Source organism: Pungitius pungitius, chromosome 6 (assembly GCF_949316345.1).
Source record: "Pungitius pungitius chromosome 6, fPunPun2.1, whole genome shotgun sequence".
In the NCBI taxonomy this organism is placed as follows: domain Eukaryota; kingdom Metazoa; phylum Chordata; class Actinopteri; order Perciformes; family Gasterosteidae; genus Pungitius; species Pungitius pungitius.
In genome coordinates, this window is record NC_084905.1 from 10,081,719 (window position 1) to 10,147,806 (window position 66,088).

The 66,088-nt window shown below is 40.0% G+C and overlaps 1 protein-coding gene and 1 long non-coding RNA gene across 3 annotated transcripts; both read right to left on the reverse strand.

The window, feature by feature from the left end:
* Positions 1-5,079: 5,079 nt before the first annotated feature.
* cstpp1 (centriolar satellite-associated tubulin polyglutamylase complex regulator 1) lies at positions 5,080-21,271 on the reverse strand. 2 transcript variants are annotated; one of them, XM_037451061.2, is made up of 9 exons: positions 21,079-21,271; positions 20,745-20,847; positions 20,160-20,290; positions 19,766-19,850; positions 15,021-15,106; positions 13,621-13,831; positions 11,529-11,638; positions 5,672-5,735; positions 5,080-5,466 (listed from the first exon to the last, which is right to left on the reverse strand). In XM_037451061.2, the coding sequence occupies exons 1-9, from the start codon at positions 21,128-21,130 to the stop codon at positions 5,298-5,300; spliced, it is 1,011 nt and encodes a 336-aa protein (XP_037306958.1). In that variant the 5' UTR covers positions 21,131-21,271; the 3' UTR covers positions 5,080-5,297. The 2 variants fall into 2 exon arrangements, with proteins under 2 accessions (XP_037306958.1, XP_037306959.1); XM_037451062.2 differs by lacking the exon at positions 5,080-5,466 and having other exon boundaries at positions 5,668-5,735.
* Positions 21,272-22,955: 1,684 nt separating this feature from the next.
* On the reverse strand, positions 22,956-25,910 carry LOC134131228 (uncharacterized). Its single transcript, XR_009956630.1, has 2 exons — positions 23,856-25,910; positions 22,956-23,496 (listed from the first exon to the last, which is right to left on the reverse strand). It is a non-coding gene; the product is annotated as an uncharacterized LOC134131228 (long non-coding RNA).
* Between the last annotated feature and the right edge of the window lie 40,178 nt (positions 25,911-66,088).

The following is a 66,088-nucleotide window of genomic DNA, read 5'->3' on the forward strand; positions in this document are numbered from 1 at the left end:
GGAAAAAGCAAAGAAGATGAAGTGTATAGGAAAAGTAAAAATAGAAAAAGTAGTCAGAGTGGGGGAGAAAAGAAGTGGAGGAAGTAAGGGAGTGATATATGGAATCCCACTTACTGTGAATATGAAAGAGTTTGTAGAGAATCTGAAATTGAAGAATAGATCAGTAAAAAGTGCAGTAAGAATGACAAGGGGGGTGGAAAAAACGGAAACCGAGTCTGTGTTGATTGACTTTGAAACAAAGGAGGTACCAAAAGAGGTATACTATGGATTTTTGAGGTACACCATGCGGGAGTATGTGCCTAAACCATTGAGATGCTATAACTGTCAAGAATTTGGGCACATGGCTAATGTCTGTAAAGGAAAGAGAAGGTGTGCTAGATGCACTGGGGATCATGAATATGGAAAGTGTGGAGACGTAAGACCAAAGTGTTGTAATTGTGGAGGGGATCATAGTGTGGCCTTTTGGGGGTGTGAAGTGATGAAGAAAGAAGTTAAAGTACAACAGATAAAAACACAGGGAAACATCTCATATGCTGAAGCTGCTAAAAGAGTGGAAAAGGAAAAGAATAATCAGAGCGAAGGAGCTGAAAAAAGGGTAGTACGAGAAGATCATCAAGAAAAGAAGGAGAAATGGGAAGAGAAGAAGAAAATAGTGACATTCATAGCAGGGGTGATAAATGCTACGGCTGAAGTTAAGTCGAAAACGGAAAGAATTCAGATTATTGTTAAAGCAGCAATACACCATTTAGATATGGCAGGATTAAAGTGGGAAGAAGTGAGGGATGAACTTAGTGTACAGTCGAGTCAAGAGACAGCATGGGTGGGCTAATCATTTTAGTAATGTTAATCCTACATTGGAATGCAAGAAGCTTGATCGCGAATGGGCAGGAGTTTAAGCAATTTGTCGGGAGTAGAAAAGAAAAACCAGATGTAATATGTGTCCAGGAATCCTGGTTAAAGCCAAATTTGGAGTTTATAATATATGGATACATATCAGTTAGACAAGATAGGGAAAATGGTGGTGGAGGGGGATGTATTACATTTATAAGGCAAGGGATGCCGTATAGAGTGTTAGGTATAGGTAAGGAACAAGAGTATGTAGTAGTAGAAACGTGGGGGGAAAGGGAAAAAATGGTAATTATAAATTATTACAATCCATGTAGGAAGTTAGACTTAATCAAATTAGAGGAAATAGAGGGACAAGATAATAATAATATTGTATGGTGTGGGGATTTCAATGCGCATAATACATTGTGGGGCAGTGAGAAAATGGATAGTAATGGACAAGTAATCGAAGAACTATTGGATGAGAAAAACTTAGTGTGTTTAAATGATGGAAGTAAAACGAGGATAGAGGTTAAGACTGGGAAGGAATCTGCACTGGATCTAACAATGGTATCTAGTAGGATGGCAGCGATATGTAAATGGAGTGTGTATAAAGAAGGAACAATAGGTAGTGATCACTATCCAGTACTGTGTGAACTTAATATGGCAGTAGCTCAAAGTGTAGGAAATAGAGGAGGAAGATGGGTTTTTGAGAAGGCTAATTGGGAAAAATTCCAGCAGGAAAGTGACAGGTACCTGAACCAGATTGAATATAATGATGATATAGAGACACTGGAAAGTAAAATTAAAGAAGGTATAATAAGGGCAGCAATGGAAACAATTCCAAAAAGTAAAGGTAATGTGAAGAGGAAAATAGTACCATGGTGGAATGAGGAATGTAAAGAAGCAGTTAGAAATAGAAATAAAGTATTTAAAGTAATGAAAAGAATGCATAATTTTATGCATATGATTCAATATAAGTATGCTCAGGCAATAGTAAGGAAAACAATTAGACATGCAAAAAGAATGCATTGGAGGAAGTATTGTAGTACAATTGGGAGTACAACTCAGATTGGAGAGGTGTGGACAATGATAAAGAAGATGGGTGGTGAAAGAAGAGAATGGAATTATCCAGTTTTGAGTAGTGGAAATGAAATTGCAGTGACGAATAAAGAAAAAGCTGAAATGTTAGCAAATACATTTGCCGGGGTGCACAGCTCTAATAATATGTCTGAGGAAGAGAAGAGAGGCAGAGAAAAAACTAAATCTCAAAATGTAGAGGCACTTGCAGAGATGGGAAAAGTAGAGGATGAGCTAAATGTATTATTTAATATGGGAGAACTAAATCGGGCAATGGCCAAAGCTGGGAAGACGGCGCCAGGAAAAGATGACATTTGCTATAGCATGTTGAAATGTTTGAAAAGGGGAAAGAAAAATTGTTGATGCTGTATAACAAAGTGTGGGAGAAAGGTAAATTACCAAAGAGCTGGAAGGAGGCAATTATAGTTCCTATAAGGAAACCTGGGAAGGACGCTAGTAAACCAGCAAGCTATAGGCCTATTGCCCTGACCTCGCATAGTTGTAAATTAATGGAAAGAATGATAAATGAGAGGCTAATGTATATTATGGGAAAAAGGGGTATGATGGCTGAATGTCAAAGTGGGTTTAGAAAAGGTAGAAATACTATGGATGCAATACTGTGTTTAGAAGATAACATAAGAAAAGCACAAGTAAACAAAGAGACAACAGTAGCAGTATTTTTTGACGTAGAAAAAGCATATGATATGTTATGGAGAGAGGGATTAATGATTAAATTATATAATATGGGAATTAGGGGAAATCTTCTGAACTGGATTAAGGATTTCCTGGAAGGAAGAAAAATCCAGGTTAAAGTAGGGGAAGACTTGTCAAGGGAGCAGGGTGTAGAGAACGGAACACCTCAGGGGAGTGTTGTAAGTCCCACATTGTTTTCAATAATGATTAATGATATATATGTAGACATACCAATGGATATGGGAAGATCGCTATTCGCGGATGACGGGGCAATATGGAAAAAAGGAAGAAATATCGAACATATAGTTAAAAAGATACAAGAAGGGGTCCAACAGGTTGAAAAGTGGGGAACAAGGTGGGGTGTTAAATTTTCTGTAGAGAAAACTAAAGTGATGTTTTTTACAAGGAAGAAAATCAAGGAAAATATAAATGTTAAACTATATGGAAGTAATTTAGAGAGAGGTAAAACATTCCGTTTTTTAGGAGTACAATTTGACACAAGGTTAACATGGAAAGAGCATATTAAAAATATAGAAGATAAGTGTAAGAAAGTAGTAAATATAATGAGATGTTTAACAGGAACAGAATGGGGAGCAGATTATAACTCATTGAAATACATATATGTGAGGTTAATAAGACCAAGAATGGATTATGGAAGTATGGTGTATGGAACAGCGACCAAAACTTTACTTAGGAGGCTTGATCTAATACAGGCAAAAGCATTGAGATTATGTTTAGGAGCAGTTAAGACATCGCCAGTGTGTGCTCTACAGGTGGAAGCGGGAGAAATGCCATTGAGCATGAGACGGAGGCACGCGCGGCGGCTTCCCCCATCCCGGACGAGACGCCGCTCTCTCGGTCCAGCTTCGAAGAACTGGACGTGGTGAGCGTGGAGGCTGACGTTGAGGCGCCTCATTCCCCCGCTGCCGCCCAAGAACTGCTGGAGGTCCTCACTCAAGCCGCTGATAAACTCAATATCAGCTGGCCGGCGGATAGGCAGCAGCCTACTACGAGCAGTAAGCTCAGGGTTCGAAATGACTTAGGACTCTTGGGGGGTCCCCTAAAATGTAACTAAAAAAAATACTGAAGACTACCTTGCAACACTATATACTGCAGGCAAAATTATATTGATATATTTTGACGGTGGGATAATGGTCTTGGGATGTTTTTCATGGTTTGGGCTAGTCCCAGTATTGTAGTGGTGTCTGGAGAAGTGGATTGCCTATAATCAAACAGGTAACCCTCTAATTCTGGAGCAACAAAGTTATAGCACCTTATATAAATCCCTGACATGACAAAGTGGATAACAGGTCATTCTTTCCTTGAGCAAGGAAGTTAACCAAGTTACCTAAATCCACCAGGTGTACTCATTACGGCAGCACTATGCACCTTCAAAGGGTTTGATGAAATACAACTGGCGTTTCTCTATTTAGGTTTTGTACTTTGTACATCGCCCCAACTTATTTATTAAGACTCCTCATGTGACTTAAAATGTGTTTAATGAATCCAGGATGTAATATTTGTTCAGTATGCAGGGGCAGTGATTTAATTTGTCATGTTTTACATATTTTTTTTTTTACATGAGAATATGGTTTGGTACATGCTGAGTTAATGCATATACATTATAAGGTGCAATGCCCATATGTGAATAAGAGTTGTATATGTTTATGATAGTCAATATGGTGTTGAAATATCCCTTATGTAGTTGGTCAATTGGAACTATATTAGGCAGTAATAACAGCTAAGGTAATTACAGGTGGATATTTCTGGGAATTAACCTTGATTGAGACTGCATCTATAAGATATACAGGACAAGAAAAATGCGCTGGATGTAAATTGTATATGTGTTTAATCAATTATACAGACGCAATCTGGAGAACGAGACAAGTGTTGTTGTGATTCTTGCGCTTCAGACTCTACCTTTATTTTACAGGAATACATCTTTTTGTTATTGTGGTCATCGTGGCCGAGACCTGTAACAATTACTCTGCGATCTCCATCAACTGTGTCTGCTACATTTCATTTACTTTTTGCAGGTCTTTTGCAGCTCGGCAACAGCCTAATGTTGGTGGATTCAGTTTATGAAACCACAGACTCAGGTTTGAATGCCAGCACCAAGAGTGATTTTTTTTTTGTCTCTTTTTTTGACCCGGCTGACCGCTGCCCCCCAACATGCAAGGGGAGGCGAAGGCCCGTTCATCGCTGCTCGCAGCTTTAATTTATTTTATGTTTGAGCCGCTCTTTGTTACTTAATTATGTTGTGGATTGTGTGTAGGCTAATTTTATTGTCGCACTTGAAAAGTTTCCGGTTGATCCTCGTTTTTATTTATTTTATCTATTTCGGAGCCTATCCTTTTTAATGTTGTGGATCATTTGTAATTCATTGCAGTTTAATTCAATGTACTGTCATTCTAATTTCCCTAACCTTTTACGCGGCTGAAAATTTTGGAAAAAATTTTTTGGGAACCACTGCTGTAGAGGAATGTTTCATTGTTTTTAATGCATACATTCTGGACACTATACAGTACACAGAAGCCATAGCAAGGATTAAGATACACGTCCAAATTTCTTGCCCAGGTCAGGGGCCCGAGTCCAAGGTGTTGTGGACACACTTAATTCTTAATTCACGTTAAAGTTGTGACATGAACCACACAATTTAAGATTAAAGGGGAGGCGACAGACTAGTGAAAGATTAGAGGTCAGTTTTCAGAGGAGTCTGTCTCTTCCGTGGAACAATCGCTTTCCACCTCAATCTTCCTCCTGTGGTGGATGTTCCTCCTGGGGGAGGCCCTGCTCTGCACCTCTTTCAGTCCCCCCACCGCACTACCGCCGCTGTTGCTGCCGGGACTTACTGAGATCTGGGCAATTCTGGAAAGCACCGGAAGAGGAATTGAGACGTTAAGAGGAGTAAGTGAGATAGCCAGGAAGTAAAAGCCAAAGAAAAGGAGGACATCAAAATTAGAAAACATCAAGCAAAAATTTGAAAAAGGCATGTTATTCCTTTTTTTTGCCAATACAGCTATGTGTGTTAGCGTATTTTATTATAGTTAGCCTTGCAGTATACAGCTCTCACAGTTTGTCCAGGTCCTGGTCCATCTCTGGATCAATGAGAACATCTGCCCTGCTGGGTAGTGCCCCTGGGGATAGACGGATGAAAGAGAATGTTAAGCTTTGTAATTATATATTGTTTAAAATGTAATCTTCTGTTTTTAGGTTTATTTTGTAACATCTGCACTTGGGATTATGGATGAAAATGGTGTTTTGGCTAACTGGCATATTTACAGCAATGTTTTTATTAATGTGCACTGTCCCTTGTTAATAAATATATCACTAGATGAGGGTACTCCTACCAAGATGAACACAAAGTTGTTCAACACTGCAGCTCTTTGGAGCCCCTCGGCCTCTTCTACATTATTGTTGTTGTGACCGGATGAGGGTTTTCCCCTCCCTCTTTCCTGCACACAGGGGTGGACCAGCACACCTGGGGCTAATTGTGATTGATTGGGAGAGGCAGGGATATTACTTAAGCCTCTGGTGTGTGTGGACTCGTCCTGTGGTCTTCTCCTGCTGGGTGTCTGTGGAGACTGTCCGGGAGGCGCGCTTTATGTTTTGGCCGCTGCCCTAGGTCAACATTCTGCTGTGGTGTGGTAAGGGAAATTTTTCCATCTTTTGTGCCTTTTTAGTCTCCTGTGTCGCCGTGTATGCGGCACTAATGTGCATCCTTCCATATAGTGACCCTGTCTGGGTCATGGATGTCCCCACGTGGGTGGATGAATGCCTGGACTGCTGGTGTTCGGTGTCTCGGTACGATGCACGCCTCCCTTTTTTTCAACACATTTGGGCGTCATTATAAAAATCTAAATGGTCTTAATTGTTATAGTGTGGGCCGCCGTCTGTGAGTGTGTGCGAGGTGGGTGCTGCCGCCGGGGTCTGTGGGCAGCGTGACCTGTAATTTGGTAAGTCGCTGTGTCTGCCTGTTTGCTGTACATTAATTACGGTCTTGTTCTAATGCTGTGTTTCACAGCATAGCTGGACCGGGCTGCAGCCTTGGACATGCTGTTGTGGTGCTATCCTGGTGCCGCGACCAATTAATGGGCCAATCCTCCCCGGCGCGCTCTCTCCCCCCCCCTCACTGAGACTGTTCTTGATACCGGTTAAAAACCTTTCGGAAGAACAGTACAAATGTGGCTCTCTATTGGGTGAACTGTTGGACATATTATATGTTGGGTTTTTTTCTTTTTTTTGTTTGCATTTTCTTTATTATGCATGCTGGTTTATGGATTTGAATTGTTTGATTTGAATTTGTTTTCTTTATTATGCATGCTGGTTTATGGATTTGAATTGTTTGATTTGAATTTGTTTACATCTTTATCATGCATGCTGGTTTATTGATTTGAATTGTTTATTGTTTTCTTTATAGTCCTCAAACGCCCTATCGCAGAACATATTGCCATTTTAGAAAAAGAGTATTAAACAAATAAAACTATATTTTTATAATTATCTTATGGTCTCTGACCCCTGAGTTGGTGAACGGCTCTGCGTGCCTTAATGAGAGTGGTCTTGGGCTTATCCCAAGTGGCGTTGCTGGAGATTATTCTTCCTGGAGTGTCATAGGGCGCTCGTATTGCCACATGTGGCGTTGCTGGCAGGATCAATCAAAACATTAAAGGGGCAGAGACCATAGATGTATGTATATATAAATTTGTTTTGTTGTTCAAGCGGTTTAATTATTGTGTTGTGTTTGTGATCAAGAACAGTTTCAGTGGGGTGAGACCAGTGGCTTACGCCAGCAGAGGACTTCGGCAGACTGAGCGTAATACGGCGACTTACAGCTCCATGAAGTTGGAGTTCTTGGCTCTTAAGTGGGCTATGACAGAAAAGTTTCGAGACTACCTGTTGGGTCACAAGTGCACGGTGTACACCGATAATAATCCGTTAAGCCATCTCCAGTCTGCTAAACTGGGGGCTACGGAACATCGGTGGGCGGCTCAGCTTGCAGTTTTTGATTTTGAGATAAAGTACAGATCCGGTCGTAGTAACCGGAATGCTGATGCCCTTTCAAGACAGTATTCTTCGGGTTTAGATTCTGCTGTCCCGTTGTTGCCGGGAGGCCAAGTCTTGCCTGACCTTCAGCCTGGCCAACCGTTGGAGCAGCCTGTAGTAGCCACTTTAGCCCTGGTCTCTGCGCTCCCAGCCCATTCAGCTTCTGATCTCCAGTTATTACAACAGAATGATCCCTTGTTGAAGGAGATTATGGTGTTCTGGCGACAAAAATCTCCACCTACCGCAGTTGAACGGCGGCATCTTTCTAAACCAGCTTTGAAGATGTTAACACAGTGGGGGCGCCTGGTGGAGCGGGATGGGGTCTTGTTCCGCCAGGTCCTTCGCTCAGATGGGGGGGAGGGATTCCTCCAACTGTTGCTGCCTGCAGTTCTCCAGCGGGAAACCCTGAATCTGCTTCATCAGCAACATGGCCATCAAGGTATTGAAAGGACCACAGAGTTGGTCCGGCAGCGTTGTTACTGGCCCGGGATGTCTACTGACATCCGCAATTGGGTGCGTGAGTGTGAGCGGTGTCAGGTCGCTAAGGACTCTGGACCGGTGCCACATAGTTTTATGGGCCATCTGCTTGCCTCCCGACCAAATGAAATACTGGCCATTGATTTTACACTGTTGGAGCCTTCTCGAAATGGGTTTGAAAATGTGTTGGTCATGACAGATGTTTTTAGTAAGTTCACGGTGGCTGTGCCTACACGTGACCAGACTGCCTCTACTGTGGCCCAGGTTCTTGTGGCAGAGTGGTTCTATAAGTTTGGTGTGCCAAGTCGCTTGCACTCTGATCAAGGGAGGAGTTTTGAAAGCACTTTGATCCAACAACTTTGTTTGATGTATGGGATAACTAAATCTCGTACTACTCCTTACCATCCGGCAGGAAATGGGCAGTGTGAGCGCTTCAATCGAACACTGCACAACCTTCTCCGAACATTGCCCTTGACACAGAAGCGGAATTGGGCATCTTGTCTACCTTATGTCCTCTTCTGTTATAATACAACACCTCATCAGAGTACTGGGGAGTCCCCTTATTACTTGATGTTTGGCCAACAACCAAGGCTGCCCATTGACTTCCTTTTGGGGCGTGTGGAAGAACCAAGGCCGGGTGAGGTGCAAGGATGGGTGGCAGAGCACCAGGAAAAGTTGAGGGTTGCCTTTGATTGTGCTCGTGAGCGGCTGCTGACAGCAGCAAGTCGTCGGAAGGAGCGGCATGATCAGCACGTGAGAGAGGTGCCGCTGCTGGTGGGCCAGCTGGTGTATGTGAGGGATCATGGTGCCAGGGGCCGTCATAAGCTGCGAGATCTGTGGAACTCGGAGGTTCATCAGGTGGTAAGTGCTTCATCGGAAGGGGCAGTTTATGCAGTGGCACCGGTGAACGCACTGCACAAAGTAAGGAATGTGCATCGCGACATGTTGAAGGCTGTGGTACAGCCAGTTGAGGTTGATCTTTTACCCACTCAAGCACCATCACCTTTGGGTGTGGCTCAGCTGGACGAGTCGTCAAATAGTGACTTGTGGCTATTGGTGTCCAGCACTACACCAGGTGCCCCAGCTCCTGGGCCCCTCGTACCTTCCACAGCAACTAGGCCGGACCAGGCCCTATTGCTTCCGTCCTTTCAGTCACAGTCACAAGTCCCATTGTCCTTGGCCTCGGAGCAGCCTAGTACGAGTGGGCAAGTTATGCGTCGCACCACCCGTCCCACTGCCGGGCATCATTCGAATGTTCACCGGCTTCCTCAGCCTGTTAGGGGTACGGCTGGTGGCCTGGTCGGGAGGCCTTCAAACCCAACAATGAATCTGCAATCGGTCATTTTTCGGCCATGGTCTTGACCTAGGGGGCCTTCTTTACCGTCGGGACGACGATACAAAAAAACGAGGGGTAGGTGTGACCGGATGAGGGTTTTCCCCTCCCTCTTTCCTGCACACAGGGGTGGACCAGCACACCTGGGGCTAATTGTGATTGATTGGGAGAGGCAGGGATATTACTTAAGCCTCTGGTGTGTGTGGACTCGTCCTGTGGTCTTCTCCTGCTGGGTGTCTGTGGAGACTGTCCGGGAGGCGCGCTTTATGTTTTGGCCGCTGCCCTAGGTCAACATTCTGCTGTGGTGTGGTAAGGGAAATTTTTCCATCTTTTGTGCCTTTTTAGTCTCCTGTGTCGCCGTGTATGCGGCACTAATGTGCATCCTTCCATATAGTGACCCTGTCTGGGTCATGGATGTCCCCACGTGGGTGGATGAATGCCTGGACTGCTGGTGTTCGGTGTCTCGGTACGATGCACGCCTCCCTTTTTTTCAACACATTTGGGCGTCATTATAAAAATCTAAATGGTCTTAATTGTTATAGTGTGGGCCGCCGTCTGTGAGTGTGTGCGAGGTGGGTGCTGCCGCCGGGGTCTGTGGGCAGCGTGACCTGTAATTTGGTAAGTCGCTGTGTCTGCCTGTTTGCTGTACATTAATTACGGTCTTGTTCTAATGCTGTGTTTCACAGCATAGCTGGACCGGGCTGCAGCCTTGGACATGCTGTTGTGGTGCTATCCTGGTGCCGCGACCAATTAATGGGCCAATCCTCCCCGGCGCGCTCTCTCCCCCCCCCTCACTGAGACTGTTCTTGATACCGGTTAAAAACCTTTCGGAAGAACAGTACAAATGTGGCTCTCTATTGGGTGAACTGTTGGACATATTATATGTTGGGTTTTTTTCTTTTTTTTGTTTGCATTTTCTTTATTATGCATGCTGGTTTATGGATTTGAATTGTTTGATTTGAATTTGTTTTCTTTATTATGCATGCTGGTTTATGGATTTGAATTGTTTGATTTGAATTTGTTTACATCTTTATCATGCATGCTGGTTTATTGATTTGAATTGTTTATTGTTTTCTTTATAGTCCTCAAACGCCCTATCGCAGAACATATTGCCATTTTAGAAAAAGAGTATTAAACAAATAAAACTATATTTTTATAATTATCTTATGGTCTCTGACCCCTGAGTTGGTGAACGGCTCTGCGTGCCTTAATGAGAGTGGTCTTGGGCTTATCCCAAGTGGCGTTGCTGGAGATTATTCTTCCTGGAGTGTCATAGGGCGCTCGTATTGCCACATTGTGGTTTTACAGCTCATTGATTCTCATCAACTCCTGTAGCCAGCTGTTAGAAGCCAAGAAAGCAAGCAAATCGAGTCAGCTGCTAGCTGGTGAACACACTTAATGATCAGATAGCTGAAGATCTGTCAGGAGAGACCAAACAAGAACTAAAAGAGAGATAGTGAACATACATTCATTAAAAACCCAATAACAGTTTTGTTACAGTGTAATGTAGAAAGCTGAACCAAAGTGTTCCATTTAAAGGATTAAAAGTAACATTTTAAAGTGTAATATTTCACAAGTAATCTTGTGTCCGCCATTTTAAGGGAATAAAGTTCCCCAAAGACCTGTACTAATCTTATCAGTAGAAGTAGTAGCAGCAACAACAGTGGCATAAGTAGAAGTCGTGGTAGTAGCAATAGCAGTAGCATTATCAGTAGAAGTAGCAGTAGCAATACAAGGAACATTATCAGTAGAAGTAGCAGTAGGAATACAAGGAACATTATCAGTAGAAGAAGCAGTAGCGAAAGCAGTATCAGAAGTAGAATTAGTAACAATAGCAGTAGTATTATCAGTAGTAGTAGTTGCAGTAGAAGTAGCAGCAGGAGTAGCAGTAGAAATAGTAGAAGTAGTAGTAAAAGTAACAGTAGCATTAGTAGGCCCTCTTACATTTATTTACAGTAGAAGTTGCAGTAGTAGTAGTAGTAGTAGTAGTAGTAGTAGCAGTAAAAGTAGCGGTAGCAGTAGTGATTAGTAGCAGTAGAAGTACCAGAAGTAATCCTACCACTTTGTTGAAACCTACCGATAGTTTGGTTGATGCTTGGGTGTTTGGCCAGGCTCATTTGGAAGCTGTAGTAATATACTTTGTTAGTCTGTTCAAGTACTTCCCTCATGCAGGACCTGGGAGGATGACTTCACAAAGGAACAAAGAAGTCAGCCACAACACCACAAGGTCAGAGCACTCTCAGTATTAATGAGAGTATTAGTGATCCACAAATATAATTTGTGATAAATACATAATTGACTAGCCATAAAAAATATAACTCATAGAAATATATATCTGATGAACGCACAAATATTTCTTGTTTCAAATTAACATAGAAAATATATATATGTATTTAAAAGGATTCTATATTTTCAGCAAAAACTTTAACAGTTATGTACGGACTGTTGAACCTGTATTCCTAAAATGCTTGTATGCTGCCAACTCCACTGCTTTAGTGTTGGAGTTTATGAAGACTCTCCTGCTACTGCTCCATTCACAAATGCATTTCTTTCCAACAGCTAAGACAACTGGCTGAGATGGTTGTTGGTGCCAGATGGGGTGGTCTGATTAAGTTCCAAACTGCTGATCTACTGGGATTTTAACGCACAACCATCTCTACGGTTTACAGAGAATGGTCCAAAAAAGAGAAAATATCCAGTGAGCGGCAGTTGTGTGGACAAAAAATCCTTGATGGGGTCAGATCAGTTTGAATAATTGCTCACAAAGGCGCATGGAACAATTCACAAATGTATTTGATTGCATACACATCCACACAAATACGAATGCATACACAAATATAAATCGTAATTTAATTGTGTGCATTGAAATGTATTTGTACATCCTGTGTGCATTTGTAAATCAAATATATATTTGTGAATTGCTTTGTGTGCATTTGTAAATCTTCTTTTTGCATCTGTGAGTCTTTCTGTGTGCATTTGCAATTATTGTGACTGATCTGACCCTATAGATGAGAGAGGTCCGAGGAGAATGGGCAGACTGGTTTGAAATGATAGAAAGGCACCCGTAACTCAAATAACTTGTTACAACCCAGGAATACAGAATACCAACTCTGTCAACTATGTCAGCTAAGAACAAGAAACAGACTACAAAGATTGGAAACGCGTTGCCTGGTCTGATGAGTCTCGACATTCAGATGGTAGGGTCAGAATTTGGCGTTAACAACATGGAAGCATGGATCCATCCTGCCCTGTATCAACGGTTCATTGCACACATTGGGCCCCTTAGTACCAACTGAGCATTGTTTAAATGAGTTACTGACCATGTCAATCCCTTCATTCACAGTGTACCATCTACTGAAGGATACTTCCATCAGGATAATGGACCATGGCACAAAGATCATATTATTTCAAACTGGTTTCTTAACATGACAATAAATTCATTGTAATCCAATGGCCACAGTCACATAATCTCAATCCAATAGACCACCTTTGGGATGTGGTGGAACGGCAGATTCAAAGATATGCAGCAACTGTGTGATAATATCATGTCGATATGGACTCTGAGGAATGTTTCCAACACCTTGTTAAACATATGGCACAAAGAATTAAGGCAGTTCTGAAGGCAAAAGGGGGTCCAACCTTTTACTACATAGGTGCACCTTATAAATTGGCCAGTCAGTGTATAATTTGAATGCCTATTCCACTACAGTTGTAATTCATATTATGGCAAGAACCACTCAACCAAGGAAAGTGAAAGGACAAACATTAATCTAAGACAGGAAGGTCAGTCAATCCGGAAACTTAAAAGAACTTGAATGTATCCTCAAGTGCAGTTGTGAAACCCATCAAACATTCTGGTCATAGTGGCTCTCCTGAAGACCCGCAGGACAGGAAGACACTGAATTTTTCAGAATCCAAGGCATACTTGACCAGTATTGTGGAGCAACATGCCATCCCATCCCATATTATTTTGGGGAGTTTTTCATGTGCCGATGTGAGGGTTTCGGGACAGAGGATGTTGCATGTGTACAGACTGTAAAGCCCTCTGAGGCAAATTTGTAATTTGCGATTTTGGGCTATACAAAATAAAATTAATTGAATCTGGTTGGCACTTAGTGGCACCAGCTTTGTATTTCAACATGAAAAAAAATCCCCCAAAAATGTTTTACCTGTGTTTGGACCTGTCACAGAGGGCATCAATGCACTGGGCCAAAGTGGACGAGTCCACTCCATCCTGCTGCTGCTGCTTTTCCTTGCTGTTGTCCTCTGCAGCCACAGAGGGGAGCTGGTCGATGGAGGTGGATGTGGGGACGATGACAATGTTGGGACTCTTCCCTGCCAACAGATCCTGGTAGATCAGCAGTACGCCGTTCAGGAACTCTACAGAGACAGCAGATTAAATTCTTTTTTACGCAGTTTTTGTTGTCCCCACACGTTTCCAGCACACAGGCTACTTTTCAACCGACCAAGTCATCATGGCAATCTACCGCCCCCCAACCCCTAAGGAACAGAGCTGCATGCCGTGAGCACAAAACAATACTTCATGTGGCTTACTTCTAAGACAAGATGACTCTAATGAAATGTAGCTTATTTATTTTGAAACTTGGAAATCCCTCTAGTGTGCAACGGTTTTACCCCTTTAATGGATGGAATAACAATCAAAGAAGAAATTATGACGTACAATAGCTCTGCAGGGGTTTTGAATTTGAATGGAACAGATAGCTTGCTGTTTACTGTTATTTGAGCAAAAGAATATCTCTGTGGTAGTAACATAGTTTTGCTTAGTGTTGAACAGAAAAGGGAATTCATGAAAATCCTATTCTGGGGTCAGTAGGCACTAGCTAATCTTCTCTAATCTTAGCATTGATTAACATCTTTGCAATAGCTAGGACCACAGTGATCTTAAATGAGGGGTACGGCCATGGTTTTGGTGTGAGGTACCAAGTGTAGAGATGTCGTCCGTAGAGACGTCTGCCTTTTCTCCAATATAATGGGATTAAATGTTTAAACCACTAAAACAACATTGGGAACCAGTTGCTCAAGATAATCCAGACATTGTGGTGAGCAGCTTGATGTAAAAACGATGGTGCTCTGTTGGAGAGAGTTGGCAAGTTGGTTGGATATTAAAGAGCAGGGAGACATCTCAACAGGTGATAACTCCAACAATTGGCATCTCACACAAAAACTATGTATATATTACATTATATTACTTTACATTTAGCTGATGCTCTTATCCAAAGCAACTTATATTGCATTATAATCCATTTTTCCTGGGGAGCAATTAGGGGTTAGGTGTCTTGCTCAGGGACACTTCGACATGGCACATGGGGCAGCCGGGATTCAACCCACCAACCTTGCAGCTCCCTGCGCATCACACTACTCCATGCGCCACGATCACTCCGTATATAGGATATATATGGATGAATAGCACTTCAGGTAAGATGCAAAATGTGTAGTTTAGATTTTTGGGGTGTAAGGTCCATTAAACACTCCTATGTTAGCCAAACTGAGTGAACTGAATACACTTGAAAATACTGCACAGAGCCATATAAAAGTGCTTTTATTGTACCTTGGTAGTAGAACTGCAGTTGGAGAGCATAAAGGAAATCGGAAAAAGACATCAGACAGTCTATGACATCTTCCATCTGAACAACTCTACAGGAGAAGAAAAAACAAAGAAGATAAATGCAGCAGTGTTAATTTGTTAATGTGTGTTAATTTGTCATAAACACATTAAATAACCTAGTAACATGTCAAAGTAAATTAGTATGTGCATGAAAGCCTAATAACTGGAGTGGTATACAACACAATATATATTTTTGACCTTCAACTGATACTGTAGTATTTTAATTAGGGTCCTCGCTACGACTAGTCGTAGAGGAACCTATTGTATTTCAAGGAATTATTATTATTATTATTATTCTCACAAACCGTGGTCCTTTTTGGGTCCTTCATCATATTCAAAAAGTTGTTAAATTTGGCATGGATATCCGGATTGTTAAAAAATGTGATAATTTTTGGGTCTCACGTTTGGGTATAAAGAAATATCTCTATAGCGGCCTCTAGAAATTTAAAAAAGACCACACTAGGCCAGTTTCCGCCCCCGATGTCCGATCAACTTGATAGTTGGCACACAGGTCCTCTTCGGCATGCTCTACAAAAAAGTCAATCATGGTATGCAAATGCGCCTAACTAGATTTTCCGCCATATTTAATTTAGTAAAAAACACATTTTTGGCAATTTCTCCTAAACGCTGATTTTGATTGTCACGAAACCGTCGGTTGATCATTATTGGTTCAATGTGCCCTTGTTAGAATGGTCAGAATGGTGCTGATAACTCATTGTTTTGATGAGATACGGGCTAATAAACTTCGCAATGGGGTGAGGCTTAATCTGGCAGATTTTTAACTTTCAAATGACTTGGCCTGCCCTCACCAAAATTATAACATGTGTGAACATTGTGTGAACTCTGTCCTCATCCTTCTGGACCGTTATGCTGGATTTGACAGAGTAAACCACCAGATCCTCATTTCCTCTCTTCATGAACTTGGTGTCTCAGGCTCTGCTCTATTCCTTCTCTCATCCTACATTGACGGCCGCACCTACCGGGTAACTTGGAGAGGATCTGGGTCGAAACCTTGTCCTCTTACTACTGGAGTTCCTCAGAGTTCTGTCCTGGGTCCCCTCATCTCTCTCTACCCCAACTCTCTCGGCTCTGTCATTCGCTTGCATGGCTTCTCCTACCACAGCTATGCCGATGACACCCAACTAATTCTCTCCTTCCCTCGCTCGAACACTCGGGTAGGGGAATGGATCTTTGCCTGTCTGACTGACTCAGTGGATGTCCACTCACCATCTGAAAATTAACCCTGACAAGACTGAACTACTTATCTTTCCGGGGAAAGATTATCCTACCCAGGACCTGACTGTTAACTTTTGCAACATGATATTGCCAACTTTAACTACTAGGAACCTTGGCATGAGACTTGCCAACTCTCCCTGACTCCCAACATTACAGCGACAATACAATCCTGGAGAATACAACCCCCTCACTACGAAGGCAGCGCAGGTCATCTCCTCCCTTGACTATTGTAACTCTCTACTGGCAGGTCTCCCTGCTACCGCCATTCAACCTCTGTAGCTTGTTAGGAATTTAAGAAGTGCACCCCTTAGCGGTGAGAAGTATGTTACATGTATCAATGTTTAGTGTAGAATTGTAGTTTGTGTGATGTTAGATAGTAGATATTACATTTGTATGTTAAATGAAGTGAATGCATTATAGTCAATAACAATTTATAGTCATGTAAATCATATAAATAGTGTACACATTAACATCCTGTCATGATGTAATGTTAAAACCTAGGGACGGAAGCTAATTACCGTCCGTTATGGATTTCTCCCATCTTTTCCCAAAAGAGGGTTTTTGATGGGAGTTTTTTCTCCTGTCAGGTAGTAGTTAAGCAATTGGATGCAAATTTGCCGAGTGAGGCAAAGTGTTGCACCAGATAAACTGTGATAAACCAATAAGTACTGTGATCTTATGTTGTGTGGTAATTGAAGTGTACTAGTTATAAGATGAAGACAAACTATGTATACTATGTTATATTCACTCATTAAGGCATAAAGCCAAAATGTTTCTACATAGAATGCATTGGAATGTGAGGGAGAGATAAGACAGAGAGGGGTTTCAGATTCACACGTGGCAGTTCACACCTGTATGTGAGAAGACCAGGAGGAGGTACATTGAAGAAGGAGCCAATGACATTCAAATACATCCAAAAGACAGCCCCCGGGAAATTTAAAAAGCTGAGTTGGAGAAGGATCTGGCAGAATCCTCCTGTGAACCAATATTGATGGTCGTATGAGACTTGGACCAGGGGACTTCTCTATTTCGCGAAATATATTACCATTCACATTGTATTTCACTTTGTAAATTGTATTCCATATCACTTTGTTTGGATATTAAATACTTTTTGATTTTTAAAGTTCGAGCCAGGTGACTCTTTTGATTTATCGTAGTGTGATCTCCCTCGAGGGGCTTCAGAACCCAACAAGCTCATCCAGAATGCAGCAGCTCGACTGGTCTTTAATCACTTTGGATGAAAGCGTCAGCCAGATGACATGTAATGTAAAAATAGTTTTAGCCACCAAACGCATTTCAGTAACGTAGAAAAAAATAGTCCCCATTGATGCTTGTAAACCGCATTTAGTTTCCTTGCAAGATCTCGCACCATCTCATTCATTCATATCGCTCATGACGTCCACCTTAATTCAGTTTGCATAAGTTTGCATTGTCCGAAACTGATAATTTTCAATTGGTTGCGGTCTTTTTTTGGCGATCGCCATCGTGCGTAAAGACATTTGAAGGACACATTTGGCTCCTACATGCCGGCCCCTAATTGTTAATGGACAATTCAAACAAAATACATAAAAAGAGCCAAAATGCTGAGCCCAATACAGACCAACTAATCAAATAGTTTTGTTACTAGTCTTACAATGATGTTGGATTTTGTCTGTAATCTTGCACAAGTCCCTTTTTGACAGATGAATACTTCCAAAACCATGCCAAATGGCCAAGAACCACAGGGAGCTGAAGGATCCATGATTACTACAATATCTCCAGAAAGCAAACTCTTTTTCTTCGGGTTACATTTTTGCCTCTCTTCCAGAAAAGATTGAAGTGGTACTGCAGTTGCCTATTTTGTCTTCTTCCATACTTTTAGTAGCCCATTTTCCTAAATTAGATCCAGCTTATGAACAGAACTCTGTCGGCTCACGGTTGCTTTCCAGGATGACAGAGCAGAGATCTCTTCACTAAATCGCTGTCCCTGACAGTGGCCAATGATGGCAATTTCTGCCAATCAAAACGCTGGATTTCATCTACCCATATTATAAAGACTAAATAATAAGGCACCTAACACTGACCCTTGTGGAACACCCGTTGTTCATTTCATTTTTCTGGGCAGCGCATCACAAACTTTAACAAATTGCACCCTGTTTGATAAATATGAAGATATCCATAATGGTGCTTTAAATAAAAAGAGTTTAGATAATAAAACATGATGATTGACTGTGTGAAAAGCTTCACGCAGAAGTAAAAATACACTACTCCTCTCTTTTTCGGCCATGATGTATTAAGTGCAAGGTGGCAGTTTCTGTGAAATAATTTGTTCTAAAGCCAAACTGCATACAATTCTGACCAGTTTTTTAACGACTTTCTCTGCAACCTTTGAGGTACTGGCAATATACTTCAGTCAGTCTGAAAAAAAAAATGTAACAATGGCACATTTTCCGTCATCGGGACCAATTAATTAAACAAAAGTCCTTGTGAGATTTAACAAACACAGTGTGAAATTTAAAAGCATCTCTACATTTGGAGCGTTTTAAGGAGCTTATGATTTTGAAACTTCGGCCTCATTGGTCTATAACAGCTCGAAAATCTAGCTTGTGGCATTTTTTGAAACAATTGAAAATGTCTTATAAAAAATGTTTATAAAATATTTGTATATTCTCTTCTTACAAGTCACTTGTCCTATAGAGGTCCTTTCTTTGGTCTCCCCCTCCGCCACCTTCATTTTTTTGAGGCTTACACATACTTTTTTTTACTGTTTTCTTGAAATGTAATAAACTACAAACTGTAAAAACATTCATTCACTGTCATTGGTTGTATATGACTTTAACTGATAACACAATGCAATACAGCCAGGACAGCCTTACAGAATCGCAACGCTTAGTGTTGCGTTGCTTCACATAGCGTTGCATCGCGTCGAGGTCTATATGATCACAAAATTCAAAGTATACCCACCTCCAATTTTACCACCACTGGTTATTTGCAATGAGCTACTCGTTTTGTCTTTGTCTTAATCAGTTACATACATTTTCTTACAGAAGGAGCTTTACAAACTTTTTTCGTACATTTGATGTAGTCTTGATTTGGGTGTTTACAATGGTTATTGTGAACCTAGTTCCCCAAGTACATTTTATCAAACCGTACTCGATTTGAATCAAATCAAACTCCATTTCCCAACAACAACTATAATTGTGTCTGAGTGGCTAGTAACTTTGGAGAACCACTAGCCACAGTGGCTGGTGAGCAAAAATGTTAACGTGATGGATGGCAACACTGGACTTTAATACTAAGTTAGTCACCATCTTATTTACTGAACTACATGTACCTCATACTAATTTTTTCTAGTAAATTGAAAAGGAAGAATGCAATGTTGTTGTAACCAAACCAACAAAGGTGTGACCTCTTTGGATTGGTAAGCAACAGCGCAAAGAAAATATAACATGTATGAGTGTCTGTGAAGTGACCTGGCTGCAAGCTGCACCATCTCCAAAGGGAAGTCTGGACACAATAACTGCAGAAGCGACCTGTACTCCAGTGTTGACAGTAAGTCTGGAATACAACACATGATAGTTAAAGAAAACACCACAGTGACTCTCTAATTTCGATGTTAAAGACAGTCAAATCAACTGGATTTAACATGTCAATGTATTTGGAAACAAATAAAAGTATACTACGGTAAATTAGATATGACTTTGTATTATTCATCAACTTAAAAGTCTATAATAACAAGGACGTAATAACATAAATGCAGCCTAATTGCCCCTATCTAGAGAATGGGGCAATTATTTAATGACTAAAATCCAACTAGAACCCAAACACAAAAGGTTTGCATCCCAATTATTCCTGGCTCTCACTCACCACCACTTTTGCCGATCTGTCTGTAGCATCTCCAGAAGACTCTGATAAAGGAGGCCCTGTTATGGGGCGTGGCCCTAATGTAGTTATATTCTCTGAAGAGTACGTGGTTACTGTTCTTCACACTGCTGAAACTACACACATGCAAACATACACAAAAATTAATGAATACAAAACAAGGAGTCAAATAGCAAAGACATGCTCTTTTAAATATAATGACAGTTTTGCGAAACAAAAATATAGACTTCATAACATTACAATACTGTGCTGTAAAGCAAAAAAACAAAACAAACAAATAGAGTAGGACTTTCTGCATCACATTTAGAATATTCTAGAACATGTAGATTGTAGAATGTAGATTCTAATACACATGTAGATTGTTAAATACAATCAGTGGTTTAGTAAACAACTCCAACACAATACACCAGCAACTAATAGTAATTGTACATAATGTACACCATTTGTAGTGAATTCCTTTGAAAATGTTTAAGTTACTCTTCAAAGCCCCCATACGGGACAAATCTAAGTCCCAGTTGAGAGGAAGTGGGTAACCATTAGACTACCAGGGTGGGACAGTGTGGGACATACTATTCAGCGAAGTAGCGGATTAGCCCGAACGTGGTGTACTCCTGTTGGTGGTCCAGCAGCTGGGTCACTGCGTCCCTCAGGTAGAACAGCACGTCCCCGTCCGCTGAGGCCAACACACACACATACGCACACGCGGGCACACACACACACACACACGCACGCACACACACACACACACACACACACACACACATCAACAGGAGGTAACGTTAATTACGGATTCATAATAATAAAATGCTGATGAGACAAAGCGATGACATTGGCATAGCTCCCGACCAGAAGAAGGAAGAAGAATAAGCTAGCGTTAGCTGTGGAAAACTAGAACAGATCCTACCGAGGTACTCGTGGTCAGGGACGGGGGAATTGAACCGGTTCACTCGGGTCATCCTCTCAACTGGAAGGACGCGTCCGATAGGTCGTTACACATGAAAGAGCGATTGCTGTAGCTTTACGATGGTGCCAACTACTACCGCCCGCTCTCAACATAGATGTGGTCCAAATATGGTGGGCCGGATGTTGTGAGTTACATTAATTAAATTCCCCCGAACAATATAGCCCACAAAGGTTTCCCGTGTTTTGTTTTTCAACATAATCCCCATCATCATTGTTATTGTTAACGTGACGTTATATTAGTGGTATTTTTCATAATATGATTATTAGCTCTTTCATATGTATAGTAGTCTTTATTTCCCAACATACATCGCAATAAACTAAGTTTCTAATTATTTGTCCCCTCAGAGGCGGCATTTTTGTTTCTGTGGTTAATACTCAATAACATGACTCTTACAGAGACTATGGTGTTATACACTGAGGTCAAGCTACCCCCCAATTCGACAAAAACCCGGTAAATTAAGACCACTGCTTTGCGGTCAGCGTATGTGCGGCTTTATATGGTATAGCATGTTGGAACTGCAATAAGAGCAGTTCCGAGAAGGATATCTCACATCCATTCTGTAAACTGTATATGCATCTATTAACACATTAAAAGCTAAGTGGATTGGTAGCAGACCATTTGAGAGAATACCAGATAAAAAAACCATTTGAAATCTCATTCATGAGCCAATTGACCTCACATTTAAATTAAATTTGAAATGAAATATCTCATTCATGAGCTAATTTCTTTCTAATTTTAGGTTAGATGTTAAAGGAAATGGTCCATTGTTAGAAAATCAATTCAATACTAATTAACAGTACAATAGCTACCTTAAAATGTCACCCAGGAATAATGAGGACATTCTGATGTAGAATTTCAAAATTACAGCCCATCAAAATATATGTTTTGGGGTCTTTAGATCTGTCTGTAAATATGAACGTAAAGTCTGAGATGTGCTGATCAAAATAATTCTGTACTTTGCACCATGCTGGTATTTGCTTTTACTTATCCTTCAATTTTTGCTGTATCCTAAGGTCTACCTTTGGAGATGGGAATAACCAAGAAGAGATTGAGACTGCAGGGCAATACTGTAGTTGACACAACCCTACTTTTTCCGCCATTACATCGCCTACCCACCCAAAGCTTATGTGATTGGATTACCTATGTTCCCAGCAGTCTGTCAGAATGCTTTTGGTTGGGTGAGTTCCACAATGTCCCTGGCAGAGATGGGGACTCGAGTTTGAGACTCGGACTCGAGTGCGACTCGAGTCGCACACACGCGTGACTTCCGACTCGACTCGGACTCGAGCTTTGGGACTCGTGAACAATGTTTCATTTTAGGAAAAATCTGATGAGCTCGCTATACCGCTCCCTCCGTTACCTGCCTACGTAACACGTACATCGACATCTATTGCTGGCTGCGCGCGCGCGGCCACACACGAGAAAGACAGCAGCCGCTGCTGGGTGGCGCTGAGGCTGGTTTGGGGCTGAGGGTCCGACCGACGGTTCGCTGACGTCGGGACGTATGCGTTTACTCTGCGATCTCCTTAAACTGTCTCTGCTCTGCTCACTGAAGCAAAACAATACGTGGACAAGAGCAGCGAGTGTTGTCACCTACTGCTGCTAACACATCCCGTCAGACCAGGCTTATTTATTTATATCCGTTAATGAACTTTTCTCCTCTTGTTACCCTGGTAACCGCTGTCATTAGAAGGTTGCGTCGATTCTTACTGTGAAAATCTACGTACTTCCGGTTTAGCGGCTACGCTTCGTATTTTCATTTTATGGGAAAAACCACAAAAAAACATTAAGTAAAGAGTAAAGGAGGAGTAAAACGTTGTTGGTATGTTTTTTTTTTTTACGGTAAAAGGGACGTTGATAAGAGATGGGGACTCGAGTTTGAGACTCGGACTCGAGTGCGACTCGAGTCGCACACACGCGTGACTTCAGACTCGACTCGGACTCGAGCTTTGGGACTCGTGAGCATCTCTGGTCCCTGGAGATTAACCCAGTGTGCCAGCATTAATTTAACTCTTCTAATCCTCAGGGGCATCTCTCCCACTTCCACTTGCATTGCTGATACCGGAGATGTTGTGAATGATCCACTGATGATTCTCAATGCTTGAGCTTGCAGTACATCCAATTTCTTAAGGTTTGTTTCTGCTGCTGACGTGTAAGCTACACACCCATAGTCAAGGACAGATCTCATGAGTGCCCAGTATATATTTTGCAGCGATGCTCTACTTGCTTCCCACTCTCTTCCTCTCAAACACCGGAGTATATTGACGACTTTTTTACATTTATTCTTGACCTTGTCTAAATGTATGTTCCATGTGAGCTTTTCATCAAACCAAATCCCCAGATATCTGACCGTTTTAACTTGCTCGAGATTTTTATTATACAATTTTAGGACGATGGGTGCAGTCTTACGCGTTTTGAGAAGCAAATAACTTGTGTTTTGGCTACAGCTTGAATCCCCATTTGCTGACCCCTCCACCACCGCTATTGCAGCTTGCATTTTGCTATTAACAAATGATACATTGCGGCCTCTTACCCAAAGTGCTGCGTCATCTGCGTACATATGGAATGCCGTTTAATTCAAAATTAAATAAATGAATAAATACATAAATAAATGAAATATGCATTTGAAATACATTGTGAAATAAATAAATGAGGCAATAAATACATAAATATTAAATACATTTAATCATTTCATGGTACTTTTATTTCATAAGTACACATTTTTTTATTTCATAATGGCACTTTTATTTCATAATGGCAATTTAATTCTTTATCATCATTTTTTTGTCATTTATCATTATATTAAATAATAACGGACTACATACACTACCTTGCAGAGTTCCATTATCCACAGTATATATATTTGAATATTCTGTATCTACTCTTACCTGTATTTTCTGCATTATCTTATAACTCACCTCATTCTGTATGAATGTTGCCACTCCTCCACCTTTGCCAGATTCCCTATCTCTTCTAACAACAGAGTACCCTTTTATCCCAAAATCCCATTGTGGTTTTAACCATGTCTCTTTAATACAGATTACAATAGGTTTCTCAATTATATTATCTATGTATTTCTTAAACTCCTGTCCATTTGCTGTTAAGCTTCTCACATTCCATTGTAATATAAGCACCATTAGGAAGATCCAGCCCATGTTTGAGGTGGTTGTGTTTCTTCATCTGTGTCTCTAACAGTTTCCCACTTTAGTCCTTCCACTTCTAAGTACTTTTCAGTAGATCTGACAATTATTTTCATCCTTTTATTGCGGCTTTTTGTCTGTGCCGAACAGTTAATTACTTGCGCCACAAAGAGCACAAAGTCATTATTTTTAACTAGCAGCGTTTCCTCCTTCAGTTTGTCGCATCCTTCACATTTCTCCCGATCTTCGCTCACGGTTTTAATTTCCCTTGTTACCCGTGTGTCCCCTGAAACCTTCTTTGCTGCCACTGCATAACTGATTCCCTGACAAACTTATACTCGCTGTACCTGTGCTGCTCTTTTGCTCACCTCACATCCACCGTCCGCCGCAATTGCAGCATTTCAGCTTTGCTCATTTGGTGCATTTGCCGTACTCCTGGTCTCCTGCGCATCTTCCACACCTTTGGTTTCCTTTACACACAGCCGCCACATGTCAAAATTTCTGACACTTATAACATCTGAGTGGAGGGGGGATTTACGGCCTGACCTCATAACACAAGTATTTAATACAGATTTTTTCCGGTAGTTTCCCCTCCCCAAAAGTGATCAAGACTGAAAGGCTGTCACTTTTAATCCCATTTCTGTTCGATTTAATCCGTTTAACCTCAACTACTTTCGCATTAGTTACGTGTGTTTTAACATCGTCCTCGGTAAATTGACTGCGATTCCTGAGATGACTCCCCTGACTAGTTTTTTGTCACCAGCCGTGGAACATTGCACTTTCTTGCTATTTATTGTATTCATCCTAATCGCTCTCCCTTGTTGTCTTCCATCCCTGCACATTATCAGCAATGATCCTTTTCTCAGCCCTTTAGCACGCTTTATCTCTCCAATTTCCTTATGTATAGATCTAGTGAGCCGGATTGGATTCCATTCACCAAAAGAAGCCCCTTCTTGCGTCAATTTAACGATTACCTTGTATTCATCCCTCCTCCTCTCTGTTGCTTTTTCTCCATCAGCATATTCACTGTCATCCGATTGGTCACTTTGAATCTTTTTCAGCACGGTCTCCCACTCACTGGCCCTTTCTCAATATGCGTTCTTGTGTGGACTTTTGTTCTCGTGGACTCGTGAAACGTCATCAGTCACAGCCCGAGTACTGTTCCAATTCTAAAGTCCGCATCTGGCCAAGAACGGTTATAATACCCGGATGTGACTCGCCCCGCCCATTTTACCGGGCATGCATCGGAGCATGCTCGTCTGTTCTTGTGAGCATAGACATGTATAGAAAGGCTAGATGGCTTACCGGCGCTGAGAGCCAATGGGACCCGACGACGTCACACAGCGGCCATCTTAGGACAGGACCGCTCGTCCAGCAATAACATTAAAGTCTATTGTGCATGTAGTGCTGAAATAACTATATGTTGCTCAATTTTCAACCGATTTTCAAACGGCTTGGTGTGTCATAAACGTCAGGGATGCGGCTATTTAACTGCATACTTGTGAAAATTATAGATTTAAACATCGGCATCAGCACAAATCATAGCCACGTTAATAGGGTTTGTAATAAACCAAACCGTTTGTAAATCCGTCAATAATTCAGCAAGTTACGACCATTTTAGTTGGCGTATGTCACTCACCTTCCGTCCACGGCAGCAGGGAGCAGCAGCGCTGTCTTCTGACCTAAGATGGCCGCCAAGTGACGACACAGCTGACTCCGCCTTGAGCCATCTAGCCTTTCTATACATGTCTATGCTTGTGAGAGCCAAATATCCCAGAATGCATTTCACCTCAGCAACAGGCAACAACGACAGGGGAAAATAAACAACTTTATGTTAAGTTTATAAATACTACTTTATTTAAGTAACGTAATGTAATTTTATGACTGAAGTTAGTTGTTTAAGCAACTTTTGTAGTTACAATCTGCTCCGTGGATGGAGATGTGAGGTGTAGTTAACGGACCGTCAGACCCTCGAGCACCGGGCGGTCAGTTCATCTCAGCCCACAGAAAGCAGCCTTTTTTCGGCGAGTCTTATGTGAAATGCTCCGCCGGTTTTCACGTCTCCGTAGCGGTTATACATGAGATTTAACTGTACTATAACGAGTCTTCATACGTTTTTATGTGGTGTCACCGGTTACGTCTGTTTGACGACAGAGTTTAGATTCATAACTTCATGTTTAAATGTAACTTTAACGTATTGTCTGTAACCGCAGAGTGCAGCTTGTTTATTGTCCATCATTGTGCATTAAAACTAACGATGTTTTAATTAAAGGACATGAGGGGACCCTCCTCAAGACTCTAAATCGGCAGCAGAACTTCAGCTTCAAAGAAACTCTGAAGCTCTGAATTATAATAATAATGAATAAAAAAATTCCACATATGAATTATTGTATAGTTATCTGTAAGATCTTTTATGTGTGGTCAGCAGCTTGCTGTACGAGGACCACTACACTGATTATTAGCCTCTTGATGTTTGAGTAATGTTACGTCCCCTGACGTAATAGTGATGGTGCATTTGCTGGTGATGTTTTCTCCCCTCCCCCTGCCTTTCTCTCTCTCTCTCTCTCTGCCATGCAGCCCTCAAACGATCCCCAGCTGATGTCCATTAGCTGGAGCCTGGCAGTGGGTATAAGGCAGCAAGGAAACCAGGTGGAGGCGGATTCTTCCCCCGCGAGCTATCACAGCGTGTGTTCATGGTAGAGACCTGTCTGTGGAGTTGGTCTCACCATAAACGGTGTAAACGGTGTAAACGGTAAATGGTGTAGGGAGTTGGGTGCCATTTTGTTTGGAGGTTCACCTCACTAAATTTTTCTCTTGTTTTTCTATTAGTCAGGGAGAGAGGTAAGATGACTGTCTTTTGTTTTATCCCTTTTGTTTGTTAGGGAAGGTAGCTCATCATAATCTTTAGGAAGCCTTGTTTTGTTTGTTATTTTGGCCTGGCCCTCTCCTGACGATTTGCTTACCATTTGTTTGTTTGCCGTTTTGTTATGAGCTGATCTGTCCTACCCTAAGGTTTTATTAAACCTATTAATAAAACTATAAATACTTGCATTCGTTCTGTTTCCCTTTTGTGACAGCGTTAGAATCTAAGGGTGTTGTGTCATGCTTTTGGAAGTTCAGTGTAAAGTGCGGTCAGAGCTGGGAGTAGAGAAGGTGATTTCTCCATGTTTAACATCTTTTTTTTTGTTTTGTTACGTCCCTCATGGAACCCCTAGACAAAAATAGAGAGAGACGTAACAAGTAACAAGACAAACGGTAGGTGTGTGTGCATTCAAATATTTTAGTATAATAGGTTTTTTTTTAGGGCTGTCAAATGATTAAAAGTTTTAATCAAATTAATCAGAATTTTCAGTGGATTAATCATGATTAATCACTATTTGCAATTACACCTTAATCCTAACCATTTTTTCTTTCTGAAATGCATACTAAAGATAAATAACAGGACACAAATACATACTTATAATAATGATGATAATAATAATGATATTTTACATAAATACATGTTATTGATGTTTGACTTTAATTAATTCCAGTAAATAATCAAATCAATGTTATTTGATAAGTTACAGACTGATTTCCCTGCATGGCTCTAGAAGGGTCTTGAGCCTCCACAGTTTATTCCACTCTGCTGCGGTCGGCAAAACGAGTTTGTGCTCCTGATGGTCCAGGGCTGCGATGACCAGACATGTCAACCCTCCCGATATTTCCAGGAGACTCCTGAATTTCAAAGCCCCTCCCGAAAATCTCCCGGACCGACCTTTCTCCCGAATTTCTCAAGGTTTCCACCCGAACAACAATATTGCTCCACCATCCGTCACTGGGCGCGCCGTTTCAGACCGAACAATATCAAAAGTTACACCTTTAAGTCGAGCGCGGCGATTAGAACGGAAAAAGATGAGACTGGCGCTGCAAAGAAAACCGCTAGCACCCCCCCCCCCCCCCAGTTGACCGCTAGCACCCGCACCTCCCCGGTCCACAACATTCAGCGTGGACTGGCGCAAACGACTTGCTGAACCTGACATATGCCTGCAGGTGGCAGTAATGTGTTGTATAGGATGAAGTGCATTCCCTAGAGCAAGAGCTACTTTCCTGACCTGAATAATTTGTCACACTGCGCATGCGTAAAATGTGTTAAAAAAATGGACGTAATTAACAACAAACAACTAATTAACGTTGTTAACGCGCTATGTTTGACAGCCCTAGTTAGTTGGAATGCTTCAAGCATTCCAAGTATTGTTCTTCTTTTCTTTATTCCGCCTTATTCATCTTCTTCATATTATTAGTTGGAATGCTTCAAGCATTCCAAGTATTGTTCTTCTAATCTTTATTCAACTTATTCAATTTTTTTTTTAATCTTATTAGTTGGAATGCTTCAAGCATTCCAAGTATTGTTCTTCTAATCTTTATTCCGCCTTATTAGTTGGAATGCTTCAAGCATTCCAAGTATTGTTCTTCTTTTCTTTAATCAACTTATTAGTTGGAATGCTTGAAGCATTCAAAGTATTGTTCTTCTAATCTTTATTCCGCCTTATTAGTTGGAATGCTTCAAGCATTCCAAGTATTGTTCTTCTAATCTTTATTCCGCCTTATTAGTTGGAATGCTTCAAGCATTCCAAGTATTGTTCTTCTTTTCTTTAATCAACTTATTAGTTGGAATGCTTGAAGCATTCCAAGTATTGTTCTTCTAATCTTTATTCCGCCTTATTAGTTGGAATGCTTCAAGCATTCCAAGTATTGTTCTTCTAATCTTTATTCAACTTATTCAATATTAATCTTATTAGTTGGAATGCTTCAAGCATTCCAAGTATTGTTCTTCTTTTCTTTATTAGTTGGAATGCTTCAAGCATTCCAAGTATTGTTCTTCTAATCTTTATTCCGCCTTATTCTACTATTTCTTCCGCCGCACCTTTCAACTCCTTCACACTTTCAGCTATTAAGACCATTCAAATATTAAAATGTTCAGCTCATTCAGGGGAGGGGTGCTATGACTTTTCAGCTTTTTAGCTCTTATAATTGAATTAATATAAATTAATATCTTCAACCTTTTTAACATGGTTTCCTAATGGATTAAATTTTCAAATCCTTTCAAAACTTCTTCAACTTTCAACTTTTTCAGCTTTTCCAATCTTTCAGCTAGAGACACCATTTAAACTTTAAAATGGTGACACAAGTCTTAACAATTATATAAAAAAAACAGCTTGTTGACATCTATTATACTTTTTTCATAATCACTAATTATGTTTCATTAGTTTTGGGGTCCTTTTTGAATTTAGAGTGGGCGCTAGAGTGCAGACAAAGTCTGAAGACAAGAGAGGGTCCATGTTTTGTAAACTGCTGGTAGAGCAGTTTTAAAACACATAGAGACATAAAAACTACACTCAAACGTTCGGTAGAGTCTTGTGTCTCTCAAAATGTCATTATTTTTTGGCTACTCCAAATAGTTTTGCTCCAGGAAGCACTTGTTTGAGGTGTGGGTTCTCAGTAACTGTCTGTGAGCCAAGTGCAGCTGCTCCGTTGCCGCGACAACGAGCTGGGGCTCTTTCTGTGACTCACAGCTGATCCTAATTAGCTGATTAGTGCAGCCTGACATGACCTCCTTCTCTCCACCTTCTCTCATCATTTCAAACCGCCATGGAGGGAGTTCTTACTGTAATGTTTGATGAGGCCTTCTAATATATTCTGTCTCTCAACCCCCCCACCCCTTCACCCAATACCATCATTTCAAAATAAAAGCTGCAATGATTATCTGTAATTTAGCCATGAAGCTTAGGGTTCAGCTGTTTTGTTAAATACGTATTGCTCTTTCAAATAGTACTACAACCACTACTAATATTTCTAGTACTTCTAGTAGTACTTCTAGTATTTCAACTGGTATTATTACTAAATGACTTTTACTACTACTAATATTACTAGTATTTCAACCCAATGGAGGGAATTCTTACTGTAATGTTTGATGAGGCCTATTAAATAATATATACTGTCTCTCAACCCCCCCACCCCCCCACCCACTCACCCAATACCATCATTTCAAAATAAAAGCTGCAATGATTATCTGTAATTTAGCCATAAAGCTTAGGATGAAGCTGTTTTGTTAAATACGTATTGCTCTTTCAAATAGTACTACAACCACTACTAATATTTCTAGTACTTCTAGTAGTACTTCTAGTATTTCAACTGGTATTATTAATAAATGACTTTTACTACTACTAATATTACTAGTACTACTAGTATTTCAACCCCAATGGAGGGAATTCTTACTGTAATGTTTGATGAGGCCTATTAAATAATATATTCTGTCTCTCAACCCCCCCACCCACTCACCCAATACCATCATTTCAAAATAAAAGCTGCAATGATTATGTTATTTAAACATAAAGCTTAGGATTCAGCTGTTTCGTTGAATACTTATTGCGCTTTCAAATAGTACTACAACCACTACTAAAATGTCTAGTACTTCTAGTAGTACTTCTAGTATTTCAACTGGTATTATTACTAAAATACTTTTACTACTAGTATTTCAACCCAATGGAGGGAATTCTTACTGTAATGATTGATGAGGCCTTCTAATATATTCTGTCTCTCAACCCCCCCACCCCCTCACCCAATACCATCATTTCAAAATAAAAGCTGCAATGATCATGTTATTTAAACATGAAGCTTAGGATTCAGCTGTTTTGTTAAATACTTATTGGGCTTTCAAATAGTACTACAACCACTACTAATATTTCTAGTACTTCTAGTAGTACTTCTAGTATTTCAACTGGTATTATTACTAAATGACTTTTACTACTACTAATATTACTAGTACTACTAGTATTTCAACCCAATGGAGGGAATTCTTACTGTAATGTTTGATGAGGCCTATTAAATAATATATACTGTCTCTCAACCCCCCACCCACTCCCCCAATGCCATCATTTCAAAATAAAAGCTGCAATGATTATGTTATTTAAACATGAAGCTTAGGATTCAGCTGTTTCGTTGAATACTTATTGCGCTTTCAAATAGTACTACAACCACTACTAATATTTCTAGTACTTCTAGTAGTACTTCTAGTATTTCAACTGGTATTATTACTAAATTACTTTTACTACTACTAGTATTTCATCCCAATGGGGGGAATTCTTACTGTAATGTTTGATGAGGCCTTCTAATATATTCTGTCTCTCAACCCCCCCACCCACTCCCCCAATACCATCATTTCAAAATAAAAGCTGCAATGATTATCTGTAATTTAGCCATGAAGCTTAGGATAAAGCTGTTTTGTTGAATACGTATTGCTCTTTCAAATAGTACTACAACCACTACTAGTACTTCTAGTAGTACTTCTAGTATTTCAACTGGTATTATTACTAAAATGACTTTTACTACTACTTGTACTACTAGTATTTCAACCCCAATGGAAGGAATTCTTACTGTAATGTTTGATGAGGCCCATCAATTAATAACTTTAGTTTTATTAGCTTAGGGCGACTGTGGGTGAGTGGGGAGCGCGGGCGGCCGTCCTCCAATCAGAGGGTTGGCGGTCTGATCCCAGGCCCGGCTAACCTGCATGTCAATGTGTCCTTGGGCAAGACGCTTAATCCCAGCATTGTTCCTCTAGCTGTGACTACAGTGTGTGTGAATGTTAGTTACTGGTTGGGCAGGCACCACTGTGTATGGTAGGTCCTGTCATTGGTGTGTGGATGGATGAATGATGTTATGTAGTGTTAAGGTGCTTTGAGTGGTCAGAAGACTAGAAGAGCGCTGTACAAATCTATTTTACCAAGTCCATTTGCTTTGAATAACAAACATTCTGTCTCCCAAACCACCCAATTCCATTATTTCAAAATAAAAGCCTCAATGATTATCTGTACCTCAACAATAGGTACACCACAATTGCTTTCAAATACTAGTGAAACTAGTACTTACTTCTTCTACTGCTGCTAGTACCACAATTACAACTATAGTACTAAACCTTATATTACTACAAAAAATGTATTTTTTAATTCTCAGCTTTTATTATTTCGGTGTTTTCAAATTCATAGAAGCTTCTCCCATTTCTGTTTTTTTTTGTTGCAATTCTTTCAAGTTCATTTCAGCTTTTTTCATTTCTGTATTTTCAGCAATTTTTAAATGTATTTCAGCCTTTTCTATTTCAGCAATGTTTAGAATAATTTCAGCATGTTGCATTTTAAGCAACTTTTTGAAATTAATTTCAGCTTTTATTATTTCTGTGATTTCAAATTCATAGAAGCATCTCCCATTTCAGTTTTTTTGCAATTCTTTCAAGTTCATTTCAGCTTTTCACATTTATGTATTTCAGCTTTTTCTATTATTTCAGCAATGTTTTTAATAATTCCAGCTTGTTTAATTTCTGTACTTTAAGCAACTTTTTAAAATTAATTTCAGCTTTCTGCATTCCAACGCATTTTAAGCAGGAAATGCATTTTCTAGTTCAACTTATTCAACACGCTTATTCTATTTCTTCCGCCGCACCTTTCAACTCCTCCACAGTTTCAGCTATTAAGACCATTCAAATATTAAAATATTCAGCTCCTTCAGGAGAGGGGTGCTATGACTCTTCAGCTTTTTAGCTCTTATAATTGAATTAATATAAATTAAAAACATCAACCTTTTTTAACATGGTTTCCAATGGATTAAATTTTCAAATCCTCTCAAGACTTGTTCAACTTTCAACTTTTTCAGCTTTTCCAATCTTTCAGCTAGAGACACCATTTAAACTTTAAAATGTTGACACAAGTCTTAACAATTTTATAAAAAAAACAACTTGTTGATATCTATTATACTTTTTTCATAATCACTAATTATGTTTCACTAGTTTTGGGGTTCTTTTCGAATTTACAGTGCGCGCTAGAGTGAGGAGAAAGTCAGACAACAAAAGAAGGTCCATGTTTTGTAAACTGCTGGTAGAGCAGTTTTAAAACACATAGAGACATAAAAACTACACTCAAACGTTCGGTAGAGTCTTGTGTCGCTCAAAATGTAATTATTTTTTGGCTACTCCAAATAGTTTTGCTCCAGGAAGCATTTGTTTGAGGTGTGGGTTCTCAGTAACTGTCTGTGAGCTAAGTGCAGCTGCTCCGTTGCCGCGACAACGAGCTGGGGCTCTTTCTGTGACTCACAGCTGATCCTCATTAGCTGATTAGTGCAGCCTGACATGACCTCCTTCTCTCCACCTTCTCTCATCATTTCAAACCGCCATGGAGGGAGTTCTTACTGTAATGTTTGAGGCCTTCTAATATATTCTGTCTCTCAACCCCCCCACCCCCTCACCCAATACCATCATTTCAAAATAAAAGCTGCAATGATTATCTGTAATTTAGCCATGAAGCTTAGGGTTCAGCTGTTTCGTTGAATACTTATTGCGCTTTCAAATAGTACTACAACCACTACTAATATTTCTAGTACTTCTAGTAGTACTTCTAGTATTTCAACTGGTATTATTACTAAATGACTTTTACTACTACTAATATTACTAGTATTTCAACCCAATGGAGGGAATTCTTACTGTAATGTTTGATGAGGCCTATTAAATAATATATACTGTCTCTCAACCCCCCCACCCCCCCACCCACTCACCCAATACCATCATTTCAAAATAAAAGCTGCAATGATTATGTTATTTAAACATGAAGCTTAGGATTCAGCTGTTTCGTTGAATACTTATTGCGCTTTCAAATAGTACTACAACCACTACTAATATTTCTAGTATTTCTACTGGTATTATTACTAAATGACTTTTACTACTACTAGAATTACTAGTACTACTAGTATTTCAACCCCCATCGAGGGAATTCTTACTGTAATGTTTGATGAGGTCTATTAAATAATATATTCTGTCTCTCAACCTCCCCACCCACTCACCCAATACCATCATTTCAAAATAAAAGCTGCAATGATTATCTGTAATTTAGCCATGAAGCTTAGGATGAAGCTGTTTTGTTGAATTCGTATTGCTCTTTCAAATAGTACTACAACCACTACTAATATTTCTAGTATTTCAACTGGTATTATTACTAAATGACTTTTACTACTACTAAAATTACTAGTACTACTAGTATTTCAATCCCCATGGAGGGAATTCTTACTGTAATGTTTGATGAGGCCTATTAAATAATATATACTGTCTCTCAACCCCCCCACCCACTCACCCAATACCATCATTTCAAAATAAAAGCTGCAATGATTATCTGTAATTTAGCCATGAAGCTTAGGATAAAGCTGTTTTGTTAAATACGTATTGCTCTTTCAAATAGTACTACAACCACTACTAATATTTCTAGTACTTCCAGTAGTACTTTCAGCTGGTATTATTACTAAAATGACTTTTACTAGTACTACTAGTATTTCAACCCCAATGGAGGGAATTCTTACTGTAATGTTTGAGGCCCATCAATTAATAACTTTAGTTTTATTAGCTTAGGGCGACTGTGGGTGAGTGGGAAGCGCGGGCGGCCGTCCTCCAATCAGAGGGTTGGCGGTCTGATCCCAGGCCTGGCTAACCTGCATGTCAATGTGTCCTTGGGCAAGACGCTTAATCCCAGCATTGTTCCTCTAGCTGTGACTACAGTCTGTGTGAATGTTAGTTACTGGTTGGGCAGGTGCCACTGTGTATGGTAGGTCCTGTCATTGGTGTGTGAATGGGTGAATGATGTTATGTAGTGTTAAGGTGCTTTGAGTGGTCAGAAGACTAGAAGAGCGCTGTACAAATCTATTTTACCAAGTCTATTTGCTTTAAATAACAAACCTTCTGTCTCCCAAACCACCCCACACCAATTCCATTATTTCAAAATAAAAGCCTCAATGATTATCTGTACCTCAACAATGGGTACACCACAATTGCTTTCAAATACTAGTGAAACTAGTACTTACTTCTTCTACTGCTGCTAGTACCACTAGTACAACAATTACAACTATAGTACTAAACATTATATTACTACAAAAAATGTATTTTTTAATTCTTAGCTTTTATTATTTCTGTGTTTTCAAATTCATAGAAGCTTCTCCCATTTCTGTTTTTTTTTGCAATTTTTTCAAGTTCATTTCAGCTTTTCAGCAATTTTTAAATGTATTTCAGCCTTTTCTATTTCAGCAATGTTTAGAATAATTTCAGCATGTTGCATTTTAAGCAACTTTTTGAAATTAATTCCAGCTTTTTTTATTTCTGTGATTTCAAATTCATAGAAGCTTCTCCCATTTCAGTTTTTTTGCAATTCTTTCAAGTTCATTTCAGATTTTCTCATTTCTGTATTTTCAGCCATTTTAAAATGTATTTCAGCTTTTTCCATTCTTTCAGCAATGTTTTTAATAATTCCAGCTTGCTTCATTTCTGTACTTTAAGCAACTTTTTGAAATTAATTTCAGCTTTCTGCATTCCAACGCATTTTCAGCAGGAAATGCATTTTCTAGTTATTCTTCTATTCCTTCCGCCGCACGTTTCAACTCCTTCACACTTTCAGCTATTAAGACCATTCAAATATTAAAATGTTCAGCTCCTTCAGGAGAGGGGTGCTATGACTTTTCAGCTTTTTAGCTCTTATAATTGAATTAATATAAATTAAAAACATCAACCTTTTTAACATGGTTTCCAATGGAATAAATTTTCAAATCCTCTCAAAACTTGTTCAACTTTCAACTTTTTCAGCTCTTCCAATCTTTCAGCTAGAGACACCATTTAAACTTTAAAATGGTGACACAAGTCTTAACAATTATATAAAAAAAACAGCTTGTTGACATCTATTATACTTTTTTCATAATCACTAATTATGTTTCATTAGTTTTGGGGTCCTTTTTGAATTTAGAGTGGGCGCTAGAGTGCAGACAAAGTCGGAAGACAAGAGAGGGTCCATGTTTTGTAAACTGCTGGTAGAGCAGTTTTAAAACACATAGAGACATAAAAACTACACTCAAACGTTCGGTAGAGTCTTGTGTCTCTCAAAATGTAATTATTTTTTGGCTACTCCAAATAGTTTTGCTCCAGGAAGCACTTGTTTGAGGTGTGGGTTCTCAGTAACTGTCTGTGAGCTAAGTGCAGCTGCTCCGTTGCCGCGACAACGAGCTGGGGCTCTTTCTGTGACTCACAGCTGATCCTAATTAGCTGATTAGTGCAGCCTGACATGACCTCCTTCTCTCCACCTTCTCTCATCATTTCAAACCGCCATGGAGGGAGTTCTTACTGTAATGTTTGATGAGGCCTTCTAATATATTCTGTCTCTCAACCCCCCCACCCCTTCACCCAATACCATCATTTCAAAATAAAAGCTGCAATGATTATCTGTAATTTAGCCATGAAGCTTAGGGTTCAGCTGTTTTGTTAAATACGTATTGCTCTTTCAAATAGTACTACAACCACTACTAATATTTCTAGTACTTCTAGTAGTACTTCTAGTATTTCAACTGGTATTATTACTAAATGACTTTTACTACTACTAATATTACTAGTATTTCAACCCAATGGAGGGAATTCTTACTGTAATGTTTGATGAGGCCTATTAAATAATATATACTGTCTCTCAACCCCCCCACCCCCCCACCCACTCACCCAATACCATCATTTCAAAATAAAAGCTGCAATGATTATCTGTAATTTAGCCATAAAGCTTAGGATGAAGCTGTTTTGTTAAATACGTATTGCTCTTTCAAATAGTACTACAACCACTACTAATATTTCTAGTACTTCTAGTAGTACTTCTAGTATTTCAACTGGTATTATTAATAAATGACTTTTACTACTACTAATATTACTAGTACTACTAGTATTTCAACCCCAATGGAGGGAATTCTTACTGTAATGTTTGATGAGGCCTATTAAATAATATATTCTGTCTCTCAACCCCCCCACCCACTCACCCAATACCATCATTTCAAAATAAAAGCTGCAATGATTATGTTATTTAAACATAAAGCTTAGGATTCAGCTGTTTCGTTGAATACTTATTGCGCTTTCAAATAGTACTACAACCACTACTAAAATGTCTAGTACTTCTAGTAGTACTTCTAGTATTTCAACTGGTATTATTACTAAAATACTTTTACTACTAGTATTTCAACCCAATGGAGGGAATTCTTACTGTAATGATTGATGAGGCCTTCTAATATATTCTGTCTCTCAACCCCCCCACCCCCTCACCCAATACCATCATTTCAAAATAAAAGCTGCAATGATCATGTTATTTAAACATGAAGCTTAGGATTCAGCTGTTTTGTTAAATACTTATTGGGCTTTCAAATAGTACTACAACCACTACTAATATTTCTAGTACTTCTAGTAGTACTTCTAGTATTTCAACTGGTATTATTACTAAATTACTTTTACTAGTACTACTAGTATTTCAACCCCCATGGAGGGAATTCTTACTGTAATGTTTGATGAGGCCTATTAAATAATATATACTGTCTCTCAACCCCCCCCCACCCCCCCACCCACTCGCCCAATACCATCATTTCAAAATAAAAGCTGCAATGATTATCTGTAATTTAGCCATGACGCTTAGGATTAAGCTGTTTTGTTAAATACGTATTGCTCTTTCAAATAGTACTACAACCACTACTAATATTTCTAGTACTTTTAGTAGTACTTCTAGTATTTCAACTGGTATTATTATTAAAATGACTTTTACTACTACTAATATTACTAGTACTACTAGTATTTCAACCCCAATGGAGGGAATTCTTACTGTAATGTTTGATGAGGCCCATCAATTAATAACTTTTTAGTTTTCTTAGCTTAGGGCGACTGTGGGTGAGTGGGGAGCGCGGGCGGCCGTCCTCCAATCAGAGGGTTGGCGGTCTGATCCCAGGCCTGGCTAACCTGCACGTCAATGTGTCCTTGGGCAAGACACTTAATCCCAACATTGTTCCTCTAACGGTGACTACAGTGTGTGAATATTAGTTACTGATGGGCAGGTGCCACTGTGTATGGTAGGTCCTGTCATAGGTGTGTGAATTATGTAATGTAGTGTTAAGGTGCTTTGAGTGGTCAGAAGACTAGAAGAGCGCTGTACAAATCTATTTTACCAAGTCCATTTGCTTTGAATAACAAACATTCTGTCTCCCAAACCCCCCCCCCCCCACCCAATTCCATTATTTAAAAATCAAAGCCTCAATGATTATCTGTACCTCAAAAATAGGTACACCACAATTGCTTTCAAATACTAGTGAAACTAGTACTTACTTCTTCTACTGCTGCTAGTACCACAATTACAGCTATAGTACTAAACCTTAAATTACTACAAAAAAAAATATTATTTCTGTGTTTTCAAATTCATAGAAGCTTCTCCCATTTCTGTTCTTTTGCAATTCTTTCAAGTTGATTTCAGCTTTTCTCATTTCTGTATTTTCAGCCATTTTTAAATGTATTTCAGCTGTTTCTATTCTTTCCGCAATGTTTATAATACTTTCAGCTTGTTTCATTTCTGTACTTTAAGCAACTTTTTGAAATTAATTTCAGCTTTCTGCATTCCAACGCATTTTCAGCAGGAAATGCATTTTCTAGTTATTAGTTGGAATGCTTCAAGCATTCCAAGTATTGTTCTTCTTTTCTTTATTCCGCCTTATTTTTATTATTCTATTTCTTCCGCCGCACCTTTCAACTCCTTCACACTTTCAGCTATTAAGACCATTTAAATATTAAAATGTTCAGCTCCTTCAGGAGAGGTGTGCTATGACTTTTCAGCTTTTAAGCTCTTATAATTGAATTAATATAAATTAAAAACATCAAACTTTTTAACATGGTTTCCAATGGATTAAATTTTCAAATCCTCTCAAAACTTGTTCAACTTTCAACTTTTTCAGCTTTTCCAATCTTTCAGCTAGAGACACCATTTAAACTTTAAAATGTTGACACAAGTCTTAACAATTTCATTAAAAAAACAGCTTGTTGATATCTATTATAGTTTTTTCATAATCACTAATTATGTTTGACTAGTTTTGGGGTCCTTTTCGAATTTACAGTGTGCGCTAGAGTGCAGACAAAGTCGGAAGACAAGAGAGGGTCCATGTTTTGTAAACTGCTGGTAGAGCAGTTTTAAAACACATAGAGACATAAAAACTACACTCAAACGTTCGGTAGAGTCTTGTGTCTCTCAAAATGTCATTATTTTTTGGCTACTCCAAATAGTTTTGCTCCAGGAAGCATTTGTTTGAGGTGTGGGTTCTCAGTAACTGTCTGTGAGCTAAGCGCAGCTGCTCCGTTGCCGCGACAACGAGCTGGGGCTCTTTCTGTGACTCACAGCTGATCCTTATTAGCTGATTAGTGCAGCCTGACATGACCTCCTTCTCTCCACCTTCTCTCATCATTTCAAAGCAACCCCCATGGAGGGAGTTCTTACTGTAATGTTTGATGAGGCCTTCTAATATATTCTGTCTCTCAACCCCCCCCACCCACTCCCCCAATACCATCATTTGTTTTGTTGAATACGTATTGCTCTTTCAAATAGTACTACAACCACTACTAATATTTCTAGTACTTCTGGTATTATTACTAAAATGACTTTTACTACTACTTGTACTACTAGTATTTCAACCCCAATGGAGGGAATTCTTACTGTAATGTTTGATGAGGCCCATCAATTAATAACTTTAGTTTTATTAGCTTAGGGCGACTGTGGGTGAGTGGGGAGCGCGGGTGGGCGTCCTCCAATCAGAGGGTTGGCGGTCTGATCCCAGGCCCGGCTAACCTGCATGTCAATGTGTCCTTGGGCAAGACGCTTAATCCCAGCATTGTTCCTCTAGCTGTGACTACAGTGTGTGTGAGTGTTAGTTACTGGCTGGGCAGGCACCACTGTGTATGGTAGGTCCTGTCATTGGTGTGTGAATGGATGAATGATGTTATGTAGTGTTAAGGTGCTTTGAGTGGTCAGAAGACTAGAAGAGCGCTGTACAAATCTATTTTACCAAGTCCATTTGCTTTGAATAACAAACATTCTGTCTCCCAAACCACCCAATTCCATTATTTCAAAATAAAAGCCTCAATGATTATCTGTACCTCAACAATAGGTACACCACAATTGCTTTCAAATACTAGTGAAACTAGTACTTACTTCTTCTACTGCTGCTAGTACCACTAGTACAACTATAGTACTAAACCTTATATTACTACAAAAAATGTATTTTTTAATTCTCAGCTTTTATTATTTCTGTGTTTTCAAATTCATAGAAGCTTCTCCCATTTCTGTTTTTTTTTTGCAATTCTTTCAAGTTCATTTCAGCTTTTCTCATTTCTGTATTTTTAGCAATTTTTAAATGTATTTCAGCCTTTTCTATTTCAGCAATGTTTAGAATAATTTCAGCATGTTGCATTTTAAGCAACTTTTTGAAATTAATTTCAGCTTTTATTATTTCTGTGATTTCAAATTCATAGAAGCTTCTCCCATTTCAGTTTTTTTGCAATTCTTTCAAGTTCATTTCAGCTTTTCTCATTTCTGTATTTTCAGCCATTTTTAAATGTATTTCAGCTTTTTCTATTCTTTCAGCAATGTTTAGAATAATTTCAGCTTGTTTCATTTCTGTACTTTAAGCAACTTTTTGAAATTAATTTCAGCTTTCTGCATTCCAACGCATTTTCAGCAGGAAATGCATTTTCTAGTTCTTCTATTTCTTCCGCCGCACCTTTCAACTCCTTCACACTTTCAGCTATTAAGACCATTCAAATATTAAAATGTTCAGCTCATTCAGGGGAGGGGTGCTATGACTTTTCAGCTTTTTAGCTCTTATAATTGAATTAATATAAATTAATATCTTCAACCTTTTTAACATGGTTTCCTAATGGATTAAATTTTCAAATCCTTTCAAAACTTGTTCAACTTTCAACTTTTTCAGCTTTTCCAATCTTTCAGCTAGAGACACCATTTAAACTTTAAAATGTTGACACAAGTCTTAACAATTTTATTAAAAAAAACAGCTTGTTGATATCTATTATACTTTTTTCATAATCACTAATTATGTTTCATTAGTTTTGGGGTTCTTTTTGAATTTACAGTGCGCGCTAGAGTGAGGAGAAAGTCAGACAACAAAAGAAGGTCCATGTTTTGTAAACTGCTGGTAGAGCAGTTTTAAAACACATAGAGACATAAAAACTACACTCAAACGTTCGGTAGAGTCTTGTGTCTCTCAAAATGTCATTATTTTTTGGCTACTCCAAATAGTTTCGCTCCAGGAAGCATTTGTTTGACGTGTGGGTTCTCAGTAACTCTCTGTGAGCTAAGTGCAGCTGCTGCGTTGCCGCGCCAACGAGCTGGGGCTCTTTCTGTGACTCACAGCTGATCCTAATTAGCTGATTAGTGCAGCCTGACATGACCTCCTTCTCTCCACCTTCTCTCATCATTTCAAAGCAACCCCCATGGAGGGAGTTCTTACTGTAATGTTTGATGAGGCCTATTAAATAATATATACTGTCTCTCAACCCCCCCACCCCCCCACCCACTCACCCAATACCATCATTTCAAAATAAAAGCTGCAATGATTATGTTATTTAAACATGAAGCTTAGGATTCAGCTGTTTTGTTAAATACTTATTGGGCTTTCAAATAGTACTACAACCACTACTAATATTTCTAGTACTTCTTGTAGTACTTATAGTATTTCAACTGGTATTATTACTAAATGACTTTTACTACTACTAATATTACTAGTACTACTAGTATTTCAACCCAATGGAGGGAATTCTTACTGTAATGTTTTATGAGGCCTATTAAATAATATATACTGTCTCTCAACCCCCCACCTCCCACCCACTCCCCCAATGCCATCATTTCAAAATAAAAGCTGCAATGATTATGTTATTTAAACATGAAGCTTAGGATTCAGCTGTTTCGTTGAATACTTATTGCGCTTTCAAATAGTACTACAACCACTACTAATATTTCTAGTACTTCTAGTAGTACTTCTAGTATTTCAACTGGTATTATTACTAAATGACTTTTACTACTACTAATATTACTAGTACTACTAGTATTTCAACCCAATGGAGGGAATTCTTACTGTAATGTTTGATGAGGCCTATTAAATTATATATACTGTCTCTCAACCCCCACACCCTCCCACCCACTCACCCAATACCATCATTTCAAAATAAAAGCTGCAATGATTATCTGTAATTTAGCCATGAAGCTTAGGATAAAGCTGTTTTGTTAAATACGTATTGCTCTTTCAAATAAAACTACAACCACTACTAATATTTCTAGTACTTCTAGTATTTCAACTGGTATTATTACTAAAATGACTTTTACTACTACTAATATTACTAGTACTACTAGTATTTCAACCCCAATGGAGGGAATTCTTACTGTAATGTTTGAGGCCCATCAATAACTTTTTAGTTTTATTAGCATAGGGCGACTGTGGGTGAGTGGGGAGCGCGGGCGGCCGTCCTCCGATCAGAGGGTTGGCGGTCTGATCCCAGGCCCGGCTAACTTGCATGTCAATGTGTCCTTGGGCAAGACACTTATTCCCAGCATTGTTCCTCTAGCTGTGACTACAGTGTGTGTGAATGTTAGTTACTGGTTGGGCAGGCGCCACTGTGTATGGTAGGTCCTGTCATTGGTGTGTGAATGGGTGAATGATGTTATGTAGTGTTAAGGTGCTTTGAGTGGTCAGAAGACTAGAAGAGCGCTGTACAAATCTATTTTACCAAGTCCATTTGCTTTGAATAACAAACATTCTGTCTCCCAAACCACCCAATTCCATTATTTCAAAATAAAAGCCTCAATGATTATCTGTACCTCAACAATAGGTACACCACAATTGCTTTCAAATACTAGTGAAACTAGTACTTACTTCTTCTTCTGCTGCTAGTACCACTAGTACAACAATTACAACTATAGTACTAAACCTTATATTACTACAAAAAAATTTTTTTTATATTCTCAGCTTTTCCTATTTCTATTATTTCAGCAACATTAAAAATTTATTTCAGCTTTTATTATGTGTTTTCAAATTCATAGAAGCTTCTCCCATTTCTTTTTTTTTGCAATTCTTTCAAGTTCATTTCAGCTTTTCTCATTTCTGTAATTTCAGCAATTTCTAAATGTATTTTAGCTTTTTCTATTCTTTCCGCAATGTTTGGAATACTTTCAGCTTTTTTCATTTCTGTACTTTAAGCAACTTTTTGAAATTAATTTCAGCTTTCTGCATTCCAACGCATTTTCTGCAGGAAATGCATTTTCTAGTTAGTTGGAATGCTTCAAGCATTCCAAGTATTGTTCTTCTTTTCTTTATTCCGCCTTTTTTTTATTAGTTGGAATGCTTCAAGCATTCCAAGTATTGTTCTTCTTTTCTTTATTCCGCCTTTTTTTTATTATTTTTATTATTCTATTTCTTCCGCCGCACCTTTCAACTCCTTCACACTTTCAGCTATTAAGACCATTCAAATATTAAAATGTTCAGCTCCTTCAGGAGAGGGGTGCTATGACTTTTCAGCTTTTTAGCTCTTATAATTGAATTAATATAAATTAAAAACATCAACCTTTTTAACATGGTTTCCAATGGAATAAATTTTCAAATCCTCTCAAAACTTGTTCAACTTTCAACTTTTTCAGCTCTTCCAATCTTTCAGCTAGAGACACCATTTAAACTTTAAAATGGTGACACAAGTCTTAACAATTATATTAAAAAAACAGCTTGTTGATATCTATTATACTTTTTTCATAATCACTAATTATGTTTCATTAGTTTTGGGGTCCTTTTTGAATTTAGAGTGGGCGCTTGAGTGCAGACAAAGTCGGAAGACAAGAGAGGGTCCATGTTTTGTAAACTGCTGGTAGAGCAGTTTTAAAACACATAGAGACATAAAAACTACACTCAAACGTTCGGTAGAGTCTTGTGTCTCTCAAAATGTCATTATTTTTTGGCTACTCCAAATAGTTTTGCTCCAGGAAGCATTTGTTTGAGGTGTGGGTTCTCAGTAACTGTCTGTGAGCTAAGTGCAGCTGCTCCGTTGCCGCGACAACGAGCTGGGGCTCTTTCTGTGACTCACAGCTGATCCTTATTAGCTGATTAGTGCAGCCTGACATGACCTCCTTCTCTCCACCTTCTCTCATCATTTCAAACCGCCATGAAGGGGATTCTTACTGTAATGTTTGGTGAGGCCTATTAAATAATATATACTGTCTCTCAACCCCCCCCACCCCCCCACCCACTCACCCAATACCATCATTTCAAAATAAAAGCTGCAATGATTATGTTATTTAAACATGAAGCTTAGGATAAAGCTGTTTTGTTGAATACGTATTGCTTATTCAAATAGTACTACAACCACTACTAATATTTCTAGTACTTCTAGTAGTACTTATAGTATTTCAACTGGTATTATTAGTAAAATGACTTTTACTACTACTAATATTACTAGTACTAGTATTTCAACCCCAATGGAGGGATTTCTTCCTGTAATGTTTGAGGCCCATCAATTATAAACTTTAGTTTTATTAGCTTAGTGCGACTGTGGGTGAGTGGGCAGCGCGGCCGTCCTCCAATCAGAGGGTTGGCGGTCTGATCCCAGGCCCGGCTAACCTGCATGTCAATGTGTCCTTGGGCAAGACGCTTAATCCCAGGATTGTTCCTCTAGCTGTGACTACAGTGTGTGTGAATGTTAGTTACTGGTTGGGCAGGTGCCACTGTGTATGGTAGGTCCTGTCATTGGTGTGTGAATGGGTGAATGATGTTATGTAGTGTTAAGGTGCTTTGAGTGGTCAGAAGACTAGAAGAGCGCTGTACAACTCTATTTTACCAAGTCCATTTGCTTTAAATAACAAACATTCTGTCTCCCAAACCCCCCCCACCCAATTCCATTATTTCAAAATAAAAGCCTCAATGATTATCTGTACCTCTACAATAGGTACAGCACAATTGCTTTCAAATACTAGTGAAACTAGTACTTACTTCTTCTACTGCTGCTAGTACCACTAGTACCATTATTTCAAAATAAAAGCCTCAATGATTATCTGTACCTCAACAATAGGTACACCACAATTGCTTTCAAATACTAGTGAAACTAGTACTTACTTCTTCTACTGCTGCTAGTACCACTAGTACCACAATTACAACTATAGTACTAAACCTTATATTACTACAAAAAATGTATTTTTTTTAATTCTCAGCTTTTCCTATTTCTATTCTTTCAGTAACGTTTAAATTAATTTCAGCTTTTATTATTTCTGTGATTTCAAATTCATAGAAGCTTCTCCCATTTCTTTTTTTTCAATTCTTTCAAGTTCATTTCAGCTTTTCTCATTTCTGTATTTTCAGCAATTTTTAAATGTAAGTACTTTTAGTAGTACTTCTAGTATTTCAACTGGTATTATTACTAAATGACTTTTACTAGTACTACTAGTATTTCAACCCCCATGGAGGGAATTCTTACTGTAATGTTTGATGAGGCATATTTTTGCAATTGTTTCAAGTTCATTTCAGCTTTTCTCATTTCTGTTAATTTCAGCCATTTTTAAATGTATTTCAGCTTTTTCTATTCTTTCAGCAATGTTTAGAATACTTTCAGCTTGTTTCATTTCTGTACTTTAAGCAACTTTTTGAAATTAATTTCAGCTTTCTGCATTCCAACGCATTTTCAGCAGGAAATGCATTTTCTAGTTCTTCTATTTCTTCCGCCGCACCTTTCAACTCCTTCACACTTTCAGCTATTCAGACCATTCAAATTTTAAAATGTTCAGCTCCTTCAGGAGAGGGGGGCTATGACTTTTCAGCTTTTTAGCTTTTATAATTGAATTAATATAAATTAAAAACATCAACCTTTTTTAACATGGTTTCCAATGGATTAAATTTTCAAATCCTCTTAAAACTTCTTCAACTTTCAACTTTTTCAGCTTTTCCAATCTTTCAGCTAGAGACACCATTTAAACTTTAAAATGGTAACACAAGTCTTAACAATTATATAAAAAAAACAGCTTGTTGATATCTATTATACTTTTTTCATAATCACTAATTATGTTTCATTAGTTTTGGGGTCCTTTTTGAATTTAGAGTGGGCGCTTGAGTGCAGACAAAGTCGGAAGACAAGAGAGGGTCCATGTTTTGTAAACTGCTGGTAGAGCAGTTTTAAAACACATAGAGACATAAAAACTACACTCAAACGTTCGGTAGAGTCTTGTGTCTCTCAAAATGTCATTATTTTTTGGCTACTCCAAATAGTTTTGCTCCAGGAAGCATTTGTTTGAGGTGTGGGTTCTCAGTAACTGTCTGTGAGCTAAGTGCAGCTGCTCCGTTGCCGCGACAACGAGCTGGGGCTCTTTCTGTGACTCACAGCTGATCCTTATTAGCTGATTAGTGCAGCCTGACATGACCTCCTTCTCTCCACCTTCTCTCATCATTTCAAACCGCCATGGAGGGAGTTCTTACTGTAATGTTTGAGGCCTTCTAATATATTCTGTCTCTCAACCCCCCCACCCACTCCCCCAATACCATCATTTCAAAATAAAAGCTGCAATGATTATCTGTAATTTAGCCATGAAGCTTAGGGTTCAGCTGTTTCGTTGAATACTTATTGCACTTTCAAATAGTACTACAACCACTACTAATATTTCTAGTACTTCTAGTAGTACTTCTAGTATTTCAACTGGTATTATTACTAAATGACTTTTACTACTACTAATATTACTAGTATTTCAACCCAATGGAGGGAATTCTTACTGTAATGTTTGATGAGGCCTATTAAATAATATATACTGTCTCTCAACCCCCCCACCCCCCCACCCACTCACCCAATACCATCATTTCAAAATAAAAGCTGCAATGATTATCTGTAATTTAGCCATGAAGCTTAGGATGAAGCTGTTTTGTTAAATACGTATTGCTCTTTCAAATAGTACTACAACCACTACTAATATTTCTAGTACTTCTAGTAGTACTTCGAGTATTTCAACTGGTATTATTAATAAATGACTTTTACTACTACTAATATTACTAGTATTTCAACCCAATGGAGGGAATTCTTACTGTAATGTTTGATGAGGCCTATTAAATAATATATACTGTCTCTCAACCCCCCCACCCCCCCACCCACTCACCCAATACCATCATTTCAAAATAAAAGCTGCAATGATTATCTGTAATTTAGCCATGAAGCTTAGGATGAAGCTGTTTTGTTAAATACGTATTGCTCTTTCAAATAGTACTACAACCACTACTAATATTTCTAGTACTTCTAGTAGTACTTCGAGTATTTCAACTGGTATTATTAATAAATGACTTTTACTACTACTAATATTACTAGTACTACTAGTATTTCAACCCCAATGGAGGGAATTTTTACTGTAATGTTTGATGAGGCCCATCAATTAATAACTTTAGTTTTCTTAGCTTAGGGCGACTGTGGGTGAGTGGGCAGCGCGGCCGTCCTCCAATCAGAGGGTTTGGCGGTCTGTTCCTCTAGCTGTGACGACAGTGTGTGTGAATGTTAGTTACTGGTTGGGCAGGTGCCACTGTGTATGGTAGGTCCTGTCATTGGTGTGTGAATGGGTGAATGATGTTATGTAGTGTTAAGGCGCTTTGAGTGGTCAGAAGACTAGAAGAGCGCTGTATAAATCTATTTTACCAAGTCCATTTGCTTTGAATAACAAACATTCTGTCTCCCAACCCCGCCCGCCAGTTATGCATTCCAAGTATTGTTATCCTAATCTTTATTAGTTGGAATGCTTCAAGCATTCCAAGTATTGTTCTTCTTTTCTTTATTCCGCCATATTATTTTTATTATTCTATTTCTTCCGCCGCACCTTTCAACTCCTTCACACTTTCAGCTATTAAGACCATTTAAATATTAAAATGTTCAGCTCCTTCAGGAGAGGTGTGCTATGACTTCTCAGCTTTTTAGCTCTTATAATTGAATTAATATAAATTAAAAACATCAAACTTTTTAACATGGTTTCCAATGGATTACATTTTCAAATCCTCTCAAAACTTGTTCAACTTTCAACTTTTTCAGCTTTTCCAATCTTTCAGCTAGAGACACCATTTAAACTTTAAAATGTTGACACAAGTCTTAACAATTTCATTAAAAAAACAGCTTGTTGATATCTATTATAGTTTTTTCATAATCACTAATTATGTTTGACTAGTTTTGGGGTCCTTTTCGAATTTACAGTGTGCGCTAGAGTGCAGACAAAGTCGGAAGACAAGAGAGGGTCCATGTTTTGTAAACTGCTGGTAGAGCAGTTTTAAAACACATAGAGACATAAAAACTACACTCAAACGTTCGGTAGAGTCTTGTGTCTCTCAAAATGTCATTATTTTTTGGCTACTCCAGATAGTTTTGCTCCAGGAAGCATTTGTTTGAGGTGTGGGTTCTCAGTAACTGTCTGTGAGCTGCTCCGTTGCCGCACAACGAGCTGGGGCTCTTTCTGTGACTCACAGCTGATCCTAATTAGCTGATTAGTGCAGCCTGACATGACCTCCTTCTCTCCACCTTCTCTCATCATTTCAAAGCAACCCCCATGGAGGGAGTTCTTACTGTAATGTTTGATGAGGCCTTCTAATATATTCTGTCTCTCAACCCCCCCCACCCACTCCCCCAATACCATCATTTCAAAATAAAAGCTGCAATGATTATCTGTAATTTAGCCATGAAGCTTAGGATAAAGCTGTTTTGTTGAATACGTATTGCTCTTTCAAATAGTACTACAACCACTACTAATATTTCTAGTACTTCTAGTATTTCAACTGGTATTATTACTAAAATGACTTTTACTACTACTTGTACTACTAGTATTTCAACCCCAATGGAGGGAATTCTTACTGTAATGTTTGATGAGGCCCATCAATTAATAACTTTAGTTTTATTAGCTTAGGGCGACTGTGGGTGAGTGGGGAGCGCGGGCGGGCGTCCTCCAATCAGAGGGTTGGCGGTCTGATCCCAGGCCCGGCTAACCTGCATGTCAATGTGTCCTTGGGCAAGATGCTTAATCCCAGCATTGTTCCTCTAGCTGTGACTACAGTGTGTGTGAGTGTTAGTTACTGGTTGGGCAGGCACCACTGTGTATGGTAGGTCCTGTCATTGGTGTGTGAATGGATGAATGATGTTATGTAGTGTTAAGGTGCTTTGAGTGGTCAGAAGACTAGAAGAGCGCTGTACAAATCTATTTTACCAAGTCCATTTGCTTTGAATAACAAACATTCTGTCTCCCAAACCACCCAATTCCATTATTTCAAAATAAAAGCCTCAATGATTATCTGTACCTCAACAATAGGTACACCACAATTGCTTTCAAATACTAGTGAAACTAGTACTTACTTCTTCTACTGCTGCTAGTACCACTAGTACAACTATAGTACTAAACCTTATATTACTACAAAAAATGTATTTTTTAATTCTCAGCTTTTATTATTTCTGTGTTTTCAAATTCATAGAAGCTTCTCCCATTTCTGTTTTTTTTTTTGCAATTCTTTCAAGTTCATTTCAGCTTTTCTCATTTCTGTATTTTCAGCAATTTTTAAATGTATTTCAGCCTTTTTGTCAGCGGCCGAGGTGAAGAAAAAATAAGTTATGTTGCCAACAACGCCACCTAGGTAAAGGCTAAGAGCCCTAGGAACTCAACTAAAACAAAAGTCCAGGTTCTTTATATTTGGGGGAGAGCAGTGACATAATGACCCAAAAGGAGACAAGGGCGGAAATACTAATAAAAAGGTATTTATTTTAATATAAATGCTTAAAATGTATCCTAAACCCTAAAATAGTCCATCCAAGGCCACCACAGCAGAGTCCCGCACGTAGATCTCCCACCAGCCACAACACTGGGTTGACAGCCGCCCTCTGCTGCTCCTGCTGCTCGTGCTGCTCGTGCTGCTCGTGCTGCTCGTGCTGCTCGTGCTGCTCGTGCTGCTCCTGCTGCTCCTGCTGCTCCTGCTACCACCACAGCTCCAGCTCCAGCTCCACACTGCCACGTGTCCTCTCTGTTCTTTCTGCACCCCCCAGTCTCTGTCCACCTGTCTTAAAAAGGGAACAGCCCCGCCCTTGGCAGTTCTCCATTGGTCCCTTTGCCAATTAGCGGCTGATTGTTGGTGTGTCACTGGGGCAGATTGTCAATTAAGGACACCATGCCAATTAAAACTGCAAACACAAATTGCCACACAAATCATGCAAGCAAACAAAAAAACCATGCAGTAATATCAATAAAATGAACCAATAAACATGCAATTGTCCACCCCGTGACATACCCCCCCACTTAAATGTAGGCAGTCCCTGCCACTGGACAAGCCTAGTCTCGATATCGGCCTGGTGGTAGTCCACGGGTAGTTCGTGTCGACCGGCGGAGCACATTCTCCACTACTCCTGCTGGTTGTTGTTGAGGCAAACAGTCTGCCCCTGCTTCTGGGGGCACCACATAAAATCCAAAACATACAGGGTCTACTTCCGCCCCTGTCTCGATTCTAGTTTCTGGTTCAGGGGTGACATGGACGGGGGTTATACAAAGTTTCAAAGCATTCCTGTGCTGGGTTCTTTCCTCCCCCCCACGCTCTGGCCTAACTTTATACACCACTCCAGAATCACCCACAAGGCTAACTACAACATAGGGCTCTGGATTCCACCATGACCGTAGCTTCCCTTGCCCCTGTCTGTTCCTATCTCTTACCCACACTCGTTCACCTGGGAGGAAGGATAACGCCTGGGCCTTACGGTCGAAGCTTCTCTTATCACGTTCAGCAGCATGACACATCCTACCTCTTGCGAGCTTGTAGGCTGAAGTTAGCTTATGATGATGGTCTTCCACCCACCCACTAAGTGTCAACTCGGGTTGGTGGGGCGCTACTCCCAGCTCGACGTCTACTGGGAGTCTTAGATGGCGGCCAAACATAAGGTAGGCTGGGGCAAAACCTGTAGAACTGTGGACAGTATTGTTGTAGGCTTGTAACAACTCAGGAACATGCTCTGCCCACCTATTCTGCCTTTCACCCTCCAAGGTGCGCAATAAGTTTAGCAGAGTCTGGTTCATCCTTTCTACCCTACCGTTTCCGGCTGGATGATAGGGGGTTGTTCGACTCTTCGCTACTCCATACATAGCGCAAAGCTGCTGCATCAAAGTGGATTCGAAGTTTGGGCCCATATCGGAATGGAAACGACCTGGGCAGCCGAATGTCTGAATGACATGAGTCCATATTGCCTTGACTGTAGTCTTCGCTGTCTGGTCTCGAGTTGGTACAGCCCATGCGTAACGGGTAAACATGTCAGTCATCACAAGGATATTTTGGTACACATCTGTAGGCCTACCAAGAGAAAGAAAATCAAGGGCAACTACCTCAAGAGGGTATGACACAACAATTGGGTTCAGGGGTGCCTTAGCCTCTACTTTGTCTTTCTTCAAGCTACACATGACACACCCCGAATGAAACCCCTGCACCTCTTCTTCCATACAAGGCCAGTAGAAACAGCGTCGAATATTGGCCAAGGTCCTCTCAACCCCTGGATGTCCAGCTGCCACATGGTACTTCTGCCAGACTTCTTGGCACCTAGCTGTTGGACACACAATTTGGGATCGTAGCTCGCGAGTGTTAGGGTCTATTACCTCCCGGTAGAGGACCTGTTCTCGGATAACCAATTTCTTCCATTGTTGGAGGATCCTTCTGGTCTTATCGGTCATAGCCCTTTTCTCTGGTCCTTGTGGAGGAAGTCCCTGGCCCACATACCTCTTGACGATGGCAATGTCAGGGTCATCCTGTTGCCAGTTTCCCCACTCTCCAGATAGCAGTGCCACTCCGTCCTCTTGGTCGAGCCTAGCAGTGGTGAGGTCGACCCTAGCCGATGCTCTGCCTGTGGACATGGACACTTGGGGGAACCTGGACAGGGCATCAGCGTTAGCATTCTCCTTTCCAGAGCGGTACTTCACAGTATAATCAAAAGAGGCAAGTTGTGCAACCCACCGCTGCTCCACAGCGCCCAGACGAGCAGTCTGTAAGTGAGCCACTGGGTTGTTGTCTGTGAATACTACAAACTTGGCTCCGGTGAGGTAGTCTTTGAACTTTTCCACAACAGCCCACTTTAGGGCCAAAAGTTCTAACTTGAAAGAGCTATAGTTTGAATCATTCTGTTCTGCCGGGTGCAAGCTACGGCTAGCATAAGCGATTACCCGCTCTTGGCCCCCTTGCACTTGGGCAAGGACTGCGCCCAGTCCTTTGTTACTGGCATCAGTATACACTACAAAAGGCAGCGTGAAGTCTGCATAAGCTAGGATTGGAGCTTGGGTTAGGGCAGCCTTCAGTTGTTCAAAAGCAGATTGGCATTCTTCTGTCCAAATCACCTTCTGAGACCCTGACCTTTTATCAGTGGGAATACCTGCTAAAAGCGCATTCAAGGGTCGGGCAATCTTTGAGAACCCCGATACAAAACGCCTATAATAACCTGCCAAACCTAGGAAGGCTCTAACCTGTTTGGTGGTCGTTGGGGGACTCCATTCAGTGACTGCAGACACCTTCTCAGGATCAGGACGGACGCCTTCCTGGTCGACCACATGGCCTAGAAACTTCACCTGTTGCTGCAAGAGTTTACATTTGCTGGTTTTAAGTTTCAGACCATACTTCTGCAGTCTTTTAAACACCTCTTCCAGATGCTGCAAGTGAGAGGGGAAATCTTTTGAATAAACAATGATGTCATCCAGGTAGACCAGCAGAGACTGTTAGTTGCCCGCCAAGGCATCGTTGCATAAGGCGCTGAAAAGTAGCAGGGGCATTACAAAGGCCAAATGGCATCCTATCAAACTCGAAAAGACCCAGCGTTGTTGTAAAGGCGGTCTTCTCGCGATCTTGGGGGTCCATTTCCACCTGCCAGTAGCCACTTGCCAGGTCCAAGGTTGAAAACCACTCAGCCCTATATAGGGTGGTAAGGGTCTCTTCAATTCTGGGGAGGGGAAACGCATCCTTATGAGTCACAGAGTTCAATTTCCTGTAATCCACACAGAACCTCAAACTTCCATCTTTTTTTCGAACCAGCACAATAGGTGAGGCCCATGGACTAGAGCTCTCTCGAATGACACGGTTATTTAGCATACCTGCTAGCAGACTCTTCATATCTTTATACAGAGTTGGAGGTAAGGGCCGGAACCGGTCTCGAATTGGAGCCGCATCACCCGTGGGTATTCTGTGTTGGACAATGTTAGTCCGACCAAAGTCATCGTCGTTGGCGGCAAAAACATCACTCCACTTCTTTAATAGAAAACCAAGGTCCACCCGTTGCTGCTCAGTTAGATCAGGCCGGTCAACCGAATTGTTAACCCACCAGTCTGGATTTTTACCTTCTGGGACCTCAGAGGCCTCCACAACGCCAACCTGAACTACACCCTCCGAGTCTTGTGTTAGGCTCAAATTCTCCTTTCCATACAAGTCCGCCTCCTCTACTTGGCTGATAGTCCCCAACTTCTGGTATCGGCCTATGGACAGACTGTATGGGTGAGGATTACAAAGGCGAACAGGAAGTCTTCCTTTCCTTACCGTTACCACGGATCTTGCAGTGCCAACGGCACTGGTGTGTGGGAGAGGTTCCACCAGTCCACAATAATCAGTCCCTTTCGGGCCCATACAAGCACGACCCCATATTACCACTTCGGTGAAGGCTGGAACACATACCTTCTGGCGGGTAGCGGGACGGATATAATGCGTGGCCAATTCACCTGTTGAGACGCTGATCCGACGGCATGTAGCAAAGGCATGACTCCAAGCCTTTTGAGCCTGAGGGCTATCACAGGGCAATGCAGATCCCCCTGTATTCTGGAAAAGAGTCTTCCAGCAAGCACCAATGACATTCATTCCCAGAATCAAGGGATTGGTTGAACACTCGTTTTTTACAATGACAACACCCCTATTCGGTATCTTAATGTGTCCCACTTCGAAGTTCATCACTGCGTAGCCTATATACGGGATATCCAAGCCATTAGCCGCCTTGAGAGTCAATACAGCAGAGGTTCCTCCCACCCCCAGCTTACAATCAGGGAAATGTCGTTCCAGTACTTGCTGTTGCATTAAAGTTACTTGAGACCCAGTATCCAGTAACCCTGAGAGTTCTACCCCATCTATGCAAACCTTTACTAGTGGACAATTTCCTACAAAAGTTGGGGCGGCCCCTAAATTGGCTATACCGTCTGACCCTACTACTCGGACCTCAGGAGCAGGGCTAACTAGTTTAAAGCCAGCTGGGTTTCTGAAGTTCTTCTACAAAACCTTGCCACATGTCCCGGCTGTTTGCAGCGACGGCAGATAGGCCTACCTTCAGTATCCCATGTATTGGAGCAATCTGATGTAGCTCGTCGTCGTCCGCCTACTGGTGGAGGATAAAGGGAATGGTTAGGTTGCATAGGCTCTAGGAGAGGCCTTAGTTCCTTAACGATCTCCTGAGTCAGCCCCTTCATCTGGCCCGCAACTTCTGCCATAATCTCATCCTTCAAGGCTTGAAGAAAAAATAAGTTATGTTGCCAACAACGCCACCTAGGTAAAGGCTAAGAGCCCTAGGAACTCAACTAAAACAAAAGTCCAGGTTCTTTATATTTGGGGGAGAGCAGTGACATAATGACCCAAAAGGAGACAAGGGCGGAAATACTAATAAAAAGGTATTTATTTTAATATAAATGCTTAAAATGTATCCTAAACCCTAAAATAGTCCATCCAAGGCCACCACAGCAGAGTCCCGCACGTAGATCTCCCACCAGCCACAACACTGGGTTGACAGCCGCCCTCTGCTGCTCCTGCTGCTCGTGCTGCTCCTGCTGCTCCTGCTGCTCCTGCTGCTCCTGCTGCTCCTGCTGCTCCTGCTGCTCCTGCTACCACCACAGCTCCAGCTCCAGCTTCAGCTCCAGCTCCAGCTCCAGCTCCAGCTCCAGCTCCACACTGCCACGTGTCCTCTCTCTGTTCTTTCTGCACCCCCCAGTCTCTGTCCACCTGTCTTAAAAAGGGAACAGCCCCGCCCTTGGCAGTTCTCCATTGGTCCCTTTGCCAATTAGCGGCTGATTGTTGGTGTGTCACTGGGGCAGATTGTCAATTAAGGACACCATGCCAATTAAAACTGCAAACACAAATTGCCACACAAATCATGCAAGCAAACAAAAAAACCATGCAGTAATATCAATAAAATGAACCAATAAACATGCAATTGTCCACCCCGTGACATTTTCTATTTCAGCAATGTTTAGAATAATTTCAGCATGTTGCATTTTAAGCAACTTTTTGAAATTAATTTCAGCTTTTATTATTTCTGTGATTTCAAATTCATAGAAGCTTCTCCCATTTCAGTTTTTTTGCAATTCTTTCAAGTTCATTTCAGCTTTTCTCATTTATGTATTTCAGCTTTTTCCATTCTTTCAGCAATGTTTTTAATAATTCCAGCTTGTTTCATTTCTGTACTTTAAGCAACTTTTTAAAATTAATTTCAGCTTTCTGCATTCCAACGCATTTTCAGCAGGAAATGCATTTTCTAGTTCTACTTATAAATCTTATTCTTCTATTTCTTCCGTCGCACCTTTCAACTCCTTCACACTTTCAGCTATTCAGACCATTCAAATTTTAAAATGTTCAGCTCCTTCAGGAGAGGGGGGCTATGACTTTTCAGCTTTTTAGCTTTTATAATTGAATTAATATAAATTAAAAACATCAACCTTTTTTAACATGGTTTCCAATGGATTAAATTTTCAAATCCTTTCAAAACTTCTTCAACTTTCAACTTTTTCAGCTTTTCCAATCTTTCAGCTAGAGACACCATTTAAACTTTAAAATGTTGACACAGGTCTTAACAATTTCCTAAAAAAAACAGCTTGTTGATATCTATTATAGTTTTTTCATAACCACTCATTATGTTTTACTAGTTTTGGGGTCCTTTTCGAATTTAGAGTGAGCGCTAGAGTGCGGGCAAAGTCGGAAGACAAGAGAGGGTCCATGTTTTGTAAACTGTTGGTAGAGCAGTTTTAAAAGACATAAAAACATAAAAACTACACTCAAACGTTCGGTAGAGTCTTGTGTCGCTCAAAATGTAATTATTTTTTGGCTACTCCAAATAGTTTTGCTCCAGGAAGCATTTGTTTGAGGTGTGGGTTCTCAGTAACTGTCTGTGGGCTAACAGCAGCTGCTCCGTTGCCGCGCCAACGAGCTGGGGCTCTTTCTGTGACTCACAGCTGATCCTAATTAGCTGATTAGTGCAGCCTGACATGACCTCCTTCTCTCCTCCTTCTCTCTTCATTTCAAACCAACCCCCATGGAGGGAGTTCTTACTGTAATGTTTGATGAGGCCTATTAAATAATATATACTGTCTCTCAACCCCCCCACCCACTCACCCAATACCATTTTTTCAAAATAAAAGCTGCAATGATTATGTTATTTAAACATGAAGCTTAGGATTCAGCTGTTTCGTTGAATAATTATTGCGCTTTCAAATAGTACTACAACCACTACTAATATTTCTAGTACTTCTAGTAGTACTTCTAGTATTTAAACTGGTATTATTACTAAAATACTTTTACTACTAGTATTTCAACCCAATGGAGGGAATTCTTACTGTAATGTTTGATGAGGCCTATTAAATAATATATACTGTCTCTCAACCCCTGCACCTACTCACCCACTCCCCCAATACCATCATTTCAAAATAAAAGCTGCAATGATTATCTAATTTAGCCATGAAGCTTAGGATGAAGCTGTTTTGTTAAATACGTATTGCTCTTTCAAATAGTACTACAACCACTACTAATATTTCTAGTACTTCTAGTAGTACTTCTAGTATTTCAACTGGTAGTATTACTAAAATGACTTTTACTACTACTAATATTACTAGTACTACTAGTATTTCAACCCCAATGGTGGGATTTCTTACTGTAATGTTTGATGAGGCCCATCAATTAATAACTTTAGTTTTCTTAGCTTAGGGCGACTGTGGGTGAGTGGGGAGCGCGGGCGGCCGTCCTCCAATCAGAGGGTTGGCGGTCTGATCCCAGGCCTGGCTAACCTGTATGTCACTGTGTCCTTGGGCAAGACACTTGATCCCAGCATTGTTCCTCTAGCTGTGACTACACTGTGTGAATGTTAGTTACTGGTTGGGCAGGTGCCACTGTGTATGGTAGGTCCTGTCATTGGTGTGTGAATGGGTGAATGATGTTATGTAGTGTTAAGGTGCTTTGAGTGGTCAGAAGACTAGAAGAGCGCTGTACAAATCCATTTTACCAAGTCCATTTGTTTTGAATAACAAACATTCTGTGTCCCAAACCACCCCCACCCAATTCCATTATTTCAAAATAAAAGCCCCAATGATTATCTGTACCTCAACAATAGGTACACCACAATTGCTTTCAAATACGAGTGAAACTAGTACTTACTTCTTCTACTGCTGCCAGTACCACTAGGACAACAATTACAACTATAGTACTAAACCATATATTACTAAAAAAAATGTATTTTTTAATTCTCAGCTTTTATTATTTCTGTGTTTTCAAATTCATAGAAGCTTCTCCCATTTCTGTTTTTTTTTGCAATTCTTTCAAGTTCATTTCAGCTTTTCTCATTTCTGTATTTTCAGCAATTTTTAAATGTATTTCAGCCTTTTCTATTTCAGCAATGTTTAGAATAATTTCAGCATGTTGCATTTTAAGCAACTTTTTGAAATTAATTTCAGCTTTTATTTCTGTGATTTCAAATTCATAGAAGCTTCTCCCATTTCAGTTTTTTTGCAATTGTTTCAAGTTCATTTCAGCTTTTCTCATTTCTGTATTTTCAGCCATTTTTAAATGTATTTCAGCTTTTTCTATTCTTTCAGCAATGTTTAGAAGTAATTTAAGCTTTTATTAGTTCTGTATTTTGTCAAATTCATAGAAGCTTCCCCCATTTCTGTTTTTTCCAATTCTTTCAAGTTCATTTCAGCTTTTCTCATTTCTGTATTTTCAGCAATTTTTAAATGTATTTCACCTTTTTCTATTTCAGCAATGTTTAGAATAATTTCAGCATGTTGCATTTTAAGCAACATTTTGAAATTAATTTCAGCTTTTACTATTTCTGTGATTTCAAATTTATAGAAGCTTCTCCCATTTCTGTTTTTTTGCAATTCTTTCAAGTTCATTTCAGCTTTTCTCATTTATGTATTTTCAGCCATTTAAAAATCTATTTCAGCTTTTTCTATTCTTTCCGCAATGTTTAGAATAATTTCAGCTTGTTTTATTTCTGTACTTTAAGCAACTTTTTAAAATTAATTTCAGCTTTCTGCATTCCAACGCATTTTCAGCAGGAAATGCATTTTCTAGTTCTTCTTCTTCTATTTCTTCCGCCGCACGTTTCAACTCCTCACACTTTCAGCTATTAAGACCATTCAAATATTAAAATGTTCAGCTCCTTCAGGAGAGGGGTGCTATGACTTTTCAGCTTTTTAGCTCTTATAATTGAATTAATATAAATTAAAATCATCAACTTTTTTAACATGGTTTCCAATGGATTAAATTTTCAAATCCTCTCAAAACTTGTTCAACTTTCAACTTTTTCAGCTTTTCCAATCTTTCAGCTAGAGACACCATTTAAACTTTAAAATGTTGACACAAGTCTTAACAATTTCATTAAAAAAACAGCTTGTTGATATCTATTATACTTTTTTCATAATCACTAATTATGTTTGACTAGTTTTGGGGTCCTTTTTTAATTTAGAGTGAGCGCTAGAGTGCAGACAAAGTCGGAAGACAAGAGAGGGTCCATGTTTTGTAAACTGCTGGTAGAGCAGTTTTAAAACACATAGAGACATAAAAACTAGACTCAAACGTTCGGTAGAGTCTTGTGTCTCTCAAAATGTCATTATTTTTTGGCTACTCCAAATAGTTTTGCTCCAGGAAGCACTTGTTTGAGGTGTGGGTTCTCAGTAACTGTCTGTGAGCTAAGTGCAGCTGCTCCGTTGCCGCGACAACGAGCTGGGGCTCTTTCTGTGACTCACAGCTGATCCTAATTAGCTGATTAGTGCAGCCTGACATGACCTCCTTCTCTCCACCTTCTCTCATCATTTCAAAGCAACCCCCATGGAGGGAGTTCTTACTGTAATGTTTGAGGCCTTCTAATATATTCTGTCTCTCAACCCCCCCCACCCACTCACCCAATACCATCATTTCAAAATAAAAGCTGCAATGATTATCTGTAATTTAGCCATGAAGCTTAGGATAAAGCTGTTTTGTTGAATACGTATTGCTCTTTCAAATAGTACTACAACCACTACTAATATTTCTAGTACTTCTAGTAGTACTTCTAGTATTTCAACTGGTATTATTACTAAAATGACTTTTACTACTACTAATATTACTAGTACTACTAGTATTTCAACCCCAATGGAGGGAATTCTTACTGTAATGTTTGATGAGGCCCATCAATTAATAACTTTAGTTTTATTAGCTTAGGGCGACTGTGGGTGAGTGGGGAGCGCGGGGGGCCGTCCTCCAATCAGAGGGTTGGCGGTCTGATCCCAGGCCTGGCTAACCTGCATGTCAATGTGTCCTTGGGCAAGACGCTTATTCCCAGCATTGTTCCTCTAGCTGTGACTACAGTGTGTGTGAATGTTAGTTACCGGTTGGGCAGGCGCCACTGTGTATGGTAGGTCCTGTCATTGGTGTGTGAATGGGTGAATGATGTTATGTAGTGTTAAGGTGCTTTGAGTGGTCAGAAGACTAGAAGAGCGCTGTACAAATCTATTTTACCAAGTCCATTTGCTTTGAATAACAAACATTCTGTCTCCCAAACCACCCAATTCCATTATTTCAAAATAAAAGCCTCAATGATTATCTGTACCTCAACAATAGGTACACCACAATTGCTTTCAAATACTAGTGAAACTAGTACTTACTTCTTCTACTGCTGCTAGTACCACTAGTACAACAATTACAACTATAGTACTAAACCTTATATTACTACAAAAAATGTATTTTTTAATTCTTAGCTTTTATTATTTCTTTGTTTTCAAATTCATAGAAGCTTCTCCCATTTCTGTTTTTTTTGTTGCAATTCTTTCAAGTTCATTTCAGCTTTTCTCATTTCTGTATTTTCAGCAATTTTTAAATGTATTTCAGCCTTTTCTATTTCAGCAATGTTTAGAATAATTTCAGCATGTTGCATTTTAAGCAACTTTTTGAAATTAATTTCTGCTTTTATTATTTCTGTGATTTCAAATTCATAGAAGCTTCTCCCATTTCAGTTTTTTTGCAATTCTTTCAAGTTCATTTCAGCTTTTCACATTTATGTATTTCAGCTTTTTCTATTCTTTCAGCAATGTTCAGAATAATTTCTTGTTTCATTTCTGTACTTTAAGCAACTTTTTAAAATTAATTTCAGCTTTTTGCATTCTATTGCATTTTCAGCAGGAAATGCATTTTCTAGTTTTTTTTGTTACTGTATCCAACCTCCTCCTCCTAAAATGATAAAGCTAATTATTTTATGACTGATTATATATGTGGTGCTCAATATTATATATACCATTTCTAATTTTAAATGAAAATGAGACAAAACCTTGTTAATAGTAAAATATTTAAGTCAAAAACTAAATTAAAACGTATTAGCAAGACCAGCTGACGTGGTGACGTCATCAAGTCAGCTGCTGTTCCAATTGCGGAAATGACCGTTCCCTCTTAGGGAACTCGAGCTGCGTAAAAACGCTGTGGGAACGCCTCTGCGTGACCGCGTCATGAAGCACGTGTGAAATCTAACCAATGGCGAGCTGGTACGTCAGGACGACGCCAGGACCAGGACGCTATAAAGGGACCCGAAAGGCAGGACCATTCATCTCTGTGCCTTCATCTAGTGCGTGTGAAGTTTGACTAGTAGTAATGGCTGAGCGGTATGTACAGTGTGCCCCCCCTTGCACCCGTTTCATTACGGGCAGGGACTCGCACGCCTTATGCGTCGTCTGCTTGGGCGTGGAGCACGCTCAGCTAGCCCTCGAGGGGGCTAGCTGTGGAGACTGCGAGCGCCCGTCGTTGCGCTCCCGTCTCTCTCGCCGAGCCGCTCTCACGATCCTCCAGCTCCGAGGAGATTTTAGAACTATTTTCATATATAGAGCGCACCAGATTTTAAGGCGCATAGAAGATACTGCAGTAAAACGTTTGACTGGGGCTGCGTTATGCATCCACTAGATCGGGCTGTGCTAAATCAAACGTTATTAAGCGTTCCGAAAACTCTTCACTCCCATGGTAATGTTGTTGAAACGTTAATGTGGATATTAACAATATCTCTGAACCTCCAACTTTCGTTCTTGATTAATGAAAACATTCTTGGCAAATGCTTTCGTGCATCTTGCACCAAGAGCCAGCGCTGGAACAGACGGTGGCGCCTCGCGGTGGACCGTCAGCGCAATCCCGACATCCAACTCCCGCTTTAATATACTGTAGCGACTCTCGCTAATGAATCTCTGGACAATGTGCTTATCTTCTGGTTTTATTGTTGAGAAACAGGCTACTGTCGGCCGTAGCCTACGCCGAACAAAAACACACCATCGCTCTCCAGAACAACAACAATTCCATTAAAGCAGTGGTTCTCAACTGGTCTGGCTCCGGGACCCACCATCACCCCTTCATGACAAGCCGCGACCCAAATCGATCGGTCAACGGGGGGGGGTACTAGCGGTTAGTCATCAGCCCTCAGGGTGCTAGCGGTTCTCTTTGCGGCGCCAACTGAAAACATGGACGGACGAGCCGGCAAAAAAAACAACACTCCGCTGCATTACAAAAAGTCCCTTCAAAATGAAATCACATTATATTTTCATTTTCCCATGCAACCCACTAAAAACGGGTCGCGACCCACCAGTTGAGAACCACTGCTTTAAAGAGCACAAACCCCTCTTTAATATGACACCAAACAACAATTGCCTCTAATTGTTGAGATACTTCCCATAAAAAACCTATACAAACAAATTACTCACACAAAACGTCCTGATAATATATACATAAAATTTAGAGTATTCACTTTCCGTAATATTGTCACGGTTTGGTTCTGCTTCCTGTCTTTTGTTGTAGTTTTCATGTCTCTTGTGTCCCTGGGTAACTTCACTTCCTGCCTTGTCCTGTGATTGCCTGATTGTTTCCACCTGTGTCGAATCACCTGCACCACCGTGTGTGCCTGTTGTCCATTGTCGCGTCATTGTCTATGTCCGTCGTCGTTGGTGTGCACCTTTGGAAACCGCGAAACTCTGCATATCCTGCCTTCAACCTGCACCAGCACCGCTCCCTGACAAATATTGCATATTGATGATATTGGAAATTTAGAAGAAACATTAGTTTAGTTTAGTTGAATATATAGCTTTTAAAATGCAAAGCGGGTTTTTAACCCCCAAATAACGTACGTTAGCTACCTCTTCTATCGTGTAACTCGTTGTGGGCGAGTAATAATTAAAATAATCAAATGGCATCATTTAAGTTTTTTTCATCGACGGACGTTATGAGTTTTAAATGGTTACATTAGAATATCAGAAGTTGCAATTGAATAAGTGAACTCTCAACTCTGCTAGCTACAAAAACAGTGCAAAATAGCTTATGCTGTGTTATTTGACTTTAGCTGACTGAGGGGCCATTGCAGTAACTTTTAAGTGACAATTTGACAAATGACAACCTGACACTCAGACTTTATAATAGCAACAACCGACAACGATTATGTTTGTTGCCTTATTATAATATTCATTAATTGAGGTAACTGTTAAATCGTCATCATCTTCGTTGTGGCCCAGCTTAGCCAGGCCCACACACACTATCCTCATGCACCTGCCCTGATTAACACTCCCTCCCTGTTCATGTGGCTACCTGCTTGCTAACCGTTTCAATTACACTCTGCTGCTCACTCTGTCCCTCCTTGACTCCACTGTCAGACTCAGACACCTGCTGCACCTTCTCCTCTGCTGCCTGCGAGCCGCAGGCACCGCTATCGCTATGGCTAGTCACCTCTCCTCCTCCATGTGCTATGTTCATAGGGTTGCTAACAGTCCCGTATTGCCCGGGACATCCCGAATTATGGGCAATTTTGATTTGACAGCTCCAGTCCCGATTTCCAATCACAGTCTGCTAAGTCAATGACTTGCGAAAAACTCCTGGTTGTTGTGAAGTTGTGACGCATCAGATCAGTGTGCCTGCGGGTGCCGGGTGAGAGCTGTCCTCTCTGTTGAAATGAGCAGTGAGGCTGAGCGGCAAAGAAAAAATAGGTTGTGCAAGCCCGGCCGCCGACCGCTTTGCCCGGTATGCCAGATTACTAGTCAACCACTGGACACCGGTGCTGCGAAGACGGCGCAAGTCTTCGCAAGGAGACGGCGAAGTCCGTCGGCCGCTCCATGGGAATGTATTCAGACCCTTTTCAATTTTTCACTCTGTTTCATTGCAGCCATTTGCTAAAATCAAAAAAGTTCATTTTATTTCTCATTAATGTACACTCAGCACCCCATCTTGACGGAAGAAAACAGAAAGTTTATTAAACAAGAAAAACTGAAATATACATAGTATTCAGACCCTTGGCTCAGTATTGAGTAGAAGCACCCTGTTGAGCTAGTACAGCCATGAGTCCTTCATGTGATGCAACAAATTTTTCACACATGGATTTGGGGATCCTCTGCCATTCTTCCTCTCCAGTTCTGTCAGGTTGTAACATTGGTGGGCAGGTCTCTCCGGAGGTGCTCTATTGGGTTTAGGTCAGAGCTCTGGCTGGGCAAGTCACGAATGGTCACACAGTTGTTCTGAAGCCACTCCTTTATTATTTTAGCTGTGTGCCTAGGGTCATTGTCATGTTGGAAGGTGAACCTTCGGCCCAGTCTGAGGTCCTGAGCAGGGTTTGAAATGACTTAGGACTCTTGGGGGGTCCCCTAAAATGTAACTATAAAAAATACTGAAGACTACCTTGCTACACTATATACTGCAGGCAAAATTATATTGACATATTTTGAAGGTGAGATAATGGTCTTGGGATGTTTTTCATGGTTTGGGCTGGTCCCAGTATTGTAGTGGTGTCTGGAGAAGTGGATTGGCTATAATCAAACAGGTAACCCTCTAATTCTGGACCAACAAAGTTACAGCACCCTATATAAATCCCTGACATGACAAAGTGGATAACAGGTCATTTTTTCCTTGAGCAAGGAAGTTAACTAAGTTACCTAAATCCAGCAGGTGTCCTCATTATGGCAGCACCATGCACCTTCAAAGGGTTGGATGAAATACAAATGGCATTTCTCATCCCTTATGTTAATGGAATTTGTGAAACAACTAGCCGCTGGATTGAATAATAATGATGTCTATAAAGACTGTACCTACATTAGATGGTTTACTTTGTTTTAAAGTAGTCAATCTATAACCTGAACTAAAATCTTTAGGGACACGTTTAAAAAAAAAGTGACCAAACATGAAAAACATGACCGAAAGCCATTAATATGACAATAATCCAATAGTAACCACATTATTCAAAATCAACATGTTAAGTGACCAGGCACATATTTTATTTATTTGTTAACAACTTCATCAGGTTAGTGTTAACTGGGGTTGGAGAGAAGACCTACAAGGCACCCCTGCTTCTTTTTTTTTAGTTAGTAAAAAAAAAGGAAACGATAGTGAGCTCAACATTAAATGAATTATTAATAATGTAATAACAATAACTTATAACAAAAACTTTTTTCACCAGTAAATTACTGTTAAACGACAAAAACAATGGGAAAAGGGTATTTTACAACAACTTTGAATGCAGCACAAGGCTGGCGAGGCGAATTTCACGTGAACGCAACATCTGTTTGTTTTTCAGACAACGGCAGCTACAGACTGTTCAGTGAAACACAGACACACTTTACACCGTTTAGCTGTCAGTATTTTAACCGTGGTTGCTCCATTGACATATTTAAAATATGTATATACTTCAGCTGCTAGCTAACGGTAGGCTAACGTTACCTGCTGTCCAGTGTAGTGTTTACTCAACTCAACTCAACTCAACTTTATTTATAAAGCACTTTCAAAACCACAAGTGGAACCAAAGTGCTGTACAGAAGGTAAAATAAACAGTAAAAGAAAAAACACACAAAATAAAAACAAAGAATTAATACAAAACATACGATGTACAAACCTTACAAGGCATTATCAAATGCTAAAGAAAACAAGTGAGTTTTAAGCGCACTCTGAAAGACGCCCAGGGAAGGACAGGTTTTTACAGACATAGGAAGGTCATTCCAAAGCCTAGGAACCGCAACAGAAAAGGCCCGATCACCTTTACATTTTAAACGGGTTCGCGGAACCTCGAGAAGCAACTGATCATTTGAACGTAGTGATCGACTGGATTGACGCCGGCTGATCAAATCAGTAACATACTCAGGGGCTAGACCATGAAGAGTCTTAAAAACATACAGCAGTGCTTTGTATTGGATTCTGTATCTTACGGGTAACCAATGTAATTTAATTAACACCGGAGTAATGTGATCTCTCTTCTTGGTACCTGTTAAAAGTCTGGCAGCTGAATTCTGAACGAGCTGTAAACGGGAGAGAGGAACCTTACACACCCAGATACAACACATTACAGTAATCCAGACGTGATGACACAAAGGCATGAACAACCTTCTCCTTATCATTAAAACAAAGGATAGATTTCTAGCGTCCCGTGCGGCGCTGTTTCACTTCCCTCTAACGTCCGTTTTCGGAGCATCAGGGAGAAGCGGGAGGCATTTAAGTGGCATCTAAATAAGGCACCGAAATCAGAGTTACTATTCGGTCTGGTAGATAACGGCCGTTAAGACACCTGTACCGTATTAGCACCGGGTCTCAGACCCCCCCCCCCCCCCCCCCCAAAAAAAAACCTCTTCGGATCTACACGATTCACGTGGATGACATTTTCCCATTCAAAACTCACAGACTTGAATTAAGTCCTCGCTATCTTTCGT

What these genes read in the sequence shown, in the direction of transcription:
- cstpp1 (XM_037451061.2), bottom strand. Translation starts at nt 21,130, where the DNA reads ATGACCCGAGTGAACCGGTTCAATTCCCCCGTCCCTGACCACGAGTAC. An exon ending in ATCCGCTACTTCGCTGAATA is followed by an intron (nt 20,291 to 20,744) that starts GTATGTCCCACA and finishes GCATGTGTGTAG; the next exon opens with TTTCAGCAGTGTGAAGAACA. An exon ending in ATGGTGCAGCTTGCAGCCAG is followed by an intron (nt 15,107 to 19,765) that starts GTCACTTCACAG and finishes CTTCTCCTGTAG; the next exon opens with AGTTGTTCAGATGGAAGATG.